This window comes from Schistocerca gregaria, chromosome 3, assembly GCF_023897955.1.
Source record: "Schistocerca gregaria isolate iqSchGreg1 chromosome 3, iqSchGreg1.2, whole genome shotgun sequence".
Taxonomy (NCBI): Eukaryota; Metazoa; Arthropoda; class Insecta; order Orthoptera; family Acrididae; genus Schistocerca; species Schistocerca gregaria.
This window is the reverse complement of record NC_064922.1, coordinates 118,734,040-118,806,128: the sequence shown is the minus strand read 5'-3', so window position 1 is coordinate 118,806,128 and position 72,089 is coordinate 118,734,040. Positions and strand designations below refer to the sequence as shown.

Here is a 72,089-nt window from a genome sequence, read left to right as displayed (position 1 = left end):
CTCAGCGAACTGTATAAGTTCGTCACCTGGCGTCTCTTCTAAATCGTCTGGGTAAGCATTCACGATATTAGAAGTTCTTGTCAAGATCTCTTCTGCTGTGGGAGATTTAAGGTCTCGTAATATACCAAAAACATTAGTATTTTTTTTTCATGCGTTCAGCTAATGCGGACAGTACAATGTCAATTAATACAATGATCACCTGAATTTCAAAATGTTCTCCATGTGTTTGATTTTCTACAACTTCATCGAGTGCAGTTGACCCACTAAAATGGTCGTAGTTTGTATTTTGCTTGTGTCGTCTTGAAGTATGTTGCTGATATTCTTCACAGCTAGTCAGGATTTTGCTTTTGCCTCAGTTTCTGAATATGTGAGCTTCATTGCTTGGAGATGGGACCTGGATAAACTGAAAGAACCAGAGGTTGTACAAAGATTCAGGGAGAGCATAAGGGAACAGTTGACAGGAATGGAGGAAAGAAGTACAGTAGAAGAAGAATGGATAGCTCTGAGGGATGGAGTAATGAAGGCAGCAGAGGATCAAGTAGGTAAAAAGACGAGGGATAGTAGAACTCCTTGGGCAACAGAAGAAATATTGAACTTAATTGATGAAAGGAGAAAATATAAAAATGCAGTAAATGAAGGTAGATAATTGTTTTTCTAGTATAAATAGTACATTTGACTTCCAATCAGAAAGCTTGATATAAATCAAGAAAAACAATTCTAATTCTATCCACAAGAGTTTTCATTAGATTTATTATTCCAATAATTGTTATAATCCTGGCAACAACACTATCAAAAAAATTAATTAATGATCGAGAAAAAAGATCACCATTTGAATGTGGGTTTGATCCAAAAAGATCAGCACGAATACCATTCTCACTACGATTCTTCCTAATCGCAGTAATCTTTTTAATTTTTGATGTAGAAATTGCACTAATTCTACCAATTGTAATTATTTTTAAAACTTCAGACATTATAATCTGAACAGTATCAACAATATTTTTTATTCTAGTTCTATTAGGCGGACTATACCATGAATGAAACCAAGGAGCATTACAATGAGCAGAATAAAGGGTTGTAGTTAAATATAACATTTGGGTTGCATTCAAAAAGTATTGATAATATCAATCAACCTTAAATAGAATAAGAAGCGAAATATTGCAGTCAGTTTCGACCTGAAAGATTGGTATGTACTACCCTTATTCTTATTAATTGAAGCCAAAAAGAGGCATATTACTGTTAATAATATAATTGAACTATAATAGTTCCAATTAAGGAAATGTAAAGCCAATATGAAAGCTGCTAACTTTTTATATTAGCGGTTAAACTCCGTTAACATTTCTAAAATTTATATAGTTTAAATAAAACATTACATTTTCACTGTAAAAATAATATATCTATATTTATAAATACCTAAAAGTAAAAATACTTCCTTAAAATCTTCAGTGTCACGCTCTAATTATAAGCTATTTAAGTAAACGAAAAACAATATTACCAAAATAAATATTCAAAAAATAAAAGTTAAAAGATAAATCTTGAAATTAGAATCATATCAACCTTGAATATAACCAATTAAATAAATAAATAATCTATATAAACCTTGACCACCAAGTAATTCACCTCAACCATAATCAAATGACTTAGATGAATAATAACCTATTTTTAAAGGAATATATCTAATAAACTTAGTTGAAAGAAAAGGTATAATTCATATAGAACCAGCAAATCTAACAAAGAAAGTATACTTAAAGAAAATAAATTATGAGAAAAATCAAAATTAGAAATAAGATAACCTAAATAAGCACCTAAAATAACAACTGTAATAGTTAAAAACTTTAAATAATAAGGTAAAGCAATCACATGAGGAATAGGAAAAATTAATCAAGATAAAAGACTACCACCAAAAACAGCAACAAACAATAGACCAATTATTCCAAATGAAATATAATAACCCTTATCATCAAAAGAAAATCTAGAATAAAAATTATTATCACCAGATATTGAATAATAAAACAAACGAAAAGAATAAGAAGCAGTTAAACCAGTAGAAAAAAAATAAAGAAAAAAATTAAACAATTAATTCATCTTAAACAAACCATCTCTAGAATTAAATCCTTCGAATAAAATCCCGCTAAAAAAGGTATTCCACACAAAGATAAACTAGAAACATTAAAACAAACTGAAGTTAAAGGTATGAAATTAACAATTGATCCTATAAAACGAATATCCTGAGAATCCTTCAAATTATGAATTATTGAACCTGCACATATAAATAATAATGCCTTAAATAAAGCATGAGCCAATAAATGAAAAAATGCAAGTTTTGGATAACCCATAGCCAAAATTCTTATTATTAAACCAAGTTGTCTTAAAGTAGAAAGAGCAATAATCTTCTTCAAATCAAATTCAAAATTAGCACCCAATCCAGCCATAAATATAGTTATACAACCAATTAAAAGTAAAAATCAACCACAATTATAAGTATCCAATATTGGTCTAAAACGAATTAATAAATAAACACCAGCAGTAACAAGAGTAGAAGAATGAACTAAAGCAGAAACAGGAGTAGGAGCTGCTATAGCAGCAGGAAGTCATGAAGAGAAAGGAATCTGAGCTCTCTTAGTTATAGCTGCTAAAACAATTAATATAGTAATGAGCTTTATTTCAAAAGAATTAGAAATAAAATCATAATAATAAATATAATTTCAACCACCAAAATTTAACATTCATGCAATAGAAATTAAAATAGAAACATCACCAATACGATTAGAAAGTGCAGTTAATATACCAGCACTATAAGATTTTACATTTTGATAATAAATAAGTAAACAATAAGAAACTAAACCTAAACCATCTCAACCCAATAAAATTCTAATTAAATTAGGACTAATAATTAAAAAACCTATAGAAAGAATAAATATTAAAACAATAATAATAAAACGATTTATATTCTTTTCACCAGATATATAATCCTCTCTATAATAAATAACCAAAGAAGAAATATATATAACAAAAGATATAAAAATAAGAGATATTCAATCCAAAATTAAAGTTATAACAACTATAGAACCATTTAAATTGAAAAGCTCTCACTCAACAAAAACTCTATAATCAATTATTAAATAATAAATACCTAAAATAAAAATTGTAGTTCTCGAAATAAACAAAGAAAAAAAACTCAAAGAACAAATAGAAAATAAATTCACGGCCTAAGATGAAAAACTTCATATCATTGATTCCACAAAACAATATTTTTAATTAAAATACTTAAGCAAACTAAACAAAGAAATATTCACCCTTTAAACAGAGAATATTTAAAGGCAATCAATGTAAAAGTAAAAGATGATATTCACGAAAATAACCAAGAGAACAAGTATAAACACCAGAATAATAATTCCCATGCTGAGAATAAGAATATATATACAAAGTATAAACAGCTCTAAAAAAAGATAAAAAAATCAACGCAAAGAATCTAAAAGAAGATCAAGATATAATTCTATTTAATAATCTAATTTCACCTACCAAATTTAAAGAAGGAGGAGCAGCCATATTTGATGATCTTAAAAGAAATCATCATAAAGCCATTCTTGGCATCAAATTAATTATACCCTTGTTAATTAATAATCTTCGTCTACCTAAACGTTCATAAAGAATATTAGATGAACAAAATAAACCAGAAGAACATAAACCATGACCAACCATTAGAGAAAGAGAACCTACACAACCTCATCAATTCATAGTCATCAATCCACCAATAACCATTCTTATATGAGCAACAGAAGAATATGCAATTAAAGACTTTAAATCAACCTGACGAAAACAAATAAATCTTACAATAACACCCCCAGATAAACCTAAAGATAATCAAAAATAATTAAACTTTAAACCCAAATAAGAAATAACCTTTATAACACGAAAAATACCATAACCACCTAACTTTAATAAAACACCAGCAAGAATTATTCTACCTGAAATAGGGGCCTCTACATGAGCCTTAGGAAGTCATAAATGAACCAAAAATATAGGTATCTTAACTAAAAAAGCCAAAATTATAAATACATAAAACATAAAATAATAAGAACCAAAATCAACCAATAAAGGAAAATATAAAGTATTAGAAAAATCATAAACCTTAAATAAAACTAATAATAAAGGTAATCTAGCAACCAAAGTATAAGAAATTAAATAAACACCAGCCTGCAAACGCTCAGGTTGATAACCCCAACCCAAAATTAAAAGTAAAGTAGGAACTAATCTAGCCTCAAAAAAAAATATAAAAAGAAAGAAGACTTAATCTAGCAAATGAACAATAAAGCATAATTATTAAAATCAAAACCATAAAAACAAAAAAATTAGTATGATATGAACTTAAATAAACTGAACCTCTAGCAGTGATTATTAAAGAACAAATCCAAAAACTAAGTAAAATTAAACTAAAAGAAAAATAATCAATACCAAAATAATATCTAATTATATTCAAATCAGCATATGAATAAACACAAATTATAAAAACAAAACTCGACAGAAACATTAAAGAATGAACCAACCGTCAACAATTATTTAATAAACAAAGAGGGATCAAAAAAATAGTTATAAATAAATACTTTAACATAAAGATAAACCAAAAGAATTAAAAAAATCATTACCATGAGAACGAATTATTGAAACTAAAATAGAAAGACCTAAAGCACCCTCACAAACAGAAAAAACTAAAAAAATAACAGGAAAAAAATAATCATAATCAAACTCAATAAGAAAAACAATAACTAATATAAATAAAGAAAGAACAATATATTCTAATCTCAAAAGAACCATTAATAAATGTTACGTTTAGAAGAAAAAACATAAACACCAGCAAAATAAATCAATAAAGAAGTAAAAATAGAGAATATAAACATTAGTTTTAATAGTTTAAAAAAAACGCCGGTCTTGTAAACCGGAAATAAGTCCAGCCCCCACTTTTAAAACTTCAGAGGTGGAAAAGCTTCCATCATCGGTCCCCAAAACCGATATTTTAAATAAACTAACCCCTGAAATGATCAAAATAATAATTATATCATTATCAAATGTAATAAATATTAATTTTATTAAATTAAGACACCCAATATCAATAATGCTTTTTATTATCCTTCAAACATTCCTAGTTGGATTAATAACAGGAACAATAATAGAAAGATATTGATTATCATATATTTTATTTTTAACATTTCTTGGTGGTATACTAGTATTATTTATTTACATTACAAGAATTGCATCAAACGAAATATTTCAGCCTAAATCAATTACTATAATTATTACATTAATAATGTGAGTATTTATCATATCAGTATTAATTATTCTAGATATATCTATATTTATAGACTTTTTCAAAAACACCGAAACTATAAATATTGATAATTCAATCAATTATCAAGAAATAACAATATCTTTAGAAAAATTATATAATAGACCAACATTCATTATTACAATAATAATAATAATTTCTTTATTTTTAGCACTACTAGCAGTTGTTAAAATCACCAATATTAATCAGGGACCTATTCGTAAAATAAGATAATTACTAATGAATAAACCCTTACGATTAAGACATCCTTTAATTAAAATTATTAATAACTCTTTAATTGACTTACCTGCCCCAACCAATATTTCATTTTGATGAAATTTTGGATCCCTATTAGGGTTATGTTTGGTAATTCAAATCGTAACTGGACTATTTTTAGCTATACATTATACATCAAATATTGAAATAGCATTCAGTAGTGTAGTACACATCTGCCGAGACGTAAATAATGGTTGAATTATCCGAACGTTACATGCAAATGGAGCATCTATATTTTTTATTTGTATTTACTTACATGTAGGACGGGGAATTTACTACGGATCTTATATATATATACATACCTGAATAATTGGTACAGTGATTTTATTTTTAGTTATAGCAACTGCATTTATAGGATATGTCTTACCCTGAGGCCAAATATCTTTTTGAGGTGCAACAGTAATTACTAATTTATTATCAGCAATCCCATACTTAGGAACAGATTTAGTCCAATGAGTATGAGGAGGATTCGCTGTTGATAATGCAACATTAAATCGATTCTTCACATTCCATTTTGTATTACCATTTATTATTGCTGCTATAGCAGCAATTCATTTATTTTTTCTTCACCAAACAGGATCTAATAATCCTCTTGGACTAAATGGAGATATTGAAAAAATTCCATTCCATCCATACTTTACCTTTAAGGATTCTATTACATTTGTAATAATAACATCATTATTAATTATACTATGTTTAATCAATCCTTACCTATTAGGAGATCCAGATAACTTTGTACCTGCCAACCCATTAGTAACACCAGTTCACATTCAACCAGAGTGATATTTCCTATTTGCATATGCAATTCTACGATCTATCCCTAATAAGTTAGGAGGTGTTATTGCATTATTTTTATCAATTAGAATCTTAATAATTTTACCATTTTCTAATAAAACACCATTCCGAGGCATTCAATTTTACCCTATTAATCAAATTTTATTCTGAATTATAGTAGTTGTTGTATGCTTACTAACGTGAATTGGTAAACGACCTGTTGAAGAACCTTATATTATAACAGGTCAAATCTTAACAATTATTTACTTTACATATTTCTTAATTAATGTCCATGTCGCAAACGCATGAGATATATTAATTAAGGAATAAAGTTAATTAGCTTAGGAAAAGCATATGTTTTGAAAACATAAAATTAGAAGTTTAACTCTTCTATTAACTTTTCTCAAAAAATTTCACTAAACAAATGAGATAAATAAAATCTTTAAACCAACAAAGAAAATAAAAAAAATTCAAAGATAAAGGTAAAAAACTTTTTCAAGCTAAGTACATTAATTTATCATAACGAAACCGTGGTAATGTCCCACGAACCCAAATAAAACCAAAAGATATAATAGCAAGCTTAATAAAAAATATAAAAGAATAAAAATCACCGCCTAAAAAAATTAAAGCCAATAACATTCTTATGAAGACAATTCTAGTATATTCAGCTAAAAAAATTAAAGTAAAACCACCCGCACCATACTCAATATTAAATCCTGAAACTAACTCAGATTTCCCTTCAGCAAAATCAAAAGGAGTACGATTAGTTTCAGCTAAACAAGAAGCAAAACAAGCTAAAGCTAAAGGAAAAGAAATAATAATAAATCAACAATAAAGCTGATAGTTTATAAAATCAAACATATTAAAACTACCAATTAAAATAATTAAAGACAATAAAATTAAAGCTAAACTAACTTCATAAGAAATTGTTTGAGCAACATAACGAAGAGAACCTAATAATGAATAATTTGAATTAGAAGATCAACCAGCAATTATAACAGTATAAACACCTAATCTAGTACAACATAAAAAAAATAAAAATCCATAAGAAAAAGAACACATATAAGTTAAATAAGGAAAAATTACTCAAACGGCTAAAGAAATCATTAAATTAAAAACAGGGGAAAAATAATAAAGTAGGTAATTAGATATAATAGGAATTGGCTGCTCCTTACAAATTAACTTAATAGCATCTCTAAATGGCTGAGGAATTCCAACAAAACCTACCTTATTTGGACCCTTTCGAATCTGAATATAACCTAAAACCTTACGCTCTAATAAAGTTAAAAAGGCAACACTAATTAAAACACAAATAACCAATAAAAGAAAATTCAAAATAAATATAAATAAATCATAAAGTATCAATACTATTTGTAGAAAAAATCTACATAAATGAATTCTAAATTCAACACATTAATCTGTCAAAATAGTAAATAAATTAATATTAATCAATATAACAAAAAATATTTTAACCATATGGTCCTTTCGTACTAATATGGATTAATAATCTTAGGATAGAAACCGACCTGGCTCACGCCGGTCTGAACTCAGATCATGTAAGAATTTAAAGGTCGAACAGACCTAATCATTGGGCTCCTGCACCCAAAATTTTTCTTAATCCAACATCGAGGTCGCAATCTGCTTTGTCGATATGAGCTCTCAAAAACAATTACGCTGTTATCCCTAAGGTAACTTAATCTTATGATCATAAATTATGGATCAAAATAACAAACATAAATAAATGATATAATAATGAAGAGTTTATCTATTCTTCATGTCACCCCAACAAAACATCATCATTAAATATAGAAAGACAAACAAAAAACTATATAAAAGTAAAATGTCAAGCTCTATAGGGTCTTCTCGTCCTAAAGAAGAATTTAAGCCTTTTGACTCAAAAGTTAAATTCAAAAATTTATTAAGAGACAGTTGATTTCTCGTCAAGCCATTCATTCCAGCCACTAATTAAGAGACTAATGATTATGCTACCTTTGCACGGTCAAAATACCGCGGCTCTTTAAAAATACGCTCAGTGAGCAGGCCAGACCTCAAAATATAAACAAGAGGACATGTTTTTGATAAACAGGCGGAAATCAATTTTGCCTAGTTCCTTATAATAAGTTCACAAGGTAAAAATTTTATACAAATAAATATACTAATTCTATCATTATTACAAAAATTTTAAAATTAAATTAATAATCTTAATAAAAAACCTAAAATATTTATAAAATCAAAATAAAAAATAATGAACTAAAACGTAATCTTAAAGATAGCTGGTTTAAAGCTTACTATTATATTTCTATAAAATAAATTATAGGTTATTAACGTCAAAGCTTATCCCTTAAAGAATAAATAAGTTAATATTTATACTTAAAAAATTAAATAAAAACAAATAACTTTAAAAAATTAAATTTTTTCTTAAGAAACTAGATATCTTGGGAAACGATTAACATCTCATTTCTATAAATAATTTAATAATAATTATGATACATTAACTATAAATTATTTATAAATCAACCCAAATCGAGACAAGTAAAATAAATACTAAAATTTTGATAAACCCTGATATAAAAGGTACAATAAATAAAATCTACTTAAAAAAATTTAAAATAATATTTCATAAAACACTTACATTACCAATAAACTATAATTTAAAAAATCAATACTATAAAATATACTAAGACAAAAATACAATAAAATTATTTATATTAAATAATTAAATAAACAAAAAATAAATATAATAAAATAAATAATCAAGATATCCTGATTTGCACAGAAAAATTTTCAGTGTAAATGAAACACTTTACTAATAAGTTATATCTTGAAACTCTTCCTAGATACACATTCCAGTACATCTACTATGTTACGACTTATCTCATCTAAATTGAAGCTACTTTAAAATAAAATAGAATAATCAATAATGAGAGCGACGGGCGATGTGTACACATCTCAGAGCCAATATCAGTTAAATTAAATAAATTAAATTACTATCAAATCCACCTTCATTAACAGTATTTCACTATCAAATCCGTTATAAACAAAAATCTATTGTAACCCACCTCCTCTTAACTATAAGCTGCACCTTGACCTGAAATATTTTATAATTATAAATCTTGAGAATTATAACTCTAAAAAGATTCTCTGATAACGGAGATATACAAACAAATAAATTAAGTAGAGTAAATCGTGTATTATCAATCATGGGGTAGGTTCCTCTGAATGGAATGAGATACCGCCAAATTCTTTGGGTTTAAAGACCTTAACTAATAGTACCCTGGTAAATATAATTAACATTTAAAATAATAGGGTATCTAATCCTAGTTTATTATTTAAATTTCACAGATTCATAAAAAGGGCCACAAATAAATTTTAACATTTCACCTTACGAATTTATATTTCAACCCTAATAATATAAACAACTGTTTTAACCAATAATATTCAATTGTATCAATCGTATAACCGCAGCTGCTGGCACGAATTATGCCGATACTAAATCAATTGCTAAATCCAAAATCACTTGATAATTAAATCAAATTACTGCAAAAAGAACATTTAGTCTAACAAAACTTACATATAATACAAAGAAAAAGTGAATAAACAAGCAAGAATAAAACTTTTAAAAATAAAAAATAAGAAATTTTTAAATTTATCAAATCAGGAAAAAATAAAAGATTCAAATATTTAAAGAAAAAAAAGAAAAAAACCACAAACATTAAAAAAAAAAGAAACGCCCCTATGTATGACCACAACAACTTCTCTATTATATATAATTAAAGATTAATATGGAACATGTATAGCAATAAATGTATTATATTCTTTCTTATTTAATCTTTCTTTTCACTAATAAATAAAGAAAGATTAAATAATATAATAAATATATTTTATACAATTATGTATTTTAATATAATATGTTATTAATATGAATTCTTTTTTTATATTAAGTTAACTTTCATATATATTAGTTAAATAATCTAATTATAGATAATTTATATAATTATATTATTATAATTAATATAATTATTTATATTAATTATAATATTTTATATTTAAATTAATAATTTTATTTATTATATCCAATTATAATAATATTAAATATTAAATTACATATTATTATATATATTATATTATAATAACCTATTTTAAGCTAAAAACATAAGTAGCTATAATCCTAGGTAAATAAGTGCATTAAAATAATCAATTGATAATGGTAAGATGAACTTATAATCTTTTAATTTCAATTAAATGTAATATATTAATATAAATTATTTATTATATATATATATAAAAAAATAAAATGAGCAGGATAAATTAATCCTAATTAAACAAAATAATACATAAATGAATTTCAAAAAAAAACTTTCGATTTATATATTAAATAAATGAAGTGCCTGATTAAAGGGTTACCTTGATAGGGTAAATAAAGTAAATAAAATTACCTTCATTAAAATTACATAAGATAGAATTATACTACCTCCTTTAGTATCAAAAACTAACGTGCATCATACACCTTAATGTAAAAAGGTAAGCTAAACAAGCTAATGGGTTCATACCCCATTTATAGAGGTATCAATCCTCTCCTTTTTAATGACCAACAACTCTACAAAACTTCTCTTCCTATCAACATTAATGATAGGAACGATCCTGTCCATTTCATCAAATTCCTGATTTGGGGTTTGAATAGGACTTGAGATCAACTTACTTTCATTTATTCCGCTCCTAACAAGAAATAAAAATATAATAATAAACGAATCATCAATTAAATATTTTATTGTCCAAGCAATAGCATCGACAATATTATTATTTTCAATTTTGCTGATTCAAATAAAATATCCCATGGGATGGGAAACAGAATTTATCCCATCAATAATAATTAGATCTAGACTATTATTAAAGATTGGAGCTGCACCTTTCCATTTCTGATTTCCAGAAGTTATAGGAGCATCAAGATGAAATAATTGTTTAACATTAATAACATGACAAAAAATCGCCCCAATAATGGTCTTATCTTATTGTATTCAATTAAGAACTTTTATTTGAACAATTATTATCTTAAGAATTATTATTGGGGCAATAGGAGGTTTAAATCAAACATCCTTACGACAACTTTTAGCATATTCATCAATCAGACATCTAGGTTGAATAATTAGATCATTAACAGTCAGAGAAAACATCTGAGAACTATACTTCATTATTTACTCACTATTAAGATTAATTATAGTTTTATTATTTAAGCAAATAAATTTATTCTTCATAAATCAAATTTATTCAGCCAGAAATATAAAAACCGAAATTAAATTCATAATATTCTTATCTTTATTATCTTTAGGTGGACTACCACCATTCCTTGGATTCTTACCAAAATGAATTGTAATACAATCATTAATAGAAAACAATATAACAACTATTATAACTATTATAGTTGTATTAACTACAATTACACTCTACTACTATATACGTATTAGATTCTCAGCTCTAATTATATCATTCACAGAAAATTCGTGATCTATAAAGATAAAGTCCCAAAAATCAAGAATCATTCTTCCTATAACAGTAATAATTTCAACAATAGGATTGATTTCAACATCAACCTTAATTTCATTATACTTAGGACTTCAGTTAATCAAACTAATAACCTTCAAAGTTATAATTAAAAGAATAATCTTTTAGGCCTTAGTAAAATTTTACACCTCTAGAATTGCAGTCTAGAATCATAATTGAATATAAGACCTAAATATGATAAGAGAGAAAACATCTCATAAGTAGATTTACAGTCTACCACCTAAAATTCAGCCATCTTACCGCAAAAATGATTATTCTCAACAAACCATAAGGACATTGGTACTTTATACTTCATTTTTGGAGCATGAGCAGGAATAGTAGGAACATCAATAAGAATACTTATTCGTGCTGAACTTGGCCAACCCAGATCTCTAATTGGGGATGACCAGATTTATAATGTTATTATTACAGCTCACGCATTCGTAATAATTTTCTTTATAGTAATACCTATTATAATTGGTGGATTTGGTAATTGACTTGTTCCACTAATAATTGGTGCACCAGATATAGCATTTCCACGAATAAATAATATAAGTTTTTGATTACTACCACCTTCACTAACCCTTCTTCTTACATCTTCTATAGTAGATAATGGTGCTGGTACAGGATGAACAGTTTACCCTCCTCTAGCAGGAGCTATTGCACACAGGGGTGCATCTGTAGATCTAGCTATTTTTTCACTGCACTTAGCAGGTGTATCATCTATTCTTGGTGCAGTGAATTTCATTACAACAGCAATTAATATACGATCAGAAAGTATAACTTTTGATCAAACACCTTTATTTGTATGATCTGTAGCTATTACAGCATTACTTCTCCTTCTTTCACTTCCAGTTTTAGCAGGAGCTATTACTATATTATTAACAGATCGAAATTTAAATACATCATTCTTTGACCCTGCAGGAGGGGGTGACCCAATTCTATATCAACATCTATTTTGATTCTTTGGACACCCAGAAGTTTATATTTTAATTCTACCGGGATTCGGAATTATTTCACATATTGTATGTCAAGAAAGAGGAAAAATTGAATCATTTGGAACATTAGGTATAATTTATGCTATATTATCAATTGGACTAATAGGATTTATTGTATGAGCACATCATATATTTACAGTAGGAATGGATGTTGACACACGAGCATATTTTACATCAGCAACAATAATTATTGCTGTACCTACAGGAATTAAGGTATTTAGATGATTAGCTACATTATATGGAACTAAATTCAAGTTCAATCCACCATTATTATGAGCTCTAGGATTTATTTTCCTATTTACAATTGGTGGATTAACAGGATTAGTATTAGCAAATTCATCACTTGATATTGTATTACATGATACATATTATGTAGTAGCCCACTTTCATTATGTATTATCTATAGGAGCAGTATTTGCAATTATAGGAGTTGTCATTCAATGATATCCACTATTTACAGGATTAACTATAAATAATACATGATTAAAAATCCAATTTACAATTATATTCATTGGAGTAAATTTAACATTCTTTCCTCAACACTTCCTAGGATTAGCAGGAATACCTCGACGATACTCAGACTACCCAGACGCATATACATCATGAAACGTAGTATCAAGAATTGGGTCTACAATTTCTATTGTAGGAATCATTATATTCATTGTAATTATATGAGAAAGAATGGTTACAAACCGAGCAATTATATTTAGAGCTAACATAAGAAGATCAACAGAATGACTACAAAATAACCCTCCTGCAGAACATAGTTACTCAGAATTACCATTAATCTCTAGATTCTAATATGGCAGATTAGTGCAGTAGATTTAAGCTCTACAAATAAAGGTTTGACCTTTTATTAGAAAATATTTATTAATGGCAACATGATCAAATTTATCTCTTCAAGATGGAGCTTCACCATTAATGGAGCAATTATCATTCTTTCATGATCATACTATGGTCGTATTATTATTAATTACAGTAATTGTAGGTTATGCCCTAAGTTATATATTATTTATTGCCTATACTAACCGTAATATACTTCATGGACATTTAATTGAAACAATCTGAACAGCTTTACAAGCAATTACATTAATTTTTATTGCCCTTCCATCATTACGACTATTACATTTACTTGATGATTCAGTAGATGCAATAATTACAATTAAAACCATTGGACGACAATGATATTGAAGATATGAATATTCAGACTTCATAGACGTAGAATTTGACACTTATATAACACCAGAACAAGACCTAGAAAATGATGGATTTCGACTGCTAGATGTAGATAACCGAACAATCCTACCAATAAATACAGAAGTACGAGTATTAACAAGAGCATCAGATGTTCTACACTCATGAGCAGTTCCTGCATTAGCGGTTAAAATTGATGCAACGCCAGGTCGCTTAAATCAAGGAACATTCACAATAAATCGACCTGGATTATTCTTTGGACAATGCTCAGAAATCTGTGGAGCAAACCACAGATTTATACCAATTGTAATTGAAAGAACTTCAGTAAATTTATTTATTAAGTGATTATCTAAGATAATTTAAGGAGTTAGTTAAAATAAATAACATTAGAGTGTCAATCTAAAGTAACTAAAAAAAATAGTACACCTTGAAATTCATCAGATGACTGAAAGTAAGTAATGGTCACTTAAACCAAATAATAGTAAATTAACGACTACTTCTGATGGGGAAATTATATCCAAATCCCTCAAATATCCCCTCTTATATGATTCTCACTATTCATTATATTTTCAGCTACATTAATCTTGTTTAATCAAATAAACTTCTTCTCATTTAAACCTAACCTTATTAAAAGAGCAGAAAAAGGAACAATTGAAATAAAAAATGATAACAAATCTATTCTCAACATTTGACCCATCAACTAACATCTTTAATTTATCATTAAATTGAACTAGAACATTTCTAGGACTATTATTAATCCCATCACTATTTTGACTTACACCATCACGAATTAACATTATCTGAAATAAACTAAATTTAACCTTACATAATGAATTTAAAACACTTCTTGGACCAAAATCATTTAATGGATCAACATTCATTTTCATCTCAATTTTTATTATAATATTATTTAACAATTTCATAGGATTATTCCCTTATATTTTTACTAGAACAAGACATTTAGCATTAACATTTGCAATTGCCCTACCTATATGGCTAAGATTTATATTATTTGGATGAATTAACCATACTAATCATATATTTACACACCTTGTACCACAAGGTACACCGCCTGCATTAATATCATTTATAGTACTAATTGAAACAATCAGTAATGTTATTCGATCAGGTACATTAGCAGTACGGTTGGCAGCAAATATAATTGCAGGACACTTATTATTAACCTTATTAGGAAACACAGGACCATCTATAGCAATAAACTTAATCTCATTACTAATTATTGGACAAATACTTCTATTAATTCTAGAATCAGCAGTAGCAATAATTCAAGCCTATGTTTTCTCAATTCTAAGAACTCTATATTCTAGAGAAGTATATTAAACCTATGTTAACAACTCACTCAAACCACCCATTCCACTTAGTAGACTATAGACCTTGACCATTAACAGGAGCAATTGGAGCAATAGTCCTAGTATCAGGACTAGCAAAATGATTCCACCTATTTAATATTAACTTATTCATAATTGGATTTGGAATTACCCCACTAACCATAATTCAATGATGACGAGATGTAGTACGAGAAGGAACATATCAAGGATTACATACAGGATTTGTATCAATTGGATTACGATGAGGAATAATTTTATTTATTGCATCAGAGGTATTATTTTTCGTTTCTTTTTTTTGAGCATTCTTTAGAAGAAGATTAGCACCAACAATTGAACTAGGAATACTATGACCTCCAATAGGAATTCAACCCTTTAACCCTATACAAATTCCATTACTTAATACAGCTATTCTTTTAGCATCAGGAGTAACAGTAACATGAGCACATCATAGTTTAATGGAATCTAATCATACTCAAGCACTACAAGGATTATTCTTCACAGTGTTATTAGGACTATACTTTACAATACTTCAAGCATATGAATATTGAGAAGCACCTTTTACCATTGCAGATGCAGTTTATGGATCAACATTCTTTGTTGCAACAGGATTCCATGGTTTACACGTAATTATTGGAACAATCTTTTTATCAACATGTCTACTTCGACACTCAATAAATCAATTCTCACCAAGACACCACTTTGGATTTGAAGCAGCAGCATGATACTGACACTTCGTAGACGTAGTATGATTATTCTTATATATCTCTATTTATTGATGAGGTAGATAATTGTTTTTCTAGTATAAAAAGTACATTTGACTTCCAATCAGAAAGCTTGATATAAATCAAGAAAAACAATTCTAATTCTATCCACAAGAGTTTTCATTAGATTTATTATTCCAATAATTGTTATAATCCTGGCAACAACACTATCAAAAAAATTAATTAATGATCGAGAAAAAAGATCACCATTTGAATGTGGGTTTGATCCAAAAAGATCAGCACGAATACCATTCTCACTACGATTCTTCCTAATCGCAGTAATCTTTTTAATTTTTGATGTAGAAATTGCACTAATTCTACCAATTGTAATTATTTTTAAAACTTCAGACATTATAATCTGAACAGTATCAACAATATTTTTTATTCTAGTTCTATTAGGCGGACTATACCATGAATGAAACCAAGGAGCATTACAATGAGCAGAATAAAGGGTTGTAGTTAAATATAACATTTGGGTTTCATTCAAAAAGTATTGATAATATCAATCAACCTTAAATAGAATAAGAAGCGAAATATTGCAGTCAGTTTCGACCTGAAAGATTGGTATGTACTACCCTTATTCTTATTAATTGAAGCCAAAAAGAGGCGTATTACTGTTAATAATATAATTGAACTATAATAGTTCCAATTAAGGAAATGTAAAGCCAATATGAAAGCTGCTAACTTTTTATATTAGCGGTTAAACTCCGTTAACATTTCTAAAATTTATATAGTTTAAATAAAACATTACATTTTCACTGTAAAAATAATATATCTATATTTATAAATACCTAAAAGTAAAAATACTTCCTTAACATCTTCAGTGTCACGCTCTAATTATAAGCTATTTAAGTAAACGAAAAACAATATTACCAAAATAAATATTCAAAAAATAAAAGTTAAAAGATAAATCTTGAAATTAGAATCATATCAACCTTGAATATAACCAATTAAATAAATAAATAATCTATATAAACCATGACCACCAAGTAATTCACCTCAACCATAATCAAATGACTTAGATGAATAATAACCTATTTTTAAAGGAATATATCTAATAAACTTAGTTGAAAGAAAAGGTATAAATCATATAGAACCAGCAAATCTAACAAAAGAAAGTATACTTAAAGAAAATAAATTATGAGAAAAATCAAAATTAGAAATAAGATAACCTAAATAAGCACCTAAAATAACAACTGTAATAGTTAAAAACTTTAAATAATAAGGTAAAGCAATCACATGAGGAATAGGAAAAATTAATCAAGATAAAAGACTACCACCAAAAACAGCAACAAACAATAGACCAATTATTCCAAATGAAATATAATAACCCTTATCATCAAAAGAAAATCTAGAATAAAAATTATTATCACCAGATATTGAATAATAAAACAAACGAAAAGAATAAGAAGCAGTTAAACCAGTAGAAAAAAAATAAAGAAAAAAAATTAAACAATTAATTCATCTTAAACAAACCATCTCAAGAATTAAATCCTTCGAATAAAATCCCGCTAAAAAAGGTATTCCACACAAAGATAAACTAGAAACATTAAAACAAACTGAAGTTAAAGGTATGAAATTAACAATTGATCCTATAAAACGAATATCCTGAGAATCCTTCAAATTATGAATTATTGAACCTGCACATATAAATAATAATGCCTTAAATAAAGCATGAGCCAATAAATGAAAAAATGCAAGCTTTGGATAACCCATAGCCAAAATTCTTATTATTACACCAAGTTGTCTTAAAGTAGAAAGAGCAATAATCTTCTTCAAATCAAATTCAAAATTAGCACCTAATCCAGCCATAAATATAGTTATACAACCAATTAAAAGTAAAAATCAACCACAATTATAAGTATCCAATATTGGTCTAAAACGAATTAATAAATAAACACCAGCAGTAACAAGAGTAGAAGAATGAACTAAAGCAGAAACAGGAGTAGGAGCTGCTATAGCAGCAGGAAGTCATGAAGAGAAAGGCATCTGAGCTCTCTTAGTTATAGCTGTTAAAACAATTAATATAGTAATGAGCTTTATTTCAAAAGAATTAGAAATAAAATCATAATAATAAATATAATTTCAACCACCAAAATTTAACATTCATGCAATAGAAATTAAAATAGAAACATCACCAATACGATTAGAAAGTGCAGTTAATATACCAGCACTATAAGATTTTACATTTTGATAATAAATAACTAAACAATAAGAAACTAAACCTAAACCATCTCAACCCAATAAAATTCTAATTAAATTAGGACTAATAATTAAAAAACCTATAGAAAGAATAAATATTAAAACAATAATAATAAAACGATTTATATTCTTTTCACCAGATATATAATCCTCTCTATAATAAATAACCAAAGAAGAAATATATATAACAAAAGATATAAAAATAAGAGATATTCAATCCAAAATTAAAGTTATAACAACTATAGAACCATTTAAATTGAAAAGCTCTCACTCAACAAAAACTCTATAATCAATTATTAAATAATAAATACCTAAAATAAAAATTATAGTTATCGAAATAAACAAAGAAAAAAAAACTCAAAGAACAAATAGAAAATAAATTCACGGCCTAAGATGAAAAACTTCATATCATTGATTCCACAAAACAATATTTTTAACTAAAATACTTAAGCAAACTAAACAAAGAAATATTCACCCTTTAAACAGAGAATATTTAAAGGCAATCAATGTAAAAGTAAAGGATGATATTCACGAAAATAACCAAGAGAACAAATATAAACACCAGAATAATAATTCCCATGCTGAGAATAAGAATATATATACAAAGTATAAACAGCTCTAAAAAAAGATAAAAAAATCAAAGCAAAGAATCTAAAAGAAGATCAAGATATAATTCTATTTAATAATCTAATTTCACCTACCAAATTTAAAGAAGGAGGAGCAGTCATATTTGATGATCTTAAAAGAAATCATCATAAAGCCATTCTTGGCATCAAATTAATTATACCCTTGTTAATTAATAATCTTCGTCTACCTAAACGTTCATAAAGAATATTAGATGAACAAAATAAACCAGAAGAACATAAACCATGACCAACCATTAGAGAAAGAGAACCTACACAACCTCATCAATTCATAGTCATCAATCCACCAATAACCATTCTTATATGAGCAACAGAAGAATATGCAATTAAAGACTTTAAATCAACCTGACGAAAACAAATAAATCTTACAATAACACCCCCAGATAAACCTAAAGATAATCAAAAATAATTAAACTTTAAACCCAAATAAGAAATAACCTTTATAACACGAAAAATTCCATAACCACCTAACTTTAATAAACCACCACAAGAATTATTCTACCTGAAATAGGGGCCTCTACATGAGCCTTAGGAAGTCATAAATGAACCAAAAATATAGGTATCTTAACTAAAAAAGCCAAAATTATAAATACATAAAACATAAAATAATAAGAACCAAAATCAACCAATAAAGGAAAATATAAAGTATTAGAAAAATCATAAACCTTAAATAAAACTAATAATAAAGGTAATCTAGCAACCAAAGTATAAAAAATTAAATAAACACCAGCCTGCAAACACTCAGGTTGATAACCCCAACCCAAAATTAAAAGTAAAGTAGGAACTAATTTAGCCTCAAAAAAAATATAAAAAGTAAGAAGACTTAATCTAGCAGATGAACAATAAAGCATAATTATTAAAATCAAAACCATAAAAACAAAAAAAATTAGAATGATATGAACTTAAATAAACTGAACCTCTAGCAGTGATTATTAAAGAACAAATCCAAAAACTAATTAAAATTAAACTAAAAGAAAAATAATCAATACCAAAATAATATCTAATTATATTCAAATCAGCATATGAATAAACACAAATGATAAAAACAAACCTCGACAGAAACATTAAAGAATGAACCAACCATCAACAATTATTTAATAAACAAAGAAGGATCAAAAAAATAGTTATAAATAAATACTTTAACATAAAGATAAACCAAAAGAATTAAAAAAAAATCATTACCATGAGAACGAATTATTGAAACTAAAATAGAAAGACCTAAAGCACCCTCACAAACAGAAAAAACTTAATAAATAACAGGAAAAAAATAATCATAATCAAACTCAATAAGAAAAACAATAACTAATATAAATAAAAAAAGAACAATATATTCTAATCTCAAAAGAACCATTAATAAATGTTTACGTTTAGAAGAAAAAACATAAACACCAGCAAAATAAATCAATAAAGAAGTAAAAATAGAGAATATAAACGTTAGTTTTAATAGTTTAAAAAAAACGCCGGTCTTGTAAACCGGAAATAAGTCCAGCCCCCACTTTTAAAACTTCAGAGGTGGAAAAGCTTCCATCATCGGTCACCAAAACCGATATCAATAATGCTTTTTATTATCCTTCAAACATTCCTAGTTGGATTAATAACAGGAACACTAATAGAAAGATATTGATTATCATATATTTTATTTTTAACATTTCTTGGTGGTATACTAGTATTATTTATTTACATTACAAGAATTGCATCAGACGAAATATTTCAGCCTAAATCAATTACTATAATTATTACATTAATAATGTGAGTATTTATCATATCAATATTAATTATTCTAGATATATCTATATTTATAGACTTTTTCAAAAACACCGAAACTATAAATATTGATAATTCAATCAATTATCAAGAAATAACAATATCTTTAGAAAAATTATATAATAGACCAACATTCATTATTACAATAATAATAATAATTTATTTATTTGTAGCACTACTAGCAGTTGTTAAAATCACCAATATTAATCAGGGACCTATTCGTAAAATAAAATAATTACTAATGAATAAACCCTTATGATTAAGACATCCTTTAATTAAAATTATTAATAACTCTTTAATTGACTTACCTGCCCCAACAAATATTTCATTTTGATGAAATTTTGGATCCCTATTAGGGTTAGGTTTGGTAATTCAAATCGTAACTGGACTATTTTTAGCTATACATTATACATCAAATATTGAAATAGCATTCAGTAGTGTAGTACACATCTGCCGAGACGTAAATAATGGTAGAATTATCCGAACCTTACATGCACTTTGGATTTGAAGCAGCAGCATGATACTGACACTTCGTAGACGTAGTATGATTATTCTTATATATCTCTATTTATTGATGAGGTAGATAATTGTTTTTCTAGTATAAATAGTACATTTGACTTCCAATCAGAAAGCTTGATATAAATCAAGAAAAACAATTCTAATTCTATCCACAAGAGTTTTCATTAGATTTATTATTCCAATAATTGTTATAATCCTGGCAACAACACTATCAAAAAAATTAATTAATGATCGAGAAAAAAGATCACCATTTGAATGTGGGTTTGATCCAAAAAGATCAGCACGAATACCATTCTCACTACGATTCTTCCTAATCGCAGTAATCTTTTTAATTTTTGATGTAGAAATTGCACTAATTCTACCAATTGTAATTATTTTTAAAACTTCAGACATTATAATCTGAACAGTATCAACAATATTTTTTATTCTAGTTCTATTAGGCGGACTATACCATGAATGAAACCAAGGAGCATTACAATGAGCAGAATAAAGGGTTGTAGTTAAATATAACATTTGGGTTGCATTCAAAAAGTATTGATAATATCAATCAACCTTAAATAGAATAAGAAGCGAAATATTGCAGTCAGTTTCGACCTGAAAGATTGGTATATACTACCCTTATTCTTATCAATTGAAGCCAAAAAGAGGCGTATTACTGTTAATAATATAATTGAACTATAATAGTTCCAATTAAGGAAATGTAAAGCCAATATGAAAGCTGCTAACTTTTTATATTAGCGGTTAAGCTCCATTAACATTTCTAAAATTTATATAGTTTAAATAAAACATTACATTTTCACTGTAAAAATAATATATCTATATTTATAAATACCTAAAAGTAAAAATACTTCCTTAACATCTTCAGTGTCACGCTCTAATTATAAGCTATTTAAGTAAACGAAAAAAATATTACCAAAATAAATATTCAAAAAATAAAAGTTAAAAGATAAATCTTGAAATTAGAATCATATCAACCTTGAATATAACCAATTAAATAAATAAATAATCTATATAAACCTTGACCACCAAGTAATTCACCTCAACCATAATCAAATGACTTAGATGAATAATAACCTATTTTTAAAGGAATATATCTAATAAACTCAGTTGAAAGAAAAGGTATAAATCATATAGAACCAGCAAATCTAACAAAAGAAAGTATACTTAAAGAAAATAAATTATGAGAAAAATCAAAATTAGACATAAGATAACCTAAATAAGCACCTAAAATAACAACTGTAATAGTTAAAAACTTTAAATAATAAGGTAAAGCAATCACATGAGGAATAGGAAAAATTAATCAAGATAAAAGACTACCACCAAAAACAGCAACAAACAATAGACCAATTATTCCAAATGAAATATAATAACCCTTATCATCAAAAGAAAATCTAGAATCAAAATTATTATCACCAGATATTGAATAATAAAACAAACGAAAAGAATAAGAAGCAGTTAAACCAGTAGAAAAAAAATAAAGAAAAAAAATTAAACAATTAATTCATCTTAAACAAACCATCTCAAGAATTAAATCTTTCGAATAAAATCCCGCTAAAAAAGGTATTCCACACAAAGATAAACTAGAAACATTAAAACAAACTGAAGTTAAAGGTATGAAATTAACAATTGATCCTATAAAACGAATATCCTGAGAATCCTTCAAATTATGAATTATTGAACCTGCACATATAAATAATAATGCCTTAAATAAAGCATGAGCCAATAAATGAAAAAATGCAAGCTTTGGATAACCCATAGCCAAAATTCTTATTATTAAACCAAGTTGTCTTAAAGTAGAAAGAGCAATAATCTTCTTCAAATCAAATTCAAAATTAGCACCCAATCCAGCCATATATATAGTTATACAACCAATTAAAAGTAAAAATCAACCACAATTATAAGTATCCAATATTGGTCTAAAACGAATTAATAAATAAACACCAGCAGTAACAATAGTAGAAGAATGAACTAAAGCAGAAACAGGAGTAGGAGCTGCTATAGCAGCAGGAAGTCATGAAGAGAAAGGAATCTCAGCTCTCTTAGTTATAGCTGCTAAAACAATTAATATAGTAATGAGCTTTATTTCAAAAGAATTAGAAATAAAATCATAATAATAAATATAATTTCAACCACCAAAATTTAACATTCATGCAATAGAAATTAAAATAGAAACATTACCAATACGATTAGAAAGTGCAGTTAATATACCAGCACTATAAGATTTTACATTTTGATAATAAATAACTAAACAATAAGAAACTAAACCTAAACCATCTCAACCCAATAAAATTCTAATTAAATTAGGACTAATAATTAAAAAACCTATAGAAAGAATAAATATTAAAACAATAATAATAAAACGATTTATATTCTTTTCACCAGATATATAATCCTCTCTATAATAAATAACCAAAGAAGAAATATATATAACAAAAGATATAAAAATAAGAGATATTCAATCCAAAATTAAAGTTATAACAACTATAGAACCATTTAAATTGAAAAGCTCTCACTCAACAAAAACTCTATAATCAATTATTAAATAATAAATACCTAAAATAAAAATTATAGTTCTCGAAATAAACAAAGAAAAAAAACTCAAAGAACAAATAGAAAATAAATTCACGGCCTAAGATGAAAACTTCATATCATTGATTCCACAAAACAATATTTTTAATTAAAATACTTAAGCAAACTAAACAAAGAAATATTCACCCTTTAAACAGAGAATATTTAAAGGCAATCAATGTAAAAGTAAAAGATGATATTCACGAAAATAACCAAGAGAACAAGTATAAACACCAGAATAATAATTCCCATGCTGAGAATAAGAATATATATACAAAGTATAAACAGCTCTAAAAAAAGATAAAAAAAAATCAAAGCAAAGAATCTAAAAGAAGATCAAGATATAATTCTATTTAATAATCTAATTTCACCTACCAAATTTAAAGAAGGAGGAGCAGCCATATTTGATGATTTTAAAAGAAATATCATAAAGCCATTTTTGGCATCAAATTAATTATTAATTATACCCTTGTTAATTAATAATCTTCGTCTACCTAAACGTTCATAAATAATATTAGATAAACAAAATAAACCAGAAGAACATAAACCATGACCAACCATTAGAGAAAGAGAAGCTACACAACCTCATCAATTCATAGTCATCAATCCACCAATAACCATTCTTATATGAGCAACAGAAGAATATGCAATTAAAGACTTTAAATCAACCTGACGAAAACAAATAAATCTTACAATAACACCCCCAGATAAACCTAAAGATACACAAAAATAATTAAACTTTAAACCCAAATAAGAAATAACCTTTCTAACATGAAAAATACCATAACCACCTAACTTTAATAAAACACCAGCAAGAATTATTCTACCTGAAATAGGGGCCTCTACATGAGCCTTAGGAAGTCATAAATGAACCAAAAATATAGGTATCTTCTTTAAGGGATAAGCTTTGAAGTTAATAACCTATAATTTATTTTATAGAAATATAATAGTAAGCTTTAAACCAGCTATCTTTAAGATTACGTTTTAGTTCATTATTTTTTATTTTGATTTTATAAATATTTTAGGTTTTTTATTAAGATTATTAATTTAATTTTAAAATTTTTGTAATAATGATAGAATTAGTATATTTATTTGTATAAAATTTTTACCTTGTGAACTTATTATAAGGAACTAGGCAAAATTGATTTCCGCCTGTTTATCAAAAACATGTCCTCTTGTTTATATTTTGAGGTCTGGCCTGCTCACTGAGCGTATTTTTAAAGAGCCGCGGTATTTTGACCGTGCAAAGGTAGCATAATCATTAGTCTCTTAATTAGTGGCTGGAATGAATGGCTTGACGAGAAATCAACTGTCTCTTAATAAATTTTTGAATTTAACTTTTGAGTCAAAAGGCTTAAATTCTTCTTTAGGACGAGAAGACCCTATAGAGCTTGACATTTTACTTTTATATAGGTTTTTGTTTGTCTTTCTATATTTAATGATGACGTTTTGTTGGGGTGACATGAAGAATAGATAAACTCTTCATTATTATATCATTTATTTATGTTTGTTATTTTGATCCATAATTTATGATCATAAGATTAAGTTACCTTAGGGATAACAGCGTAATTGTTTTTGAGAGCTCATATCGACAAAGCAGATTGCGACCTCGATGTTGGATTAAGAAAAATTTTGGGTGCAGGAGCCCAATGATTAGGTCTGTTCGACCTTTAAATTCTTACATGATCTGAGTTCAGACCGGCGTGAGCCAGGTCGGTTTCTATCCTAAGATTATTAATCCATATTAGTACGAAAGGACCATATGGTTAAAATATTTTTTGTTATATTGATTAATATTAATTTATTTACTATTTTGACAGATTAATGTGTTGAATTTAGAATTCATTTATGTAGATTTTTTCTACAAATAGTATTGATACTTTATGATTTATTTATATTTATTTTGAATTTTCTTTTATTGGTTATTTGTGTTTTAATTAGTGTTGCCTTTTTAACTTTATTAGAGCGTAAGGTTTTAGGTTATATTCAGATTCGAAAGGGTCCAAATAAGGTAGGTTTTGTTGGAATTCCTCAGCCATTTAGAGATGCTATTAAGTTAATTTGTAAGGAGCAGCCAATTCCTATTATATCTAATTACCTACTTTATTATTTTTCCCCTGTTTTTAATTTAATGATTTCTTTAGCCGTTTGAGTAATTTTTCCTTATTTAACTTATATGTGTTCTTTTTCTTATGGATTTTTATTTTTTTTATGTTGTACTAGATTAGGTGTTTATACTGTTATAATTGCTGGTTGATCTTCTAATTCAAATTATTCATTATTAGGTTCTCTTCGTTATGTTGCTCAAACAATTTCTTATGAAGTTAGTTTAGCTTTAATTTTATTGTCTTTAATTATTTTAATTGGTAGTTTTAATATGTTTGATTTTATAAACTATCAGCTTTATTGTTGATTTATTATTATTTCTTTTCCTTTAGCTTTAGCTTGTTTTGCTTCTTGTTTAGCTGAAACTAATCGTACTCCTTTTGATTTTGCTGAAGGGAAATCTGAGTTAGTTTCAGGATTTAATATTGAGTATGGTGCGGGTGGTTTTACTTTAATTTTTTTAGCTGAATATACTAGAATTGTCTTCATAAGAATGTTATTGGCTTTAATTTTTTTAGGCGGTGATTTTTATTCTTTTATATTTTTTATTAAGCTTGCTATTATATCTTTTGGTTTTATTTGGGTTCGTGGGACATTACCACGGTTTCGTTATGATAAATTAATGTACTTAGCTTGAAAAAGTTTTTTACCTTTATCTTAGAATTTTTTTATTTTCTTTGTTGGTTTAAAGATTTTATTTATCTCATTTGTTTAGTGAAATTTTTTGAGAAAAGTTAATAGAAGAGTTAAACTTCTAATTTTATGTTTTCAAAACATATGCTTTTCCTAAGCTAATTAACTTTATTCCTTAATTAATTTATCTCATGCGTTTGCGACATGGACATTAATTAAGAAATATGTAAAGTAAATAATTGTTAAGATTTGACCTGTTATAATATAAGGTTCTTCAACAGGTCGTTTACCAATTCACGTTAGTAAGCATACAACAACTACTATAATTCAGAATAAAATTTGATTAATAGGGTAAAATTGAATGCCTCGGAATGGTGTTTTATTAGAAAATGGTAAAATTATTAAGATTCTAATTGATAAAAATAATGCAATAACACCTCCTAACTTATTAGGGATAGATCGTAGAATTGCATATGCAAATAGGAAATATCACTCTGGTTGAATGTGAACTGGTGTTACTAATGGGTTGGCAGGTACAAAGTTATCTGGATCTCCTAATAGGTAAGGATTGATTAAACATAGTATAATTAATAATGATGTTATTATTACAAATGTAATAGAATCCTTAAAGGTAAAGTATGGATGGAATGGAATTTTTTCAATATCTCCATTTAGTCCAAGAGGATTATTAGATCCTGTTTGGTGAAGAAAAAATAAATGAATTGCTGCTATAGCAGCAATAATAAATGGTAATACAAAATGGAATGTGAAGAATCGATTTAATGTTGCATTATCAACAGCGAATCCTCCTCATACTCATTGGACTAAATCTGTTCCTAAGTATGGGATTGCTGATAATAAATTAGTAATTACTGTTGCACCTCAAAAAGATATTTGGCCTCAGGGTAAGACATATCCTATAAATGCAGTTTCTATAACTAAAAATAAAATCACTGTACCAATTATTCAGGTATGTATATATATATATAAGATCCGTAGTAAATTCCCCGTCCTACATGTAAGTAAATACAAATAAAAAATATAGATGCTCCATTTGCATGTAAGGTTCGTATAATTCAACCATTATTTACGTCTCGGCAGATGTGTACTACACTACTGAATGCTATTTCAATAATTGATGTATAATGTATAGCTAAAAATAGTCCAGTTACGATTTGAATTACCAAACATAACCCTAATAGGGATCCAAAATTTCATCAAAATGAAATATTTGTTGGGGCAGGTAAGTCAATTAAAGAGTTATTAATAATTTTAATTAAAGGATGTCTTAATCGTAAGGGTTTATTCATTAGTAATTATCTTATTTTACGAATAGGTCCCTGATTAATATTGGTGATTTTAACAACTGCTAGTAGTGCTAAAAATAAAGAAATTATTATTATTATTGTAATAATGAATGTTGGTCTATTATATAATTTTTCTAAAGATATTGTTATTTCTTGATAATTGATTGAATTATCAATATTTATAGTTTCGGTGTTTTTGAAAAAGTCTATAAATATAGATATATCTAGAATAATTAATATTGATATGATAAATACTCACATTATTAATGTAATATTTATAGTAATTGATTTAGGCTGAAATATTTCGTTTGATGCAATTCTTGTAATGTAAATAAATAATACTAGTATACCACCAAGAAATGTTAAAAATAAAATATATGATAATCAATATCTTTCTATTATTGTTCCTGTTATTAATCCAACTAGGAATGTTTGAAGGATAATAAAAAGCATTATTGATATTGGGTGTCTTAATTTAATAAAATTAATATTTATTACATTTGATAATGATATAATTATTATTTTGATCATATCAGGGGTTAGTTTATTTAAAATATCGGTTTTGGGGACCGATGATGGAAGCTTTTCCACCTCTGAAGTTTTAAAAGTGGGGGCTGGACTTATTTCCGGTTTACAAGACCGGCGTTTTTTTTAAACTATTAAAACTAATGTTTATATTCTCTATTTTTAATTCTTTATTGATTTATTTTGCTGGTGTTTATGTTTTTTCTTCTAAATGTAAACATTTATTAATGTTTCTTTTGAGATTAGAATATATTGTTCTTTCTTTATTTATATTAGTTATTGTTTTTCTTATTGAGTTTGATTATGATTATTTTTTTCCTGTTATTTTTTTAGTTTTTTCTGTTTGTGAGGGTGCTTTAGGTCTTTCTATTTTAGTTTCAATAATTCGAATCTCATGGTAATGATTTTTTTTAATTCTTTTGGTTTATCTTTATGTTAAAGTATTTATTTATAACTATTTTTTTGATCCCTCTTTGTTTATTAAATAATTGTTGATGGTTGGTTCATTCTTTAATGTTTCTGTCGAGTTTTGTTTTTATCATTTGTGTTTATTCATATGCTGATTTGAATATAATTAGATATTATTTTGGTATTGATTATTTTTCTTTTAGTTTAATTTTACTTAGTTTTTGGATTTGTTCTTTAATAATCACTGCTAGAGGTTCAGTTTATTTAAGTTCATATCATTCTAATTTTTTTGTTTTTATGGTTTTGATTTTAATAATTATGCTTTATTGTTCATTTGCTAGATTAAGTCTTCTTTCTTTTTATATTTTTTTTTGAGGCTAGATTAGTTCCTACTTTACTTTTAATTTTGGGTTGGGGTTATCAACCTGAGCGTTTGCAGGCTGGTGTTTATTTAATTTCTTATACTTTGGTTGCTAGATTACCTTTATTATTAGTTTTATTTAAGGTTTATGATTTTTCTAATACTTTATATTTTCCTTTATTGGTTGATTTTGGTTCTTATTATTTTATGTTTTATGTATTTATAATTTTGGCTTTTTTAGTTAAGATACCTATATTTTTGGTTCATTTATGACTTCCTAAGGCTCATGTAGAGGCCCCTATTTCAGGTAGAATAATTCTTGCTGGTGTTTTATTAAAGTTAGGTGGTTATGGTATTTTTCGTGTTATAAAGGTTATTTCTTATTTGGGTTTAAAGTTTAATTATTTTTGATTATCTTTAGGTTTATCTGGGGGTGTTATTGTAAGATTTATTTGTTTTCGTCAGGTTGATTTTAAAGTCTTTAATTGCATATTCTTCTGTTGCTCATATAAGAATGGTTATTGGTGGATTGATGACTATGAATTGATGAGGTTGTGTAGGTTCTCTTTCTCTAATGGTTGGTCATGGTTTATGTTCTTCTGGTTTATTTTGTTCATCTAATATTCTTTATGAACGTTTAGGTAGACGAAGATTATTAATTAACAAGGGTATAATTAATTTGATGCCAAGAATGGCTTTATGATGATTTCTTTTAAGATCATCAAATATGGCTGCTCCTCCTTCTTTAAATTTGGTAGGTGAAATTAGATTATTAAATAGAATTATATCTTGATCTTCTTTTAGATTCTTTGCTTTGATTTTTTTATCTTTTTTTAGAGCTGTTTATACTTTGTATATATATTCTTATTCTCAGCATGGGAATTATTATTCTGGTGTTTATACTTGTTCTCTTGGTTATTTTCGTGAATATCATCCTTTACTTTTACATTGATTGCCTTTAAATATTCTCTGTTTAAAGGGTGAATATTTCTTTGTTTAGTTTGCTTAAGTATTTTAATTAAAAATATTGTTTTGTGGAATCAATGATATGAAGTTTTTCATCTTAGGCCGTGAATTTATTTTCTATTTGTTCTTTGAGTTTTTTTTTTCTTTGTTTATTTCGAGAACTATAATTTTTATTTTAGGTATTTATTATTTAATAATTGATTATAGAGTTTTTGTTGAGTGAGAGCTTTTCAATTTAAATGGTTCTATAGTTGTTATAACTTTAATTTTGGATTGAATATCTCTTATTTTTATATCTTTTGTTATATATATTTCTTCTTTGGTTATTTATTATAGAGAGGATTATATATCTGGTGAAAAGAATATAAATCGTTTTATTATTATTGTTTTAATATTTATTCTTTCTATAGGTTTTTTAATTATTAGTCCTAATTTAATTAGAATTTTATTGGGTTGAGATGGTTTAGGTTTAGTTTCTTATTGTTTAGTTATTTATTATCAAAATGTAAAATCTTATAGTGCTGGTATATTAACTGCACTTTCTAATCGTATTGGTGATGTTCCTATTTTAATTTCTATTGCATGAATGTTAAATTTTGGTGGTTGAAATTATATTTATTATTATGATTTTATTTCTAATTCTTTTGAAATAAAGCTCATTACTATATTAATTGATTAGCAGCTATAACTAAGAGAGCTCAGATTCCTTTCTCTTCATGACTTCCTGCTGCTATAGCAGCTCCTACTCCTGTTTCTGCTTTAGTTCATTCTTCTACTCTTGTTACTGCTGGTGTTTATTTATTAATTCGTTTTAGACCAATATTGGATACTTATAATTGTGGTTGATTTTTGCTTTTAATTGGTTGTATAACTATATTTATGGCTGGATTGGGTGCTAATTTTGAATTTGATTTGAAGAAGATTATTGCTCTTTCCACTTTAAGACAACTTGGTGTAATAATAATAATTTTGGCTATGGGTTATCCAAAGCTTGCATTTTTTCATTTATTGGCTCATGCTTTATTTAAGGCATTATTATTTATATGTGCAGGTTCAATAATTCATAATTTGAAGGATTCTCAGGATATTCGTTTTATAGGATCAATTGTTAATTTCATACCTTTAACTTCAGTTTGTTTTAATGTTTCTAGTTTATCTTTGTGTGGAATACCTTTTTTAGCGGGATTTTATTCGAAGGATTTAATTCTTGAGATGGTTTGTTTAAGATGAATTAATTGTTTAATTTTTTTTCTTTATTTTTTTTCTACTGGTTTAACTGCTTCTTATTCTTTTCGTTTGTTTTATTATTCAATATCTGGTGATAATAATTTTTATTCTAGATTTTCTTTTGATGATAAGGGTTATTATATTTCATTTGGAATAATTGGTCTATTGTTTGTTGCTGTTTTTGGTGGTAGTCTTTTATCTTGATTAATTTTTCCTATTCCTCATGTGATTGCTTTACCTTATTATTTAAAGTTTTTAACTATTACAGTTGTTATTTTAGGTGCTTATTTAGGTTATCTTATTTCTAATTTTGATTTTTCTCATAATTTATTTTCTTTAAGTATACTTTCTTTTGTTAGATTTGCTGGTTCTATATGATTTATACCTTTTCTTTCAACTAAGTTTATTAGATATATTCCTTTAAAAATAGGTTATTATTCATCTAAGTCATTTGATTATGGTTGAGGTGAATTACTTGGTGGTCATGGTTTATATAGATTATTTATTTATTTAATTGGTTATATTCAAGGTTGATATGATTCTAATTTCAAGATTTATCTTTTAACTTTTATTTTTTGAATATTTATTTTGGTAATATTGTTTTTCGTTTACTTAAATAGCTTATAATTAGAGCGTGACACTGAAGATGTTAAGGAAGTATTTTTACTTTTAGGTATTTATAAAAATAGATATATTATTTTTACAGTGAAAATGTAATGTTTTATTTAAACTATATAAATTTTAGAAATGTTAACGGAGTTTAACCGCTAATATAAAAAGTTAGCAGCTTTCATATTGGCTTTACATTTCCTTAATTGGAACTATTATAGTTCAATTATATTATTAACAGTAATACGCCTCTTTTTGGCTTCAATTAATAAGAATAAGGGCAGTACATACCAATCTTTCAGGTCGAAACTGACTGCAATATTTCGCTTCTTATTCTATTTAAGGTTGATTGATATTATCAATACTTTTTGAATGCAACCCAAATGTTATATTTAACTACAACCCTTTATTCTGCTCATTGTAATGCTCCTTGGTTTCATTCATGGTATAGTCCGCCTAATAGAACTAGAATAAAAAATATTGTTGATACTGTTCAGATTATAATGTCTGAAGTTTTAAAAATAATTACAATTGGTAGAATTAGTGCAATTTCTACATCAAAAATTAAAAAGATTACTGCGATTAGGAAGAATCGTAGTGAGAATGGTATTCGTGCTGATCTTTTTGGATCAAACCCACATTCAAATGGTGATCTTTTTTCTCGATCATTAATTAATTTTTTTGATAGTGTTGTTGCCAGGATTATAACAATTATTGGAATAATAAATCTAATGAAAACTCTTGTGGATAGAATTAGATTTGTTTTTCTTGATTTATATCAAGCTTTCTGATTGGAAGTCAAATGTACTATTTATACTAGAAAAACAATTATCTACCTCATCAATAAATAGCGATATATAAGAATAATCATACTACGTCTACGAAGTGTCAGTATCATGCTGCTGCTTCAAATCCAAAGTGGTGTCTTGGTGAGAATTGATTTATTGAGTGTCGAAGTAGACATGTTGATAAAAAGATTGTTCCAATAATTACGTGTAAACCATGGAATCCTGTTGCAACAAAGAATGTTGATCCATAAACTGCATCTGCAATGGTAAAAGGTGCTTCTCAATATTCATATGCTTGAAGTATTGTAAAGTATAGTCCTAATAACACTGTGAAGAATAATCCTTGTAGTGCTTGAGTATGATTAGATTCCATTAAACTATGATGTGCTCATGTTACTGTTACTCCTGATGCTAAAAGAATAGCTGTATTAAGTAATGGAATTTGTATAGGGATAAAGGGTTGAATTCCTATTGGAGGTCATAGTATTCCTAGTTCAATTGTTGGTGCTAATCTTCTTCTAAAGAATGCTCAAAAAAAAGAAACGAAAAATAATACCTCTGATGCAATAAATAAAATTATTCCTCTTCGTAATCCAATTGATACAAATCCTGTATGTAATCCTTGATATGTTCCTTCTCGTACTACATCTCGTCATCATTGAATTATGGTTAGTAGGGTAATTCCAAATCCAATTATGAATAAGTTAATATTAAATAGGTGGAATCATTATGCTAGTCCTGATGCTAGGACTATTGCTCCAATTGCTCCTGTTAATGGTCAAGGTCTATAGTCTACTAAGTGGAATGGGTGGTTTGAGTGAGTTGTTAACATAGGTTTAATATACTTCTCTAGAATATAGAGTTCTTAGAATTGAGAAAACATAGGCTTGAATTATTGCTACTGCTGATTCTAGAATTAATAGAAGTATTTGTCCAATAATTAGTAATGAGATTAAGTTTATTGCTATAGATGGTCCTGTGTTTCCTAATAAGGTTAATAATAAGTGTCCTGCAATTATATTTGCTGCCAACCGTACTGCTAATGTACCTGGTCGAATAACATTACTAATTGTTTCAATTAGTACTATAAATGATATTAATGCAGGCGGTGTACCTTGTGGTACAAGGTGTGTAAATACATGATTAGTATGGTTAATTCATCCAAATAATATAAATCTTAGCCATATAGGTAGGGCAATTGCAAATGTTAATGCTAAATGTCTTGTTCTAGTAAAAATATAAAGGAATAATCCTATGAAATTGTTAAATAATATTATAATAGAAATTGAGATGAAAATGAATGTTGTTCCATTAAATGATTTTGGTCCAAGAAGTGTTTTAAATTCATTATGTAAGGTTAAATTTAGTTTATTTCAGATAATGTTAATTCGTGATGGTGTAAGTCAAAATAGTGATGGGATTAATAATAGTCCTAGAAATGTTCTAGTTCAATTTAATGATAAATGAAAGATGTTAGTTGATGGGTGAAATGTTGAGAATAGGTTTGTTATCATTTTCAATTTAAGTTTTTTATTTCAATTGTTCCTTTTTCTGCTCTTTTAATAAGGTTAGGTTTAAATGAGAAGAAGTTTATTTGATTAAACAAGATTAATGTAGCTGAAAATATAATGAATAGTGAGAATCATATAAGAGGGGATATTTGAGGGATTTGGATATAATTTCCCCATCAGAAGTAGTCTTTAATTTACTATTATTTGGTTTAAGAGACCATTACTTACTTTCAGTCATCTGATGAATTTCATGGTGTACTAATTTTTTTAGTTACTTTAGATTGACACTCTAATGTTATTTATTTTAACTAACTCCTTAAATTATCTTAGATAATCACTTAATAAATAAATTTACTGAAGTTCTTTCAATTACAATTGGTATAAATCTGTGGTTTGCTCCACAGATTTCTGAGCATTGTCCAAAGAATAATCCAGGTCGATTTATTGTGAATGTTCCTTGATTTAACCGACCTGGCGTTGCATCAATTTTAACCCCTAATGCAGGAACTGCGCATGAGTGTAGAACATCTGATGCTCTTATTAATACTCGTACTTCTGTATTTATTGGTAGGATTGTTCGGTTATCTACATCTAGCAGTCGAAATCCATCATTTTCTAGGTCTTGTTCTGGTGTTATATAAGTGTCAAATTCTACGTCTATGAAGTCTGAATATTCATATCTTCAATATCATTGTCGTCCAATGGTTTTAATTGTAATTATTGCATCTACTGAATCATCAAGTAAATATAATAGTCGTAATGATGGAAGGGCAATAAAAATTAATGTAATTGCTGGTAAAGCTGTTCAGATTGTTTCAATTAAATGTCCATGAAGTATATTACGGTTAGTATAGGCAATAAATAATATATGACTTAGGGCATAACCTACAATTACTGTAATTAATAATAATACGACCATAGTATGATCATGAAAGAATGATAATTGCTCCATTAATGGTGAAGCTCCATCTTGAAGAGATAAATTTGATCATGTTGCCATTAATAAATATTTTCTAATAAAAGGTCAAACCTTTATTTGTAGAGCTTAAATCTACTGCACTAATCTGCCATATAGAATCTAGAGATTAATGGTAATTCTGAGTAACTATGTTCTGCAGGAGGGTTATTTTGTAGTCATTCTGTTGATCTTCTTATGTTAGCTCTAAATATAATTGCTCGGTTTGTAACCATTCTTTCTCATATAATTACAATGAATATAATGATTCCTACAATAGAAATTGTAGACCCAATTCTTGATACTACGTTTCATGATGTATATGCGTCTGGGTAGTCTGAGTATCGTCGAGGTATTCCTGCTAATCCTAGGAAGTGTTGAGGAAAGAATGTTAAATTTACTCCAATGAATATAATTGTAAATTGGATTTTTAATCATGTATTATTTATAGTTAATCCTGTAAATAGTGGATATCATTGAATGACACCTCCTATAATTGCAAATACTGCTCCTATAGATAATACATAATGAAAGTGGGCTACTACATAATATGTATCATGTAATACAATATCAAGTGATGAATTTGCTAATACTAATCCTGTTAATCCACCAGTTGTAAATAGGAAAATAAATCCTAGAGCTCATAATAATGGTGGATTGAACTTGAATTTAGTTCCATATAATGTAGCTAATCATCTAAATACCTTAATTCCTGTAGGTACAGCAATAATTATTGTTGCTGATGTAAAATATGCTCGTGTGTCAACATCCATTCCTGCTGTAAATATATGATGTGCTCATACAATAAATCCTATTAGTCCAATTGATAATATAGCATAAATTATACCTAATGTTCCAAATGATTCAATTTTTCCTCTTTCTTGACATACAATATGTGAAATAATTCCGAATCCCGGTAGAATTAAAATATAAACTTCTGGGTGTCCAAAGAATCAAAATAGATGTTGATATAGAATTGGGTCACCCCCTCCTGCAGGGTCAAAGAATGATGTATTTAAATTTCGATCTGTTAATAATATAGTAATAGCTCCTGCTAAAACTGGAAGTGAAAGAAGGAGAAGTAATGCTGTAATAGCTACAGATCATACAAATAAAGGTGTTTGATCAAAAGTTATACTTTCTGATCGTATATTAATTGCTGTTGTAATGAAATTCACTGCACCAAGAATAGATGATACACCTGCTAAGTGCAGTGAAAAAATAGCTAGATCTACAGATGCACCCCCGTGTGCAATAGCTCCTGCTAGAGGAGGGTAAACTGTTCATCCTGTACCAGCACCATTATCTACTATAGAAGATGTAAGAAGAAGGGTTAGTGAAGGTGGTAGTAATCAAAAACTTATATTATTTATTCGTGGAAATGCTATATCTGGTGCACCAATTATTAGTGGAACAAGTCAATTACCAAATCCACCAATTATAATAGGTATTACTATAAAGAAAATTATTACAAATGCGTGAGCTGTAATAATAACATTATAAATCTGGTCATCCCCAATTAGAGATCCGGGTTGGCCAAGTTCAGCACGAATAAGTATTCTTATTGATGTTCCTACTATTCCTGCTCATGCTCCAAATATGAAGTATAAAGTACCAATGTCCTTATGGTTTGTTGAGAATAATCATTTTTGCGGTAAGATGGCTGAATTTTAGGTGGTAGACTGTAAATCTACTTATGAGATGTTTTCTCTCTTATCATATTTAGGTCTTATATTCAATTATGATTCTAGACTGCAATTCTAGAGGTGTAAAATTTTACTAAGGCCTAAAAGATTATTCTTTTAATTATAACTTTGAAGGTTATTAGTTTGATTAACTTAAGTCCTTAGTATAATGAAATTAATGTTGATGTTGAAATCAATCCTATTGTTGAAATTATTACTGTTATAGGAAGAATGATTCTTGATTTTTGGGACTTTAGCTTTATAGATCACGAATTTTCTGTGTATGATATAATTAGAGCTGAGAATCTAATACGTATATAGTAGTAGAGTGTAATTGTAGTTAATACAACTATAATAGTTATAATAGTTGTTATATTGTTTTCTATTAATGATTGTATTACAATTCATTTTGGTAAGAATCCAAGGAATGGTGGTAGTCCACCTAAAGATAATAAAGATAAGAAAATTATGAATTTAATTTCGGTTTTTATATTTCTGGCTGAATAAATTTGATTTATGAAAAATAAATTTATTTGCTTAAATAATAAAACTATAATTAATCTTAATAGTGAGTAAATAATGAAGTATAGTTCTCAGATGTTTTCTCTGACTGTTAATGATCTAATTATTCAACCTAGATGTCTGATTGATGAATATGCTAAAAGTTGTCGTAAGGATGTTTGATTTAAACCTCCTATTGCCCCAATAATAATTCTTAAGATAATAATTGTTCAAATAAAAGTTCTTAATTGAATACAATAAGATAAGACCATTATTGGGGCGATTTTTTGTCATGTTATTAATGTTAAACAATTATTTCATCTTGATGCTCCTATAACTTCTGGAAATCAGAAATGGAAAGGTGCAGCTCCAATCTTTAATAATAGTCTAGATCTAATTATTATTGATTGGATAAATTCTGTTTCCCATCCCATGGGATATTATATTTGAATCAGCAAAATTGAAAATAATAATATTGTCGATGCTATTGCTTGGACAATAAAATATTTAATTGATGATTCGTTTATTATTATATTTTTATTTCTTGTTAGGAGTGGAATAAATGAAAGTAAGTTGATCTCAAGTCCTATTCAAACCCCAAATCAGGAATTTGATGAAATGGACAGGATCGTTCCTATCATTAATGTTGATAGGAAGAGAAGTTTTGTAGAGTTGTTGGTCATTAAAAAGGAGAGGATTGATACCTCTATAAATGGGGTATGAACCCATTAGCTTGTTTAGCTTACCTTTCTACATTAAGGTGTATGATGCACGTTAGTTTTTGATACTAAAGGAGGTAGTTTAATTCTATCTTATGTAATTTTAATGAAGGTAATTTTATTTACTTTATTTACCCTATCAAGGTAACCCTTTAATCAGGCACTTCATTTATTTAATATATGAATCGAAAGTTTTTTTTGAAATTCATTTATGTATTATTTTGTTTAATTAGGATTAATTTATCCTGCTCATTATATTTTTATATATATATATATAATAAATAATTTATATTAATATATTACATTTAATTGAAATTAAAACATTATAAGTTCATCTTACCATTATCAATTGATTATTTTAATGCACTTATTTACCTAGGATTATAGCTACTTATGTTTTTAGGTTAAAATAAGTTATTATAATATAATATATATAATAATATGTAATTTAATATTATTATAATTGGATATAATAAATATAATTATTAATTTAAATATAAAATATTATAATTAATATAAATTATTATATTAATTATAATAATATAATTATATAAATTATCTATAATTAGATTATTTAACTAATATATATGAAAGTTAACTTAATATAAAAAAAGAATTCATATTAATAACATATTATATTAAATTACATAATTGTATAAAATATATTTATTATATTATTTAATCTTTCTTTATTTATTAGTGAAAAACAAAGATTAAATAAGAAAGAATATAATACATTTATTGCTATACATGTTCCATATTAATCTTTAATTATATATAATAGAGAAGTTGTTGTGGTCATACATATGGGCGTTTCTTTTTTTTTTGTTAATGTTTGTGGTTAAATAAATAAATAATCTATATAAACCTTGACCACCAAGTAATTCACCTCAACCATAATCAAATGACTTAGATGAATAATAACCTATTTTTAAAGGAATATATCTAATAAACTTAGTTGAAAGAAAAGGTATAAATCATATAGAACCAGCAAATCTAACAAAAGAAAGTATACTTAAAGAAAATAAATTATGAGAAAAATCAAAATTAGAAATAAGATAACGTAAATAAGCACCTAAAATAACAACTGTAATAGTTAAAAACTTTAAATAATAAGGTAAAGCAATCACATGAGGAATAGGAAAAATTAATCAAGATAAAAGACTACCACCAAAAACAGCAACAAACAATAGACCAATTATTCCAAATGAAATATAATAACCTTTATCATCAAAAGAAAATCTAGAATAAAAATTATTATCACCAGATATTGAATAATAAAACAAACGAAAAGAATAAGAAGCAGTTAAACCAGTAGAAAAAAATAAAGAAAAAAAATTAAACAATTAATTCATCTTAAACAAACCATCTCAAGAATTAAATCCTTCGAATAAAATCCCGCTAAAAAAGGTATTCCACACAAAGATAAACTAGAAACATTAAAACAAACTGAAGTTAAAGGTATGAAATTAACAATTGATCCTATAAAACGAATATCCTGAGAATCCTTCAAATTATGAATTATTGAACCTGCACATATAAATAATAATGCCTTAAATAAAGCATGAGCCAATAAATGAAAAAATGCAAGCTTTGGATAACCCATAGCCAAAATTATTATTATTACACCAAGTTGTCTTAAAGTAGAAAGAGCAATAATCTTCTTCAAATCAAATTCAAAATTAGCACCCAATCCAGCCATAAATATAGTTATACAACCAATTAAAAGTAAAAATCAACCACAATTATAAGTATCCAATATTGGTCTAAAACGAATTAATAAATAAACACCAGCAGTAACAAGAGTAGAAGAATGAACTAAAGCAGAAACAGGAGTAGGAGCTGCTATAGCAGCAGGAAGTCATGAAGAGAAAGGAATCTCAGCTCTCTTAGTTATAGCTGCTAAAACAATTAATATAGTAATGAGCTTTATTTCAAAAGAGTTAGAAATAAAATCATAATAATAAATATAATTTCAACCACCAAAATTTAACATTCATGCAATAGAAATTAAAATAGAAACATCACCAATACGATTAGATAGTGCAGTTAATATACCAGCACTATAAGATTTTACATTTTGATAATAAATAACTAAACAATAAGAAACTAAACCTAAACCATCTCAACCCAATAAAATTCTAATTAAATTAGGACTAATAATTAAAAAACCTATAGAAAGAATAAATATTAAAACAATAATAATAAAACGATTTATATTCTTTTCACCAGATATATAATCCTCTCTATAATAAATAACCAAAGAAGAAATATATATAACAAAAGATATAAAAATAAGAGATATTCAATCCAAAATTAAAGTTATAACAATTATAGAACCATTTAAATTGAAAAGCTCTCACTCAACAAAAACTCTATAATCAATTATTAAATAATAAATACCTAAAATAAAAATTATAGTTCTCGAAATAAACAAAGAAAAAAAACTCAAAGAACAAATAGAAAATAAATTCACGGCCTAAGATGAAAACTTCATATCATTGATTCCACAAAACAATATTTTTAATTAAAATACTTAAGCAAACTAAACAAAGAAATATTCACCCTTTAAACAGAGAATATTTAAAGGCAATCAATGTAAAAGTAAAAGATGATATTCACGAAAATAACCAAGAGAACAAGTATAAACACCAGAATAATAATTCCCATGCTGAGAATAAGAATATATATACAAAGTATAAACAGCTCTAAAAAAAGATAAAAAAAAATCAAAGCAAAGAATCTAAAAGAAGATCAAGATATAATTCTATTTAATAATCTAATTTCACCTACCAAATTTAAAGAAGGAGGAGCAGCCATATTTGACGATCTTAAAAGAAATCATCATAAAGCCATTTTTGGCATCAAATTAATTATTAATTATACCCTTGTTAATTAATAATCTTCGTCTACCTAAACGTTCATAAATAATATTAGATAAACAAAATAAACCAGAAGAACATAAACCATGACCAACCATTAGAGAAAGAGAAGCTACACAACCTCATCAATTCATAGTCATCAATCCACCAATAACCATTCTTATATGAGCAACAGAAGAATATGCAATTAAAGACTTTAAATCAACCTGACGAAAACAAATAAATCTTACAATAACACCCCCAGATAAACCTAAAGATACACAAAAATAATTAAACTTTAAACCCAAATAAGAAATAACCTTTCTAACATGAAAAATACCATAACCACCTAACTTTAATAAAACACCAGCAAGAATTATTCTACCTGAAATAGGGGCCTCTACATGAGCCTTTGGAAGTCATAAATGAACCAAAAATATAGGTATCTTCTTTAAGGGATAAGCTTTGAAGTTAATAACCTATAATTTATTTTATAGAAATATAATAGTAAGCTTTAAACCAGCTATCTTTAAGATTACGTTTTAGTTCATTATTTTTTATTTTGATTTTATAAATATTTTAGGTTTTTTATTAAGATTATTAATTTAATTTTAAAATTTTTGTAATAATGATAGAATTAGTATATTTATTTGTATAAAATTTTTACCTTGTGAACTTATTATAAGGAACTAGGCAAAATTGATTTCCGCCTGTTTATCAAAAACATGTCCTCTTGTTTATATTTTGAGGTCTGGCCTGCTCACTGAGCGTATTTTTAAAGAGCCGCGGTATTTTGACCGTGCAAAGGTAGCATAATCATTAGTCTCTTAATTAGTGGCTGGAATGAATGGCTTGACGAGAAATCAACTGTCTCTTAATAAATTTTTGAATTTAACTTTTGAGTCAAAAGGCTTAAATTCTTCTTTAGGACGAGAAGACCCTATAGAGCTTGACATTTTACTTTTATATAGTTTTTTGTTTGTCTTTCTATATTTAATGATGATGTTTTGTTGGGGTGACATGAAGAATAGATGAACTCTTCATTATTATATCATTTATTTATGTTTGTTATTTTGATCCATAATTTATGATCATAAGATTAAGTTACCTTAGGGATAACAGCGTAATTGTTTTTGAGAGCTCATATCGACAAAGCAGATTGCTACCTCGATGTTGGATTAAGAAAAATTTTGGGTGCAGGAGCCCAATGATTGGGTCTGTTCGACCTTTAAATTCTTACATGATCTGAGTTCAGACCGGCGTGAGCCAGGTCGGTTTCTATCCTAAGATTATTAATCCATATTAGTACGAAAGGACCATATGGTTAAAATATTTTTTGTTATATTGATTAATATTAATTTATTTACTATTTTGACAGATTAATGTGTTGAATTTAGAATTCATTTATGTAGATTTTTTCTACAAATAGTATTGATACTTTATGATTTATTTATATTTATTTTGAATTTTCTTTTATTGGTTATTTGTGTTTTAATTAGTATTGCCTTTTTAACTTTATTAGAGCGTAAGGTTTTAGGTTATATTCAGATTCGAAAGGGTCCAAATAAGGTAGGTTTTGTTGGAATTCCTCAGCCATTTAGAGATGCTATTAAGTTAATTTGTAAGGTGCAGCCAATTCCTATTATATCTAATTACCTACTTTATTATTTTCCCCCTGTTTTTAATTTAATGATTTCTTTAGCCGTTTGAGTAATTTTTCCTTATTTAACTTATATGTGTTCTTTTTCTTATGGATTTTTATTTTTTTTATGTTGTACTAGATTAGGTGTTTATACTGTTATAATTGTTGGTTGATCTTCTAATTCAAATTATTCATTATTATTTTCTCTTCGTTCTGTTGCTCAAACAATTTCTTATGAAGTTAGTTTAGCTTTAATTTTATTGTCTTTAATTATTTTAATTGGTAGTTTTAATATGTTTGATTCTATAAACTATCAGCTTTATTGTTGATTTATTATTATTTCTTTTCCTTTAGCTTTAGCTTGTTTTGCGTCTTGTTTAGCTGAAACTAATCGTACTCCTTTTGATTTTGCTGAAGGGGAATCTGAGTTAGTTTCAGGATTTAATATTGAGTATGGTGCGGGTGGTTTTACTTTAATTTTTTTAGCTGAATATACTAGAATTGTCTTCATAAGAATGTTATTGGCTTTAATTTTTTTAGGCGGTGATTTTTATTCTTTTATATTTTTTATTAAGCTTGCTATTATATCTTTTGGTTTTATTTGGGTTCGTGGGACATTACCACGGTTTCGTTATGATAAATTAATGTACTTAGCTTGAAAAAGTTTTTTACCTTTATCTTTGAATTTTTTTATTTTCTTTGTTGGTTTAAAGATTTTATTTATCTCATTTGTTTAGTGAAATTTTTTGAGAAAAGTTAATAGAAGAGTTAAACTTCTAATTTTATGTTTTCAAAACATATGCTTTTCCTAAGCTAATTAACTTTATTCCTTAATTAATTTATCTCATGTGTTTGCGACATGGACATTAATTAAGAAATATGTAAAGTAAATAATTGTTAAGATTTGACCTGTTATAATATAAGGTTCTTCAACAGGTCGTTTACCAATTCACGTTAGTAAGCATACAACAACTACTATAATTCAGAATAAAATTTGATTAATAGGGTAAAATTGAATGCCTCGGAATGGTGTTTTATTAGAAAATGGTAAAATTATTAAGATTCTAATTGATAAAAATAATGCAATAACACCTCCTAACTTATTAGGGATAGATCGTAGAATTGCATATGCAAATAGGAAATATCACTCTGGTTGAATGTGAACTGGTGTTACTAATGGGTTGGCAGGTACAAAGTTATCTGGATCTCCTAATAGGTAAGGATTGATTAAACATAGTATAATTAATAATGATGTTATTATTACAAATGTAATAGAATCCTTAAAGGTAAAGTATGGATGGAATGGAATTTTTTCAATATCTCCATTTAGTCCAAGAGGATTATTAGATCCTGTTTGGTGAAGAAAAAATAAATGAATTGCTGCTATAGCAGCAATAATAAATGGTAATACAAAATGGAATGTGAAGAATCGATTTAATGTTGCATTATCAACAGCGAATCCTCCTCATACTCATTGGACTAAATCTGTTCCTAAGTATGGGATTGCTGATAATAAATTAGTAATTACTGTTGCACCTCAAAAAGATATTTGGCCTCAGGGTAAGACATATCCTATAAATGCAGTTTCTATAACTAAAAATAAAATCACTGTACCAATTATTCAGGTATGTATATATATATATAAGATCCGTAGTAAATTCCCCGTCCTACATGTAAGTAAATACAAATAAAAAATATAGATGCTCCATTTGCATGTAAGGTTCGGATAATTCAACCATTATTTACGTCTCGGCAGATGTGTACTACACTACTGAATGCTATTTCAATATTTGATGTATAATGTGTAGCTAAAAATAGTCCAGTTACGATTTGAATTACCAAACATAACCCTAATAGGGATCCAAAATTTCATCAAAATGAAATATTTGTTGGGGCAGGTAAGTCAATTAAAGAGTTATTAATAATTTTAATTAAAGGATGTCTTAATCGTTAGGGTTTATTCATTAGTAATTATCTTATTTTACGAATAGGTCCCTGATTAATATTGGTGATTTTAACAACTGCTAGTAGTTCTAAAAATAAAGAAATTATTATTATTATTGTAATAATGAATGTTGGTCTATTATATAATTTTTCTAAAGATATTGTTATTTCTTGATAATTGATTGAATTATCAATATTTATAGTTTCGGTGTTTTTGAAAAAGTCTATAAATATAGATATATCTAGAATAATTAATATTGATATGATAAATACTCACATTATTAATGTAATAATTATAGTAATTGATTTAGGCTGAAATATTTCGTTTGATGCAATTCTTGTAATGTAAATAAATAATACTAGTATACCACCAAGAAATGTTAAAAATAAAATATATGATAATCAATATCTTTCTATTATTGTTCCTGTTATTAATCCAACTAGGAATGTTTGAAGGATAATAAAAAGCATTATTGATATTGGGTGTCTTAATTTAATAAAATTAATATTTATTACATTTGATAATGATATAATTATTATTTTGATCATTTCAGGGGTTAGTTTATTTAAAATATCGGTTTTGGGGACCGATGATGGAAGCTTTTCCACCTCTGAAGTTTTAAAAGTGGGGGCTGGACTTATTTCCGGTTTACAAGACCGGCGTTTTTTTTAAACTATTAAAACTAATGTTTACATTCTCTATTTTTTCTTCTTTATTGATTTATTTTGCTGGTGTTTATGTTTTTTCTTCTAAACGTAAACATTTATTAATGTTTCTTTTGAGATTAGAATATATTGTTCTTTCTTTATTTATATTAGTTATTGTTTTTCTTAATGAGTTTGATTATGATTATTTTTTTCCTGTTATTTTTTTAGTTTTTTCTGTTTGTGAGGGTGCTTTAGGTCTTTCTATTTTAGTTTCAATAATTCGTTCTCATGGTAATGATTTTTTTAATTCTTTTGGTTTATCTTTATGTTAAAGTATTTATTTATAACTATTTTTTTGATCCCTCTTTGTTTATTAAATAATTGTTGATGGTTGGTTCATTCTTTAATGTTTCTGTCGAGTTTTGTTTTTATAATTTGTGTTTATTCATATGCTGATTTGAATATAATTAGATATTATTTTGGTATTGATTATTTTTCTTTTAGTTTAATTTTACTTAGTTTTTGGATTTGTTCTTTAATAATCACTGCTAGAGGTTCAGTATATTTAAGTTCATATCATTCTAATTTTTTTGTTTTTATGGTTTTGATTTTAATAATTATGCTTTATTGTTCATTTGCTAGATTAAGTCTTCTTTCTTTTTATATTTTTTTGAGGCTAGATTAGTTCCTACTTTACTTTTAATTTTGGGTTGGGGTTATCAACCTGAGCGTTTGCAGGCTGGTGTTTATTTAATTTTTTATACTTTGGTTGCTAGATTACCTTTATTATTAGTTTTATTTAAGGTTTATGATTTTTCTAATACTTTATATTTTCCTTTATTGGTTGATTTTGGTTCTTATTATTTTATGTTTTATGTATTTATAATTTTGGCTTTTTTAGTTAAGATACCTATATTTTTGGTTCATTTATGACTTCCTAAGGCTCATGTAGAGGCCCCTATTTCAGGTAGAATAATTCTTGCTGGTGTTTTATTAAAGTTAGGTGGTTATGGTATTTTTCGTGTTATAAATGTTATTTCTTATTTGGGTTTAAAGTTTAATTATTTTTGATTATCTTTAGGTTTATCTGGCGGTGTTATTGTAAGATTTATTTGTTTTCGTCAGGTTGATTTAAAGTCTTTAATTGCATATTCTTCTGTTGCTCATATAAGAATGGTTATTGGTGGATTGATGACTATGAATTGATGAGGTTGTGTAGGTTCTCTTTCTCTAATGGTTGGTCATGGTTTATGTTCTTCTGGTTTATTTTGTTTATCTAATATTATTTATGAACGTTTAGGTAGACGAAGATTATTAATTAACAAGGGTATAATTAATAATTAATTTGATGCCAAAAATGGCTTTATGATGATTTCTTTTAAGATCATCAAATATGGCTGCTCCTCCTTCTTTAAATTTGGTAGGTGAAATTAGATTATTAAATAGAATTATATCTTGATCTTCTTTTAGATTCTTTGCTTTGATTTTTTTTTATCTTTTTTTAGAGCTGTTTATACTTTGTATATATATTCTTATTCTCAGCATGGGAATTATTATTCTGGTGTTTATACTTGTTCTCTTGGTTATTTTCGTGAATATCATCTTTTACTTTTACATTGATTGCCTTTAAATATTCTCTGTTTAAAGGGTGAATATTTCTTTGTTTAGTTTGCTTAAGTATTTTAATTAAAAATATTGTTTTGTGGAATCAATGATATGAAGTTTCCATCTTAGGCCGTGAATTTATTTTCTATTTGTTCTTTGAGTTTTTTTCTTTGTTTATTTCGAGAACTATAATTTTTATTTTAGGTATTTATTATTTAATAATTGATTATAGAGTTTTTGTTGAGTGAGAGCTTTTCAATTTAAATGGTTCTATAGTTGTTATAACTTTAATTTTGGATTGAATATCTCTTATTTTTATATCTTTTGTTATATATATTTCTTCTTTGGTTATTTATTATAGAGAGGATTATATATCTGGTGAAAAGAATATAAATCGTTTTATTATTATTGTTTTAATATTTATTCTTTCTATAGGTTTTTTAATTATTAGTCCTAATTTAATTAGAATTTTATTGGGTTGAGATGGTTTAGGTTTAGTTTCTTATTGTTTAGTTATTTATTATCAAAATGTAAAATCTTATAGTGCTGGTATATTAACTGCACTTTCTAATCGTATTGGTGATGTTTCTATTTTAATTTCTATTGCATGAATGTTAAATTTTGGTGGTTGAAATTATATTTATTATTATGATTTTATTTCTAATTCTTTTGAAATAAAGCTCATTACTATATTAATTGTTTTAGCAGCTATAACTAAGAGAGCTCAGATTCCTTTCTCTTCATGACTTCCTGCTGCTATAGCAGCTCCTACTCCTGTTTCTGCTTTAGTTCATTCTTCTACTCTTGTTACTGCTGGTGTTTATTTATTAATTCGTTTTAGACCAATATTGGATACTTATAATTGTGGTTGATTTTTACTTTTAATTGGTTGTATAACTATATTTATGGCTGGATTGGGTGCTAATTTTGAATTTGATTTGAAGAAGATTATTGCTCTTTCTACTTTAAGACAACTTGGTTTAATAATAAGAATTTTGGCTATGGGTTATCCAAAGCTTGCATTTTTTCATTTATTGGCTCATGCTTTATTTAAGGCATTATTATTTATATGTGCAGGTTCAATAATTCATAATTTGAAGGATTCTCAGGATATTCGTTTTATAGGATCAATTGTTAATTTCATACCTTTAACTTCAGTTTGTTTTATTGGTTCTAGTTTATCTTTGTGTGGAATACCTTTTTTAGCGGGATTTTATTCGAAGGATTTAATTCTTGAGATGGTTTGTTTAAGATGAATTAATTGTTTAATTTTTTTCTTTATTTTTTTTCTACTGGTTTAACTGCTTCTTATTCTTTTCGTTTGTTTTATTATTCAATATCTGGTGATAATAATTTTTATTCTAGATTTTCTTTTGATGATAAGGGTTATTATATTTCATTTGGAATAATTGGTCTATTGTTTGTTGCTGTTTTTGGTGGTAGTCTTTTATCTTGATTAATTTTTCCTATTCCTCATGTGATTGCTTTACCTTATTATTTAAAGTTTTTAACTATTACAGTTGTTATTTTAGGTGCTTATTTAGGTTATCTTATTTCTAATTTTGATTTTTCTCATAATTTATTTTCTTTAAGTATACTTTCTTTTGTTAGATTTGCTGGTTCTATATGATTTATACCTTTTCTTTCAACTGAGTTTATTAGATATATTCCTTTAAAAATAGGTTATTATTCATCTAAGTCATTTGATTATGGTTGAGGTGAATTACTTGGTGGTCAAGGTTTATATAGATTATTTATTTATTTAATTGGTTATATTCAAGGTTGATATGATTCTAATTTCAAGATTTATCTTTTAACTTTTATTTTTTGAATATTTATTTTGGTAATATTGTTTTTCGTTTACTTAAATAGCTTATAATTAGAGCGTGACACTGAAGATGTTAAGGAAGTATTTTTACTTTTAGGTATTTATAAATATAGATATATTACTTTTACAGTGAAAATGTAATGTTTTATTTAAACTATATAAATTTTAGAAATGTTAACGGAGTTTAACCGCTAATATAAAAAGTTAGCAGCTTTCATATTGGCTTTACATTTCCTTAATTGGAACTATTATAGTTCAATTATATTATTAACAGTAATACGCCTCTTTTTGGCTTCAATTAATAAGAATAAGGGTAGTACATACCAATCTTTCAGGTCGAAACTGACTGCAATATTTCGCTTCTTATTCTATTTAAGGTTGATTGATATTATCAATACTTTTTGAATGCAACCCAAATGTTATATTTAACTACAACCCTTTATTCTGCTCATTGTAATGCTCCTTGGTTTCATTCATGGTATAGTCCGCCTAATAGAACTAGAATAAAAAATATTGTTGATACTGTTCAGATTATAATGTCTGAAGTTTTAAAAATAATTACAATTGGTAGAATTAGTGCAATTTCTACATCAAAAATTAAAAAGATTACTGCGATTAGGAAGAATCGTAGTGAGAATGGTATTCGTGCTGATCTTTTTGGAACAAACCCACATTCAAATGGTGATCTTTTTTCTCGATCATTAATTAATTTTTTTGACAGTGTTGTTGCCAGGATTATAACAATTATTGGAATAATAAATCTAATGAAAACTCTTGTGGATAGAATTAGAATTGTTTTTCTTGATTTATATCAAGCTTTCTGATTGGAAGTCAAATGTACTATTTATACTAGAAAAACAATTATCTACCTCATCAATAAATAGAGATATATAAGAATAATCATACTACGTCTACGAAGTGTCAGTATCATGCTGCTGCTTCAAATCCAAAGTGGTGTCTTGGTGTGAATTGATTTATTGAGTGTCGAAGTAGACATGTTGATAAAAAGATTGTTCCAATAATTACGTGCAAACCATGGAATCCTGTTGCAACAAAGAATGTTGATCCATAAACTGCATCTGCAATGGTAAAAGGTGCTTCTCAATATTCATATGCTTGAAGTATTGTAAAGTATAGTCCTAATAACACTGTGAAGAATAATCCTTGTAGTGCTTGAGTATGATTAGATTCCATTAAACTATGATGTGCTCATATTACTGTTACTCCTGATGCTAAAAGAATAGCTGTATTAAGTAATGGAATTTGTATAGGGTTAAAGGGTTGAATTCCTATTGGAGGTCATAGTATTCCTAGTTCAATTGTTGGTGCTAATCTTCTTCTAAAGAATGCTCAAAAAAAAGAAACGAAAAATAATACCTCTGATGCAATAAATAAATTATTCCTCATCGTAATCCAATTGATACAAATCCTGTATGTAATCCTTGATATGTTCCTTCTCGTACTACATCTCGTCATCATTGAATTATGGTTAGTAGGGTAATTCCAAATCCAATTATGAATAAGTTAATATTAAATAGGTGGAATCATTTTGCTAGTCCTGATACTAGGACTATTGCTCCAATTGCTCCTGTTAATGGTCAAGGTCTATAGTCTACTAAGTGGAATGGGTGGTTTGAGTGAGTTGTTAACATAGGTTTAATATACTTCTCTAGAATATAGAGTTCTTAGAATTGAGAAAACATAGGCTTGAATTATTGCTACTGCTGATTCTAGAATTAATAGAAGTATTTGTCCAATAATTAGTAATGAGATTAAGTTTATTGCTATAGATGGTCCTGTGTTTCCTAATAAGGTTAATAATAAGTGTCCTGCAATTATATTTGCTGCCAACCGTACTGCTAATGTACCTGGTCGAATAACATTACTAATTGTTTCAATTAGTACTATAAATGATATTAATGCAGGCGGTGTACCTTGTGGTACAAGGTGTGTAAATATATGATTAGTATGGTTAATTCATCCAAATAATATAAATCTTAGCCATATAGGTAGGGCAATTGCAAATGTTAATGCTAAATGTCTTGTTCTAGTAAAAATATAAGGGAATAATCCTATGAAATTGTTAAATAATATTATAATAAAAATTGAGATGAAAATGAATGTTGTTCCATTAAATGATTTTGGTCCAAGAAGTGTTTTAAATTCATTATGTAAGGTTAAATTTAGTTTATTTCAGATAATGTTAATTCGTGATGGTGTAAGTCAAAATAGTGATGGGATTAATAATAGTCCTAGAAATGTTCTAGTTCAATTTAATGATAAATTAAAGATGTTAGTTGATGGGTCAAATGTTGAGAATAGATTTGTTATCATTTTCAATTTAAGTTTTTTATTTCAATTGTTCCTTTTTCTGCTCTTTTAATAAGGTTAGGTTTAAATGAGAAGAAGTTTATTTGATTAAACAAGATTAATGTAGCTGAAAATATAATGAATAGTGAGAATCATATAAGAGGGGATATTTGAGGGATTTGGATATAATTTCCCCATCAGAAGTAGTCGTTAATTTACTATTATTTGGTTTAAGAGACCATTACTTACTTTCAGTCATCTGATGAATTTCAAGGTGTACTAATTTTTTTAGTTACTTTAGATTGACACTCTAATGTTATTTATTTTAACTAACTCCTTAAATTATCTTAGATAATCACTTAATAAATAAATTTACTGAAGTTCTTTCAATTACAATTGGTATAAATCTGTGGTTTGCTCCACAGATTTCTGAGCATTGTCCAAAGAATAATCCAGGTCGATTTATTGTGAATGTTCCTTGATTTAACCGACCTGGCGTTGCATCAATTTTAACCCCTAATGCAGGAACTGCTCATGAGTGTAGAACATCTGATGCTCTTGTTAATACTCGTACTTCTGTATTTATTGGTAGGATTGTTCGGTTATCTACATCTAGCAGTCGAAATCCATCATTTTCTAGGTCTTGTTCTGGTGTTATATAAGTGTCAAATTCTACGTCTATGAAGTCTGAATATTCATATCTTCAATATCATTGTCGTCCAATGGTTTTAATTGTAATTATTGCATCTACTGAATCATCAAGTAAATATAATAGTCGTAATGATGGAAGGGCAATAAAAATTAATGTAATTGCTGGTAAAGCTGTTCAGATTGTTTCAATTAAATGTCCATGAAGTATAGGCAATAAATAATATATGACTTAGGGCATAACCTACAATTACTGTAATTAATAATAATACGACCATAGTATGATCATGAAAGAATGATAATTGCTCCATTAATGGTGAAGCTCCATCTTGAAGAGATAAATTTGATCATGTTGCCATTAATAAATATTTTCTAATAAAAGGTCAAACCTTTATTTGTAGAGCTTAAATCTACTGCACTAATCTGCCATATTAGAATCTAGAGATTAATGGTAATTCTGAGTAACTATGTTCTGCAGGAGGGTTATTTTGTAGTCATTCTGTTGATCTTCTTATGTTAGCTCTAAATATAATTGCTCGGTTTGTAACCATTCTTTCTCATATAATTACAATGAATATAATGATTCCTACAATAGAAATTGTAGACCCAATTCTTGATACTACGTTTCATGATGTATATGCGTCTGGGTAGTCTGAGTATCGTCGAGGTATTCCTGCTAATCCTAGGAAGTGTTGAGGAAAGAATGTTAAATTTACTCCAATGAATATAATTGTAAATTGGATTTTTAATCATGTATTATTTATAGTTAATCCTGTAAATAGTGGATATCATTGAATGACACCTCCTATAATTGCAAATACTGCTCCTATAGATAATACATAATGAAAGTGGGCTACTACATAATATGTATCATGTAATACAATATCAAGTGATGAATTTGCTAATACTAATCCTGTTAATCCACCAATTGTAAATAGGAAAATAAATCCTAGAGCTCATAATAATGGTGGATTGAACTTGAATTTAGTTCCATATAATGTAGCTAATCATCTAAATACCTTAATTCCTGTAGGTACAGCAATAATTATTGTTGCTGATGTAAAATATGCTCGTGTGTCAACATCCATTCCTACTGTAAATATATGATGTGCTCATACAATAAATCCTATTAGTCCAATTGATAATATAGCATAAATTATACCTAATGTTCCAAATGATTCAATTTTTCCTCTTTCTTGACATACAATATGTGAAATAATTCCGAATCCTGGTAGAATTAAAATATAAACTTCTGGGTGTCCAAAGAATCAAAATAGATGTTGATATAGAATTGGGTCACCCCCTCCTGCAGGGTCAAAGAATGATGTATTTAAATTTCGATCTGTTAATAATATAGTAATAGCTCCTGCTAAAACTGGAAGTGAAAGAAGGAGAAGTAATGCTGTAATAGCTACAGATCATACAAATAAAGGTGTTTGATCTAAAGTTATACTTTCTGATCGTATATTAATTGCTGTTGTAATGAAATTCACTGCACCAAGAATAGATGATACACCTGCTAAGTGCAGTGAAAAAATAGCTAGATCTACAGATGCACCCCCGTGTGCAATAGCTCCTGCTAGAGGAGGGTAAACTGTTCATCCTGTACCAGCACCATTATCTACTATAGAAGATGTAAGAAGAAGGGTTAGTGAAGGTGGTAGTAATCAAAAACTTATATTATTTATTCGTGGAAATGCTATATCAGGTGCACCAATTATTAGTGGAACAAGTCAATTACCAAATCCACCAATTATAATAGGTATTACTATAAAGAAAATTATTACGAATGCGTGAGCTGTAATAATAACATTATAAATCTGGTCATCCCCAATTAGAGATCCGGGTTGGCCAAGTTCAACATGAATAAGTATTCTTATTGATGTTCCTACTATTCCTGCTCATGCTCCAAATATGAAGTATAAAGTACCAATGTCCTTATGGTTTGTTGAGAATAATCATTTTTGCGGTAAGATGGCTGAATTTTAGGTGGTAGACTGTAAATCTACTTATGAGATGTTTTCTCTCTTATCATATTTAGGTCTTATATATATATTTAGGTCTTATATATATATCATATTTAGGTCTTATATAGGTCTTATATAGTCCTTAGTATAATGAAATTAAGGTTGATGTTGAAATCAATCCTATTGTTGAAATTATTACTGTTATAGGAAGAATGATTCTTGATTTTTGGGACTTTATCTTTATAGATCACGAATTTTCTGTGTATGATATAATTAGAGCTGAGAATCTAATACGTATATAGTAGTAGAGTGTAATTGTAGTTAATACAACTATAATAGTTATAATAGTTGTTATATTGTTTTCTATTAATGATTGTATTACAATTCATTTTGGTAAGAATCCAAGGAATGGTGGTAGTCCACCTAAAGATAATAAAGATAAGAATATTATGAATTTAATTTCGGTTTTTATATTTCTGGCTGAATAAATTTGATTTATGAAAAATAAATTTATTTGCTTAAATAATAAAACTATAATTAATCTTAATAGTGAGTAAATAATGAAGTATAGTTCTCAGACGTTTTCTCTGACTGTTAATGATCTAATTATTCAACCTAGATGTCTGATTGATGAATATGCTAAAAGTTGTCGTAAGGATGTTTGATTTAAGCCTCCTATTGCCCCAATAATAATTCTTAAGATAATAATTGTTCAAATAAAAGTTCTTAATTGAATACAATAAGATAAGACCATTATTGGGGCGATTTTTTGTCATGTTATTAATGTTAAACAATTATTTCATCTTGATGCTCCTATAACTTCTGGAAATCAGAAATGGAAAGGTGCAGCTCCAATCTTTAATAATAGTCTAGATCTAATTATTATTGATGGGATAAATTCTGTTTCCCATCCCATGGGATATTTTATTTGAATCAGCAAAATTGAAAATAATAATATTGTCGATGCTATTGCTTGGACAATAAAATATTTAATTGATGATTCGTTTATTGTTATATTTTTATTTCTTGTTAGGAGCGGAATAAATGAAAGTAAGTTGATCTCAAGTCCTATTCAAACCCCAAATCAGGAATTTGATGAAATGGACAGGATCGTTCCTATCGTTAATGTTGATAGGAAGAGAAGTTTTGTAGAGTTGTTGGTCATTAAAAAGGAGAGGATTGATACCTCTATAAATGTGGTATGAACCCATTAGCTTGTTTAGCTTACCTTTTTACATTAAGGTGTATGATGCACGTTAGTTTTTGATACTAAAGGAGGTAGTTTAATTCTATCTTATGTAATTTTAATGAAGGTAATTTTATTTACTTTATTTACCCTATCAAGGTAACCCTTTAATCAGGCACTTCATTTATTTAATATATAAATAGAAAGTTTTTTTTTGAAATTCATTTATGTATTATTTTGTTTAATTAGGATTAATTTATCCTGCCCATTTTATTTTATATATATATATATATATAATAAATAATTTATATTAATATATTACATTTAATTGAAATTAAAAGATTATAAGTTCATCTTACCATTATCAATTGATTATTTTAATGCACTTATTTACCTAGGATTATAGCTACTTATGTTTTTAGCTTAAAATAGGTTATTATAATATAATATATATAATAATATGTAATTTAATATTTAATATTATTATAATTGGATATAATTAATAAAATTATTAATTTAAATATAAAATATTATAATTAATATAAATAATTATATTAATTATAATAATATAATTATACAAATTATCTATAATTAGATTATTTAACTAATATATATGAAAGTTAACTTAATATAAAAAAAGAATTCATATTAATAACATATTATATTAAATTACATAATTGTATAAAATATATTTATTATATTATTTAATCTTTCTTTAATTATTAGTGAAAAGAAAGATTAAATAAGAAAGAATATAATACATTTATTGCTATACATGTTCCATATTAATCTTTAATTATATATAATAGAGAAGTTGTTGTGGTCATACATAGGGGCGTTTCTTTTTTTTGTTAATGTTTGTGGTTTTTTCTTTTTTTTTCTTTAAATATTTGAATCTTTTATTTTTTCCTGATTTGATAAATTTAAAAATTTCTTATTTTTTATTTTTAAAAGTTTTATTCTTGCTTGTTTATTCACTTTTTCTTTGTATTATATGTAAGTTTTGTTAGACTAAATGTTCTTTTTGCAGTAATTTGATTTAATTATCAAGTGATTTTGGATTTAGCAATTGATTTAGTATCGGCATAATTCGTGCCAGCAGCCGCGGTTATACGATTGATACAAGTGAATATTATTGGTTAAAACAGTTGTTTATATTATTAGGGTTGAAATATAAATTTGTAAGGTGAAATGTTAAAATTTATTTGTGGCCCTTTTTATGAATCTGTGAAATTTAAATAATAAACTAGGATTAGATACCCTTTTATTTTAAATGTTAATTATATTTACCAGGGTACTATTAGTTAAGGTCTTTAAACCCAAAGAATTTGGCGGTATATCATTCCATTCAGAGGAACCTACCCCATGATTGATAATACACGATTTACTCTACTTAATTTATTTGTTTGTATATCTCCGTTATCAGAGAATCTTTTTAGAGTTATAATTCTCAAGATTTATAATTATAAAATATTTCAGATCAAGGTGCAGCTTATAGTTAAGAGGAGGTGGGTTACAATAGATTTTTGTTTATAACGGATTTGATAGTGAAATACTGTTGATGAAGGTGGATTTGATAGTAATTTAATTTATTTAATTTAACTGATATTGGCTCTGAGATGTGTACACATCGCCCGTCGCTCTCATTATTGATTATTCTATTTTATTTTGAAGTAGCTTCAATTTAGTTGAGATAAGTCGTAACATAGTAGATGTACTGGAATGTGTATCTAGGAAGAGTTTCAAGATATAACTTATTAGTAAAGTGTTTCATTTACATTGAAAATTTTTCAGTGCAAATCAGGATAACTTAATTATTTATTTTATTATATTTATTTTTTGTTTATTTAATTATTTAATATAAATAATTTTATTGTATTTTTGTCTTAGTATATTTTATAGAATTGATTTTTTAAATTATAGTTTATTGGTAATGTAAGTGTTTTATGAAATATTATTTTAAATTTTTTTAAGTAGATTTTATGTATTGTACCTTTCGTATCAGGGTTTATCAAAATTTTAGTATTTATTTTACTTGTCTCTATTTGGGTTGATTTATAAATAATTTATAGTTAATGTATCATAATTATTATTAAATTATTTGTAGAAATGAAATGTTAATCGTTTCCCAAGATATCTAGTTTCTTAAGAAAAAATTTAATTTTTTAAAGTTATTTGTTTTTATTTAATTTTTTAAGTAAAAATATTAACTTATTTATTCTTTAAGGGATAAGCTTTGAAGTTAATAACCTATAATTTATTTTATAGAAATATAATAGTAAGCTTTAAACCAGCTATCTTTAAGATTACGTTTTAGTTCATTATTTTTTATTTTGATTTTATAAATATTTTAGGTTTTTTATTAAGATTATTAATTTAATTTTAAAATTTTTGTAATAATGATAGAATTAGTATATTTATTTGTATAAAATTTTTACCTTGTGAACTTATTATAAGGAACTAGGCAAAATTGATTTCCGCCTGTTTATCAAAAACATGTCCTCTTGTTTATATTTTGAGGTCTGGCCTGCTCACTGAGCGTATTTTTAAAGAGCCGCGGTATTTTGACCGTGCAAAGGTAGCATAATCATTAGTCTCTTAATTAGTGGCTGGAATGAATGGCTTGACGAGAAATCAACTGTCTCTTAATAAATTTTTGAATTTAACTTTTGAGTCAAAAGGCTTAAATTCTTCTTTAGGATGAGAAGACCCTATAGAGCTTGACATTTTACTTTTATATAGTTTTTTGTTTGTCTTTCTATATTTAATGATGATGTTTTGTTGGGGTGACATGAAGAATAGATAAACTCTTCATTATTATATCATTTATTTATGTTTGTTATTTTGATCCATAATTTATGATCATAAGATTAAGTTACCTTAGGGATAACAGCGTAATTGTTTTTGAGAGCTCCTATCGACAAATCAGATTGCGACCTCGATGTTGGATTAAGAAAAATTTTGGGTGCAGGAGCCCAATGATTAGGTCTGTTCGACCTTTAAATTCTTACATGATCTGAGTTCAGACCGGCGTGAGCCAGGTCGGTTTCTATCCTAAGATTATTAATCCATATTAGTACGAAAGGACCATATGGTTAAAATATTTTTTGTTATATTGATTAATATTAATTTATTTACTATTTTGACAGATTAATGTGTTGAATTTAGAATTCATTTATGTAGATTTTTTCTACAAATAGTATTGATACTTTATGATTTATTTATATTTATTTTGAATTTTCTTTTATTGGTTATTTGTGTTTTAATTAGTATTGCCTTTTTAACTTTATTAGAGCGTAAGGTTTTAGGTTATATTCAGATTCGAAAGGGTCCAAATAAGGTAGGTTTTATTGGAATTCCTCAGCCATTTAGAGATGCTATTAAGTTAATTTGTAAGGAGCAGCCAATTCCTATTATATCTAATTACCTACTTTATTATTTTTCCCCTGTTTTTAATTTAATGATTTCCTTATTTAACTTATATGTGTTCTTTTTCTTATGGATTTTTATTTTTTTTATGTTGTACTAGATTAGGTGTTTATACTGTTATAATTGCTGGTTGATCTTCTAATTCAAATTATTCATTATTAGGTTCTCTTCGTTCTGTTGCTCGAACAATTTCTTATGAAGTTAGTTTAGCTTTAATTTTATTGTCTTTAATTATTTTAATTGGTAGTTTATTTTCTTTGTTGGTTTAAAGATTTTATTTATCTCATTTGTTTAGTGAAATTTTTTGAGAAAAGTTAATAGAAGAGTTAAACTTCTAATTTTATGTTTTCAAAACATATGCTTTTCCTAAGCTAATTAACTTTATTCCTTAATTAATTTATCTCATGCGTTTGCGACATGGACATTAATTAAGAAATATGTAAAGTAAATAATTGTTAAAATTTGACTTGTTATAATATAAGGTTCTTCAACAGGTCGTTTACCAATTCACGTTAGTAAGCATACAACAACTACTATAATTCAGAATAAAATTTGATTAATAGGGTAAAATTGAATGCCTCGGAATGGTGTTTTATTATAAAATGGTAAAATTATTAAGATTCTAATTGATAAAAATAATGCAATAACACCTCCTAACTTATTAGGGATAGATCGTAGAATTGCATACGCAAATAGGAAATATCACTCTGGTTGAATGTGAACTGGTGTTACTAATGGGTTGGCAGGTACAAAGTTATCTGGATCTCCTAATAGGTAAGGATTGATTAAACATAGTATAATTAATAATGATGTTATTATTACAAATGTAATAGAATCCTTAAAGGTAAAGTATGGATGGAATGGAATTTTTTCAATATCTCCATTTAGTCCAAGAGGATTATTAGATCCTGTTTGGTGAAGAAAAAATAAATGAATTGCTGCTATAGCAGCAATAATAAATGGTAATACAAAATGGAATGTGAAGAATCGATTTAATGTTGCATTATCAACAGCGAATCCTCCTCATACTCATTGGACTAAATCTGTTCCTAAGTATGGGATTGCTGATAATAAATTAATAATTACTGTTGCACCTCAAAAAGATATTTGGCCTCAGGGTAAGACATATCCTATAAATGCAGTTGCTATAACTAAAAATAAAATCACTGTACCAATTATTCAGGTATGTATATATATATAAGATCCGTAGTAAATTCCCCGTCCAACATGTAAGTAAATACAAATAAAAAATATAGATGCTCCATTTGCATGTAAGGTTCGGATAATTCAACCATTATTTACGTCTCGGCAGATGTGTACTACACTACTGAATGCTATTTCAATATTTGATGTATAATGTATAGCTAAAAATAGTCCAGTTACGATTTGAATTACCAAACATAACCCTAATAGGGATCCAAAATTTCATCAAAATGAAATATTTGTTGGGGCAGGTAAGTCAATTAAAGAGTTATTAATAATTTTAATTAAAGGATGTCTTAATCATAATGGTTTATTCATTAGTAATTATCTTATTTTACGAATAGGTCCCTGATTAATATTGGTGATTTTAACAACTGCTAGTAGTGCTAAAAATAAAGAAATTATTATTATTATTGTAATAATGAATGTTGGTCTATTATATAATTTTTCTAAAGATATTGTTATTTCTTGATAATTGATTGAATTATCAATATTTATAGTTTCGGTGTTTTTGAAAAAGTCTATAAATATAGATATATCTAGAATAATTAATATTGATATGATAAATACTCACATTATTAATGTAATAATTATAGTAATTGATTTAGGCTGAAATATTTCGTTTGATGCAATTCTTGTAATGTAAATAAATAATACTAGTATACCACCAAGAAATGTTAAAAATAAAATATATGATAATCAATATCTTTCTATTAGTGTTCCTGTTATTAATCCAACTAGGAATGTTTGAAGGATAATAAAAAGCATTATTGATATTGGGTGTCTTAATTTAGTAAAATTAATATTTATTACATTTGATAATGATATAATTATTATTTTGATCATTTCAGGGGTTAGTTTATTTAAAATATCGGTTTTGGGGACCGATGATGGAAGCTTTTCCACCTCTGAAGTTTTAAAAGTGGGGGCTGGACTTATTTCCGGTTTACAAGACCGGCGTTTTTTTTAAACTACTAAAACTAATGTTTATATTCTCTATTTTTACTTCTTTATTGATTTATTTTGCTGGTGTTTATGTTTTTTCTTCTAAACGTAAACATTTATTAATGGTTCTTTTGAGATTAGAATATATTGTTCTTTCTTTATTTATATTAGTTATTGTTTTTCTTATTGAGTTTGATTATGATTATTTTTTTCCTGTTATTTTTTTAGTTTTTTCTGTTTGTGAGGGTGCTTTAGGTCTTTCTATTTTAGTTTCAATAATTCGTTCTCATGGTAATGATTTTTTTAATTCTTTTGGTTTATCTTTATGTTAAAGTATTTATTTATAACTATTTTTTTGATCCCTCTTTGTTTATTAAATAATTGTTGATGGTTGGTTCATTCTTTAATGTTTCTGTCGTGTTTTGTTTTTATCATTTGTGTTTATTCATATGCTGATTTGAATATAATTAGATATTATTTTGGTATTGATTATTTTTCTTTTAGTTTAATTTTACTTAGTTTTTGGATTTGTTCTTTAATAATCACTGCTAGAGGTTCAGTTTATTTAAGTTCATATCATTCTAATTTTTTTGTTTTTATGGTTTTGATTTTAATAATTATGCTTTATTGTTCATTTGCTACATTAAGTCTTCTTTCTTTTTATATTTTTTTTTAGGCTAGATTAGTTCCTACTTTACTTTTAATTTTGGGTTGGGGTTATCAACCTGAGCGTTTGCAGGCTGGTGTTTATTTAATTTTTTATACTTTGGTTGCTAGATTACCTTTATTATTAGTTTTATTTAAGGTTTATGATTTTTCTAATACTTTATATTTTCCTTTATTGGTTGATTTTGGTTCTTATTATTTTATGTTTTATGTATTTATAATTTTGGCTTTTTTAGTTAAGATACCTATATTTTTGGTTCATTTATGACTTCCTAAGGCTCATGTAGAGGCCCCTATTTCAGGTAGAATAATTCTTGCTGGTGTTTTATTAAAGTTAGGTGGTTATGGTATTTTTCGTGTTATAAAGGTTATTTCTTATTTGGGTTTAAAGTTTAATTATTTTTGATTATCTTTAGGTTTATCTGGGGGTGTTATTGTAAGATTTATTTGTTTTCGTCAGGTTGATTTAAAGTCTTTAATTGCATATTCTTCTGTTGCTCATATAAGAATGGTTATTGGTGGATTGATGACTATGAATTGATGAGTTTGTGTAGGTTCTCTTTCTCTAATGGTTGGTCATGGTTTATGTTCTTCTGGTTTATTTTGTTTATCTAATATTATTTATGAACGTTTAGGTAGACGAAGATTATTAATTAACAAGGGTATAATTAATTTGATGCCAAGAATGGCTTTATGATGATTTCTTTTAAGATCATCAAATATGACTGCTCCTCCTTCTTTAAATTTGGTAGGTGAAATTAGATTATTAAATAGAATTATATCTTGATCTTCTTTTAGATTCTTTGCTTTGATTTTTTTATCTTTTTTTAGAGCTGTTTATACTTTGTATATATATTCTTATTCTCAGCATGGGAATTATTATTCTGGTGTTTATACTTGTTCTCTTGGTTATTTTCGTGAATATCATCTTTTACTTTTACATTGATTGCCTTTAAATATTCTCTGTTTAAAGGGTGAATATTTCTTTGTTTAGTTTGCTTAAGTATTTTAATTAAAAATATTGTTTTGTGGAATCAATGATATGAAGTTTTTCATCTTAGGCCGTGAATTTATTTTCTATTTGTTCCTTGAGTTTTTTTTCTTTGTTTATTTCGAGAACTATAATTTTTATTTTAGGTATTTATTATTTAATAATTGATTATAGAGTTTTTGTTGAGTGAGAGCTTTTCAATTTAAATGGTTCTATAGTTGTTATAACTTTAATTTTGGATTGAATATCTCTTATTTTTATATCTTTTGTTATATATATTTCTTCTTTGGTTATTTATTATAGAGAGGATTATATATCTGGTGAAAAGAATATAAATCGTTTTATTATTATTGTTTTAATATTTATTCCTTCTATAGGTTTTTTAATTATTAGTCCTAATTTAATTAGAATTTTATTGGGTTGAGATGGTTTAGGTTTAGTTTCTTATTGTTTACTTATTTATTATCAAAATGTAAAATCTTATAGTGCTGGTATATTAACTGCACTTTCTAATCGTATTGGTGATGTTTCTATTTTAATTTCTATTGCATGAATGTTAAATTTTGGTGGTTGAAATTATATTTATTATTATGATTTTATTTCTAATTCTTTTGAAATAAAGCTCATTACTATATTAATTGTTTTAGCAGCTATAACTAAGAGAGCTCAGATTCCTTTCTCTTCATGACTTCCTGCTGCTATAGCAGCTCCTACTCCTGTTTCTGCTTTAGTTCATTCTTCGACTCTTCTTACTGCTGGTGTTTATTTATTAATTCGTTTTAGACCAATATTGGATACTTATAATTGTGGTTGATTTTTACTTTTAATTGGTTGTATAACTATATTTATGGCTGGATTGGGTGCTAATTTTGAATTTGATTTGAAGAAGATTATTGCTCTTTCTACTTTAAGACAACTTGGTTTAATAATAATAATTTTGGCTATGGGTTATCCAAAGCTTGCATTTTTTCATTTATTGGCTCATGCTTTATTTAAGGCATTATTATTTATATGTGCAGGTTCAATAATTCATAATTTGAAGGATTCTCAGGATATTCGTTTTATAGGATCAATTGTTAATTTCATACCTTTAACTTCAGTTTGTTTTAATGTTTCTAGTTTATCTTTGTGTGGAATACCTTTTTTAGCGGGATTTTATTCGAAGGATTTAATTCTTGAGATGGTTTGTTTAAGATGAATTAATTGTTTAATTTTTTTCTTTATTTTTTTTCTACTGGTTTAACTGCTTCTTATTCTTTTCGTTTGTTTTATTATTCAATATCTGGTGATAATAATTTTTATTCTAGATTTTCTTTTGATGACAAGGGTTATTATATTTCATTTGGAATAATTGGTCTATTGTTTGTTGCTGTTTTTGGTGGTAGTCTTTTATCTTGATTAATTTTTCCTATTCCTCATGTGATTGCTTTACCTTATTATTTAAAGTTTTTAACTATTACAGTTGTTATTTTAGGTGCTTATTTAGGTTATCTTATTTTAAATTTTGATTTTTCTCATAATTTATTTTCTTTAAGTATACTTTCTTTTGTGAGATTTGCTGGTTCTATATGATTTATACCTTTTCTTTCAACTAAGTTTATTAGATATATTCCTTTAAAAATAGGTTATTATTCATCTAAGTCATTTGATTATGGTTGAGGTGAATTTCTTGGTGGTCAAGGTTTATATAGATTATTTATTTATTTAACCACAAACATTAACAAAAAAAAAGAAACGCCCCTATGTATGACCACAACAACTTCTCTATTATATATAATTAAATATTAATATGGAACATGTATAGCAATAAATGTATTATATTCTTTCTTATTTAATCTTTCTTTTCACTAATAAATAAAGAAAGATTAAATAATATAATAAATATATTTTATACAATTATGAAATTTAATATAATAAGTTATTAATATGAATTCTTTTTTTATATTAAGTTAACTTTCATATATATTAGTTAAATAATCTAATTATAGATAATTTATATAATTATATTATTATAATTAATATAATAATTTATATTAATTATAATATTTTATATTTAAATTAATAATTTTATTTATTATATCCAATTATAATAATATTAAATATTAAATTACATATTATTATATATATTATATTATAATGACCTATTTTAAACTAAAAACATAAGTAGCTATAATCCTAGGTAAATAAGTGCATTAAAATAATCAATTGATAATGGTAAGATGAACTTATAATCTTTTAATTTCAATTAAATGTAATATATTAATATAAATTATTTATTATATATATATATATATATATATATATAAAATGAGCAGGATAAATTAATCCTAATTAAACAAAATAATACATAAATGAATTTCAAAAAAAAAACTTTCGATTTATATATTAAATAAATGAAGTGCCTGATTAAAGGGTTACCTTGATAGGGTAAATAAAGTAAATAAAATTACCTTCATTAAAATTACATAAGATAGAATTAAACTACCTCCTTTAGTATCAAAAACTAACGTGCATCATACACCTTAATGTAAAAAGGTAAGCTAAACAAGCTAATGGGTTCATACCCCATTTATAGAGGTATCAATCCTCTCCTTTTTAATGACCAACAACTCTACAAAACTTCTCTTCCTATCAACATTAATGATAGGAACGATCCTGTCCATTTCATCAAATTCCTGATTTGGGGTTTGAATAGGACTTGAGATCAACTTACTTTCATTTATTCCGCTCCTAACAAGAAATAAAAATATAATAATAAACGAATCATCAATTAAATATTTTATTGTCCAAGCAATAGCATCGACAATATTATTATTTTCAATTTTGCTGATTCAAATAAAATATCCCATGGGATGGGAAACAGAATTTATCCCATCAATAATAATTAGATCTAGACTATTATTAAAGATTGGAGCTGCACCTTTCCATTTCTGATTTCCAGAAGTTATAGGAGCATCAAGATGAAATAATTGTTTAACATTAATAACATGACAAAAAATCGCCCCAATAATGGTCTTATCTTATTGTATACAATTAAGAACTTTTATTTGAACAATTATTATCTTAAGAATTATTATTGGGGCAATAGGAGGTTTAAATCAAACATCCTTACGACAACTTTTAGCATATTCATCAATCAGACATCTAGGTTGAATAATTAGATCATTAACAGTCAGAGAAAACATCTGAGAACTATACTTCATTATTTACTCACTATTAAGATTAATTATAGTTTTATTATTTAAGCAAATAAATTTATTTTTCATAAATCAAATTTATTCAGCCAGAAATATAAAAACCGAAATTAAATTCATAATATTCTTATCTTTATTATCTTTAGGTGGACTACCACCATTCCTTGGATTCTTACCAAAATGAATTGTAATACAATCATTAATAGAAAACAATATAACAACTATTATAACTATTATAGTTGTATTAACTACAATTACACTCTACTACTATATACGTATTAGATTCTCAACACTAATTATATCATACACAGAAAATTCGTGATCTATAAAGATAAAGTCCCAAAAATCAAGAATCATTCTTCCTATAACAGTAATAATTTCAACAATAGGATTGATTTCAACATCAACCTTAATTTCATTTACTAAGGACTTAAGTTAATCAAACTAATAACCTTCAAAGTTATAATTAAAAGAATAATCTTTTAGGCCTTAGTAAAATTTTACACCTCTAGAATTGCAGTCTAGAATCATAATTAATATAAGACCTAAATATGATAAGAGAGAAAACATCTCATAAGTAGATTTACAGTCTACCACCTAAAATTCAGCCATCTTACCGCAAAAATGATTATTCTCAACAAACCATAAGGACATTGGTACTTTATACTTCATATTTGGAGCATGAGCAGGAATAGTAGGAACATCAATAAGAATACTTATTCATGTTGAACTTGGCCAACCCGGATCTCTAATTGGGGATGACCAGATTTATAATGTTATTATTACAGCTCACGCATTCGTAATAATTTTCTTTATAGTAATACCTATTATAATTGGTGGATTTGGTAATTGACTTGTTCCACTAATAATTGGTGCACCTGATATAGCATTTCCACGAATAAATAATATAAGTTTTTGATTACTACCACCTTCACTAACCCTTCTTCTTACATCTTCTATAGTAGATAATGGTGCTGGTACAGGATGAACAGTTTACCCTCCTCTAGCAGGAGCTATTGCACACGGGGGTGCATCTGTAGATCTAGCTATTTTTTCACTGCACTTAGCAGGTGTATCATCTATTCTTGGTGCAGTGAATTTCATTACAACAGCAATTAATATACGATCAGAAAGTATAACTTTAGATCAAACACATTTATTTGTATGATCTGTAGCTATTACAGCATTACTTCTCCTTCTTCCACTTCCAGTTTTAGCAGGAGCTATTACTATATTATTAACAGATCGAAATTTAAATACATCATTCTTTGACCCTGCAGGAGGGGGTGACCCAATTCTATATCAACATCTATTTTGATTCTTTGGACACCCAGAAATTTATATTTTAATTCTACCGGGATTCGGAATTATTTCACATATTGTATGTCAAGAAAGAGGAAAAATTGAATCATTGGGACATTAGGTATAATTTACGCTATATTATCAACTGGACTAATAGGATTTATTGTATGAGCACATCATATATTTACAGTAGGAATGGATGTTGACACACGAGCATATTTTACATCAGCAACAATAATTATTGCTGTACCTACAGGAATTAAGGTATTTAGATGATTAGCTACATTATATGGAACTAAATTCAAGTTCAATCCACCATTACTATGAGCTCTAGGATTTATTTTCCTATTTACAATTGGTGGATTAACAGGATTAGTATTAGCAAATTCATCACTTGATATTGTATTACATGATACATATTATGTAGTAGCCCACTTTCATTATGTATTATCTATAGGAGCAGTATTTGCAATTATAGGAGGTGTCATTCAATGATATCCACTATTTACAGGATTAACTATAAATAATACATGATTAAAAATCCAATTTACAATTATATTCATTGGAGTAAATTTAACATTCTTTCCTCAACACTTCCTAGGATTAGCAGGAATACCTCGACGATACTCAGACTACCCAGACGCATATACATCATGAAACGTAGTATCAAGAATTGGGTCTACAATTTCTATTGTAGGAATCATTATATTCATTGTAATTATATGAGAAAGAATGGTTACAAACCGAGCAATTATATTTAGAGCTAACATAAGAAGATCAACAGAATGACTACAAAATAACCCTCCTGCAGAACATAGTTACTCAGAATTACCATTAATCTCTAGATTCTAATATGGCAGATTAGTGCAGTAGATTCAAGCTCTACAAATAAAGGTTTGACCTTTTATTAGAAAATATTTATTAATGGCAACATGATCAAATTTATCTCTTCAAGATGGAGCTTCACCATTAATGGAGCAATTATCATTCTTTCATGATCATACTATGGTCGTATTATTATTAATTACAGTAATTGTAGGTTATGCCCTAAGTTATATATTATTTATTGCCTATACTAACCGTAATATACTTCATGGACATTTAATTGAAACAATCTGAACAGCTTTACCAGCAATTACATTAATTTTTATTGCCCTTCCATCATTACGACTATTATATTTACTTGATGATTCAGTAGATGCAATAATTACAATTAAAACCATTGGACGACAATGATATTGAAGATATGAATATTCAGACTTCATAGACGTAGAATTTGACACTTATATAACACCAGAACAAGACCTAGAAAATGATGGATTCCGACTACTAGATGTAGATAACCGAACAATCCTACCAATAAATACAGAAGTACGAGTATTAACAAGAGCATCAGATGTTCTACACTCATGCGCAGTTCCTGCATTAGGGGTTAAAATTGATGCAACGCTAGGTCGGTTAAATCAAGGAACATTCACAATAAATCGACCTGGATTATTCTTTGGACAATGCTCAGAAATCTGTGGAGCAAACCACAGATTTATACCAATTGTAATTGAAAGAACTTCAGTAAATTTATTTATTAAGTGATTATCTAAGATAATTTAAGGAGTTAGTTAAAATAAATAACATTAGAGTGTCAATCTAAAGTAACTAAAAAAATTAGTACACCTTGAAATTCGTCAGATGACTGAAAGTAAGTAATGGTCTCTTAAACCAAATAATAGTAAATTAACGACTACTTCTGATGGGGAAATTATATCCAAATCCCTCAAATATCCCCTCTTATATGATTCTCACTATTCATTATATTTTCAGCTACATTAATCTTGTTTAATCAAATAAACTTCTTCTCATTTAAACCTAACCTTATTAAAAGAGCAGAAAAAGGAACAATTGAAATAAAAAACTTAGATTGAAAATGATAACAAATCTATTCTCAACATTTGACCCATCAACTAACATCTTTAATTTATCATTAAATTGAACTAGAACATTTCTAGGACTATTATTAATCCCATCACTATTTTGACTTACACTATCACGAATTAACATTATCTGAAATAAACTAAATTTAACCTTACATAATGAATTTAAAACACTTCTTGGACCAAAATCATTTAATGGAACAACATTCATTTTCATCTCAATTTTTATTATAATATTATTTAACAATTTCATAGGATTATTCCCTTATATTTTTACTAGAACAAGACATTTAGCATTAACATTTGCAATTGCCCTACCTATATGGCTAAGATTTATATTATTTGGATGAATTAACCATACTAATCATATATTTACACACCTTGTACCACAAGGTACACCGCCTGCATTAATATCACTTATAGTACTAATTGAAACAATTAGTAATGTTATTCGACCAGGTACATTAGCAGTACGGTTGGCAGCAAATATAATTGCAGGACACTTATTATTAACCTTATTAGGAAACACAGGACCATCTATAGCAATAAACTTAATCTCATTACTAATTAATGGACAAATACTTCTATTAATTCTAGAATCAGCAGTAGCAATAATTCAAGCCTATGTTTTCTCAATTCTAAGAACTCTATATTCTAGAGAAGTATATTAAACCTATGTTATCAACTCACTCAAACCACCCATTCCACTTAGTAGACTATAGACCTTGACCATTAACAGGAGCAATTGGAGCAATAGTCCTAGTATCAGGACTAGCAAAATGATTCCACCTATTTAATATTAACTTATTCATAATTGGATTTGGAATTACCCTACTAACCATAATTCAATGATGACGAGATGTAGTACGAGAAGGAACATATCAAGGATTACATACAGGATTTGTATCAATTGGATTACGATGAGGAATAATTTTATTTATTGCATCAGAGGTATTATTTTTCGTTTCTTTTTTTTGAGCATTCTTTAGAAGAAGATTAGCACCAACAATTGAACTAGGAATACTATGACCTCCAATAGGAATTCAACCCTTTAACCCTATACAAATTCCATTACTTAATACAGCTATTCTTTTAGCATCAGGAGTAACAGTAACATGAGCACATCATAGTTTAATGGAATCTAATCATACTCAAGCACTACAAGGATTATTCTTCACAGTGTTATTAGGACTATACTTTACAATACTTCAAGCATATGAATATTGAGAAGCACCTTTTACCATTGCAGATGCAGTTTATGGATCAACATTCTTTGTTGCAACAGGATTCCATGGTTTACACGTAATTATTGGAACAATCTTTTCATCAACATGTCTACTTCGACACTCAATAAATCAATTCTCACCAAGACACCACTTTGGATTTGAAGCAGCAGCATGATACTGACACTTCGTAGACGTAGTATGATTATTCTTATATATCTCTATTTATTGATGAGGTAGATAATTGTTTTTCTAGAATAAATAGTACATTTGACTTCCAATCAGAAAGCTTGATATAAATCAAGAAAAACAATTCTAATTCTATCCACAAGAGTTTTCATTAGATTTATTATTCCAATAATTGTTATAATCCTGGCAACAACACTATCAAAAAAATTAATTAATGATCGAGAAAAAAGATCACCATTTGAATGTGGGTTTGATCCAAAAAGATCAGCACGAATACCATTCTCACTACGATTCTTCCTAATCGCAGTAATCTTTTTAATTTTTGATGTAGAAATTGCACTAATTCTACCAATTGTAATTATTTTTAAAACTTCAGACATTATAATCTGAACAGTATCAACAATATTTTTTATTCTAGTTCTATTAGGCGGACTATACCATGAATGAAACCAAGGAGCATTACAATGAGCAGAATAAAGGGTTGTAGTTAAATATAACATTTGGGTTGCATTCAAAAAGTATTGATAATATCAATCAACCTTAAATAGAATAAGAAGCGAAATATTGCAGTCAGTTTCGACCTGAAAGATTGGTATGTACTACCCTTATTCTTATTAATTGAAGCCAAAAAGAGGCGTATTACTGTTAATAATATAATTGAACTATAATAGTTCCAATTAAGGAAATGTGAAGCCAATATGAAAGCTGCTAACTTTTTATATTAGCGGTTAAACTCCGTTAACATTTCTAAAATTTATATAATTTAAATAAAACATTACATTTTCACTGTAAAAATAATATATCTATATTTATAAATACCTAAAAGTAAAAATACTTCCTTAACATCTTCAGTGTCACGCTCTAATTATAAGCTATTTAAGTAAACGAAAAACAATATTACCAAAATAAATATTCAAAAAATAAAAGTTAAAAGATAAATCTTGAAATTAGAATCATATCAACCTTGAATATAACCAATTAAATAAATAAATAATCTATTTAAACCTTGACCACCAAGTAATTCACCTCAACCATAATCAAATGACTTAGATGAATAATAACCTATTTTTAAAGGAATATATCTAATAAACTTAGTTGAAAGAAAAGGTATAAATCATATAGAACCAGAAAAACTAACAAAAGAAAGTATACTTAAAGAAAATAAATTATGAGAAAAATCAAAATTAGAAATAAGATAACCTAAATAAGCACCTAAAATAACAACTGTAATAGTTAAAAACTTTAAATAATAAGGTAAAGCAATCACATGAGGAATAGGAAAAATTAATCAAGATAAAAGACTACCACCAAAAACAGCAACAAACAATAGACCAATTATTCCAAATGAAATATAATAACCCTTATCATCAAAAGAAAATCTAGAATAAAAAATTATTATCACCAGATATTGAATAATAAAACAAACGAAAAGAATAAGAAGCAGTTAAACCAGTAGAAAAAAAATAAAGAAAAAAAATTAAACAATTAATTCATCTTAAACAAACCATCTCAAGAATTAAATCCTTCGAATAAAATCCCGCTAAAAAAGGTATTCCACACAAAGATAAACTAGAAACATTAAAACAAACTGAAGTTAAAGGTATGAAATTAACAATTGATCCTATAAAACGAATATCCTGAGAATCATTCAAATTATGAATTATTGAACCTGCACATATAAATAATAATGCCTTAAATAAAGCATGAGCCAATAAATGAAAAAATTCAAGCTTTGGATAACCCATAGCCAAAATTCTTATTATTAAACCAAGTTGTCTTAAAGTAGAAAGAGCAATAATCTTCTTCAAATCAAATTCAAAATTAGCACCCAATCCAGCCATAAATATAGTTATACAACCAATTAAAAGTAAAAATCAACCACAATTATAAGTATCCAATATTGGTCTGAAACGAATTAATAAATAAACACCAGCAGTAACAAGAGTAGAAGAATGAACTAAAGCAGAAACAGGTGTAGGAGCTGCTATAGTAGCAGGAAGTCATGAGGAGAAAGGAATCTGAGCTCTCTTAGTTATAGCTGCTAAAACAATTATTATAGTAATGAGCTTTATTTCAAAAGAATTAGAAATAAAATCATAATAATAAATATAATTTCAACCACCAAAATTTAACATTCATCCAATAGAAATTAAAATAGAAACATCACCAATA

At 26.8% G+C, this 72,089-nt stretch overlaps 2 protein-coding genes across 2 annotated transcripts in view; both read right to left on the bottom strand.

The window, feature by feature from the left end:
* LOC126355277 (NADH-ubiquinone oxidoreductase chain 5-like) overlaps positions 1–2,831 on the bottom strand; it is a 5,649-nt gene extending 2,818 nt beyond the window's left edge. Inside the window, exons 1-2 of the mRNA XM_050005564.1 lie at positions 2,108–2,831; positions 1–95 (exon numbers count right to left, since the gene is read on the bottom strand). The exon at positions 1–95 is cut by the window's left edge and continues 163 nt beyond it. Of these exons, the coding sequence (XP_049861521.1) occupies positions 1–95; positions 2,108–2,429 (417 nt within the window). The 5' untranslated portion in view covers positions 2,430–2,831. The remainder of the gene's footprint in view (positions 96–2,107) is intronic.
* Positions 2,832–39,062: 36,231 nt separating this feature from the next.
* Positions 39,063–71,889, bottom strand: LOC126356338 (NADH-ubiquinone oxidoreductase chain 5-like). The gene is made up of 2 exons (XM_050007326.1): positions 71,587–71,889; positions 39,063–39,738 (listed from the first exon to the last, which is right to left on the bottom strand). The coding sequence occupies exons 1-2, from the start codon at positions 71,756–71,758 to the stop codon at positions 39,560–39,562; spliced, it is 351 nt and encodes a 116-aa protein (XP_049863283.1). The 5' UTR covers positions 71,759–71,889; the 3' UTR covers positions 39,063–39,559.
* Between the last annotated feature and the right edge of the window lie 200 nt (positions 71,890–72,089).

Bases quoted from the DNA above. Each gene is read 5' to 3' on its own strand.
- LOC126356338 (XM_050007326.1), bottom strand. From the start codon at position 71,758: ATGGCTGGATTGGGTGCTAATTTTGAATTTGATTTGAAGAAGATTATT. The intron at 39,739-71,586 runs GTTCAATAATTC...TTATATGTGCAG, and splicing joins ATTATTATTTATATGTGCAG to GTTCAATAATTCATAATTTG.